The sequence below is a fragment of the Callospermophilus lateralis genome, chromosome 7, assembly GCF_048772815.1.
Source record: "Callospermophilus lateralis isolate mCalLat2 chromosome 7, mCalLat2.hap1, whole genome shotgun sequence".
Lineage (NCBI taxonomy): Eukaryota > Metazoa > Chordata > Mammalia > Rodentia > Sciuridae > Callospermophilus > Callospermophilus lateralis.
In genome coordinates this window covers 114294954-114355527 of record NC_135311.1, presented here as the reverse complement: position 1 = coordinate 114355527, position 60574 = coordinate 114294954, and the positions used below count along the sequence as shown (strand labels likewise).

The 60574-nt window shown below is 38.8% G+C and overlaps 3 protein-coding genes across 5 annotated transcripts; all 3 read left to right on the top strand.

The window, feature by feature from the left end:
* The first annotated feature begins 4701 nt into the window (after window positions 1–4701).
* On the top strand, window positions 4702–16580 carry Zfp69b (ZFP69 zinc finger protein B). The gene is made up of 6 exons (XM_077110078.1): window positions 4702–4828; window positions 8262–8347; window positions 10058–10184; window positions 10443–10541; window positions 15459–15546; window positions 15680–16580. Exons 1-6 carry the CDS (start codon window positions 4702–4704, stop codon window positions 16578–16580), a joined length of 1428 nt encoding a protein of 475 aa, XP_076966193.1.
* Window positions 16581–27636: 11056 nt separating this feature from the next.
* Window positions 27637–49597, top strand: Zfp69 (ZFP69 zinc finger protein). Of its 2 annotated transcripts, none has more exons than XM_076860658.2 (6): window positions 27637–28064; window positions 29668–30043; window positions 31541–31626; window positions 42992–43118; window positions 43436–43531; window positions 48305–49597. In XM_076860658.2, the coding sequence occupies exons 2-6, from the start codon at window positions 29920–29922 to the stop codon at window positions 49435–49437; spliced, it is 1566 nt and encodes a 521-aa protein (XP_076716773.2). In that variant the 5' UTR covers window positions 27637–28064; window positions 29668–29919; the 3' UTR covers window positions 49438–49597. The 2 variants fall into 2 exon arrangements, with proteins under 2 accessions (XP_076716773.2, XP_076716772.2); XM_076860657.2 differs by having other exon boundaries at window positions 43433–43531.
* A 5679-nt stretch (window positions 49598–55276) lies between these two features.
* Exo5 (exonuclease 5) lies at window positions 55277–60315 on the top strand. 2 transcript variants are annotated; one of them, XM_076860660.2, is made up of 3 exons: window positions 55277–55571; window positions 56181–56224; window positions 58825–60315. In XM_076860660.2, exon 3 carries the CDS (start codon window positions 58855–58857, stop codon window positions 59965–59967), a length of 1113 nt encoding a protein of 370 aa, XP_076716775.1. In that variant the 5' UTR covers window positions 55277–55571; window positions 56181–56224; window positions 58825–58854; the 3' UTR covers window positions 59968–60315. The 2 variants fall into 2 exon arrangements, with proteins under 2 accessions (XP_076716775.1, XP_076716774.1); XM_076860659.2 differs by having other exon boundaries at window positions 55277–55974.
* The last annotated feature ends 259 nt before the right edge of the window (window positions 60316–60574 follow it).

Here is a 60574-nt window from a genome sequence, read left to right as displayed (position 1 = left end):
TACAATTTTTTTCCAGATGCATCATCTGTATAGTAAATTTATTTTAGGCATCTTTTTGCCTACAAAGACTTTACTTTTTTTTTTTTTTTTAACTTTACATTCTTATATAGTCAAATACAGTGACTAGGTTGTCAGACTTTCTTTTTGTATCTAAAAGCACCTCACCCACTGTTAGAATATATATGTTCTCTTTCAGATTTACAAAAGATTTTTGTTCCATTTTTGCATATGAGGATTTGATCCAACTGGAATTATTTCTGAATATGATTGAAGATGGTGACTCACTTTTTTTTTATTAGTTGTTCAAAACATTACAAAGTTCTTGACATATCATACGGTGACTCACTTTTGTTTTCTTCCAGATTGAGAAATACTAAAATTCTGTGACCTTTGGTTATTAAACAGTTTCTTACTGAATTGAGCTGCCATCTCTGTTAGTTAGTAAATTCTCACATATACTCATATCTATTTTTGGATTCCTTAGTGTGTTCCATTAGTTTGTCATTACTCTTACCAGACATAGAGGTTTTTTAGTATGTTGTAATATCTGGTATGGCAAGTCCCATACCACTATTTTTTAAAAATATTTTTATCTTTTTAGTTATAGTTGGACACAATACCTTTATTTCACTTATTTTATTTTATTTTTTATGTGGTGCTGAGGATCAAACCCAGGGTCTTGCAAGGGCGAGGTGAGCGCTTTACGCTGAGCCACAACCCCAGCCCCATCCCATACCACTATTTTTTCCTTTCCTTTTCTTGTCTCTTCTTGGATCCTTATTCTTTTTTTTTTTTTGTACTGGTATTGGTCTTGAACTCACTTGAGCTTCTCAAGATGCTGGGACTACAGGCCTGTACTACCATTCCTGGCTTTATTCTTGCTATAAATTTTAAGATTTTTTAAAAATTCAGTTTCAAAATAAAAATAAAACACTGTTGGGATTCTAATAGGAATTGCAATGAAGTTTCATCAGGTCTTCCCCAAGATTGATATGTCTTTTCATTTATTCAAATCTTTGTTTTTAATAATTTTAAATTTAAAATTATATTCATCTATATTTTATTATTAAATTTATTCTAAATATTTTATAGCTTCTCACTGCTACTGAGAGTGGAATATATTCTAGGTTTTTAAAAAAATAATTATTTTACTTACTTTTATGAAGGCTAAAGATAGAACCCAGTGCCTCACACATGCTAGGCAAGCACTGTGCCACTGAGCTATATACCTCTATACATACATGTAAGGTATCTACCTTATGCCAATTCTTCTATTGATTCAAATAAATTTGACTTAAGACTTGGGTTTTTGTAGATATTCTATCATGTCATCAGCATGACTCTTCCAATATTTGTGCTAACTTCAATATATATATATATAATTATATATATGGCTTCCATTATATATACAGCATATATAAAAGTTATATTTTTTTCCTATAAAAATGGGTCTTTTTTTTTCAGTTCCTGGCTTTGAACCCAGGGCCTTATGTATGCTGGGCAAGTGATCCTACAACTAAGCTATCTGCCCAGCTCTTTTAAAAATTTTTTATTTTGATAAATGATTTCCCTACCAAAAAATTTATTTTGAGGCATTACTCAAAATAATTAATGGTACAGAAAATAATGGTGTATCTTAAAATAAATGTTGGTTTAGATTCATACAAATATAGATTTTTGTTATTGGCTTACAATTTTTTTCCAGATGCATCATCTATATAGTAAATTTATTTTAGGCATCTTTTTGCCTACAAAGACTTTACATTAAGATGTCCAGGCCAAACTGAATAGCTGGAATTATAAACATGGGTCACTAGGCTCTGCTAAAACTGTCATTTTTTCTTAACAATTTAATAATTATCTTGACAATTACAGATATGTTAGGCTGTTTGGTAGTATTCGGAAACATCACAGTAATGGTAGTTTTCCTGGGTTTGCAATCATTGATAATTATAAGGAGTTACTTTTAATCAAACCAGTAAAGATGGCATTTATGCATCTATCACTTTCAGGATTATGGGTAAGCTCAGTATATGTCCCCCAAATAACCTTGCTCCTTTTTTATATGTTATATATCACTATTCTTTCCATTTTAAATCAATAATTTTTGTAGTTTTATTTATAATGTCCTGTGTGATTTTGTTGTTTATTAGCTGTTTTATTTTTCCAACATTTTATTATAAAAATATTAACACATAATAGAAAAATTGAAGGAATTTTATAGTGAACATCCATGTACTACTACCTAGGTTCTACCACTAACAATTTAAGCTGTGTTTTATTGAGTAGCAAATAGGAACATAGACTTCCTGGATCCACCATTTGTAAGCAGTATGATTTTGAGCAAGTTATTTAATTTCCCCAAACCTCAGTTTTCTTTTCTGTAAAGTGAGAATAGTAATAGTAGTTAGGTCAAAGTGTTGTTATGATGGCTAGACAAGCTAGAATATGTAATGCACTTAGAACAAAGTCTCATAATTATAAATACTTATGCTCACATATTAGATGGTTTGGGCCGCTACAACAAAATACTAATTGATTATGTAGTTTAAACAATAGAAATTTATTCTCTCACAGTTTGGGGGACCAGATCAGGGTCCAGCAGGAGTAGTTTTCTAACTAGGATTCTATTCCTGACGTGCAGACAGAGCCTGCTCCTGAAGTCCTCACATGGCCTTTCCTTCCCAGTGACTGGATAGAGAAAGAGAGTAGAGAAGAGCCCTCTGGTGTCTCTTTTTATAAGAACAGAAAAGTCATTAGATCAGTGTCCCACACTTTAACTTTATTTAATTTTAATTACTTCCATGAAGATACTATCTCTAGATAACAATCACATTGAGGGTTAGGGTTTCAACATAAATTCTGAAGGTCCACATTCAGTTCATAGTGGCTGGCAAGTCCCATAGTCTATTTTCTAAACTGTTATTTTTTGGAAGCTATTAATGGAGAAATGTACAGTATTTGGAACAATGTACAACTATTTTGTTGAGGGGAGACAATCCAGCAATAAAACAGCATTAGAGTATAATAATTTCTATGGCAAATGTCTTTTTTTTTTGGTACTGGGGATTGAACTCAGGGGCACTCGACCACTGAGCCCTGTGCCCAGCCCTATTTTGTATTTTATTTAGAGACAGAGTCTCACTGAGTTTCCTAGTGCCTCTCTGTTGCTGAGGCTGGCTTTGAACTCGCAATCTTCCTGTCTCAGCCTCCTGAGCCGCTGGGATTTCAGGTGTGCACCACCGAGCCCGACTTCTATGGTAAATATCTTAAAATGTGTGAAAAACAAACGAAGTGTGTGAGTATAGGGCAGACTGCGCATCAAATGTTAGCAACGGTTACCCCTGTTAGCTGAGATTACAGGTTACCACTATTTTCCTGGTTTTGTGGTTTTTTTCTGACATTTCAGAAATGTAAGGAAGGCAATTAACGTGAGAACTTTTATTGAATGGTAGAACAGAAAGCTACCTGGTTGTATTCTTTAAATAAACACTGCAATACATTCAATTTTTAGCCTTTTTCCATATACATATTATTCAAGAACGTAGTATCCATGGAGTTTAACAAAAAAGTGATGCCAGTCGTTATTTTTTGTCAAAAGCTGAAAGGTCCACGGTAGACACTTTGACGTGAACCCTCGGCAGGGGGCACAAGGTGCCATCTCCTTTCTTATAAGTGGGGCTGGCTTATTGGGTTCGCATTCTGGGTGTCCCAATCGTGAGGACCAGGGGCGGGGCGAGCACCCAGCCCCGATCTGGCGGAGGACGCCGGGAAAGACACGCGAGGCCACCACGCAGGCGTATTGCGCTGGCCTCCCCGGCGCTACGCGGCACCGTGGGCGCACTGCGCTGAGTCCTGCTGGCTGCGGCCGAGAAGCGGGTGTGCTGTCCCGCCGGTGAGCGGGGGCACGGGGACGCTCCAGGGATTGGGGAGGGCAATGAGCCCTGAAGCCCCAGAACTGCTCGCCGTCACCCTGCCGCGCGCGGTGCGCCCCGATGCCGCGCGGTTGACTCAAACCCAAGCTGCGAAAAGGTTCCTGCGCCGTTGCCCGCAAACGAGGTGTAGCCTTTCGGTTAGGGAGGGAGAACCCGGATGGAGCGTTGACGTCATTTGCCTCAGTGAAGGGAAGGAGCTGGGATTCACACCCAGATCCTTTGCGGTTCCAAATCGCAGACTGCTTTAAGCATAATCGTGCCTGTAACAAGGAATTGGGATCTTCATCTCTTTGTGTTTAGTGACACCTTCAGGTTTTTGGACCATGTTTTTTTATCCACCATTTCCTTCCATCTTTTCTGAATATTTTAGGGTATAATAGGTATAACTGAGGCTTCTTGATACTTTGATACTTTGTTGACACTAATGTTTTTTGCTCAGCATCTCCAGGAGACTGTAGCGGGTGGGGTGGCTCAATAAATACCTGGAGCCGTCTAGCTGCCTGCTGAGACAGGTTAATCCAAGGTGGGGGATGTGTCTTGAGAGCCATTGACAAAAAAAGCCACACCCCAGATTATGGTACTGTATTTCCTCGCTGGTTCCTGAGACTGAGGACACGGAGGAGCAGGAGTTGGTTATTAGAGGAGGCTGGTACAGCTGTGAAACCCCCCGTCTGGGGTCCCAGCAGTTTCCTCATCAGAAAGTGGACAAGCCCAGTCAGGACTGTGGAAGAGGCAGAGACCCTGGGAAAGGAGTGCAAAAGTCATCATGCCACAGCAGCTCCTGATCACCCTGCCCACCAAGGCCAGCACCTGGGTGAAGTTGCACCATCCAAGGAAGGCCAAGGAGGGGGCGCCCCTGTGGGAGGATGTGACTAAAATATTTGAAGCAGAAGGTGAGAATGGGGTGGGGTGGGGGTGGGGAGGGAGGGAAGCATTCTCCTCCAGTGTGGGAAGGAAGGTAGAACCAGGGAGTAGAAGCATCTCTGGGAAGACAGCTGGGTGAAAAGTCTTTGGAGTTCTTGATAATGGGTTTGGGGTGGTCTAGGGTTTTCTTAAGTAGTAGAGTCACTTCAGCTCAAAACCAATATTTCAGTGTCATGGCTGTGTATGTTACTTTTTTTTTTTTTTTTTTTTTTTTTTATCTTCACCACCCACTTGAAGAGCAGAATGGAGTTGGTAGTTAGGTCAGAAGCAGAAGGCAGCAGAGAACATACCTGGAGTATCTTGTGCTAGAAAACAAGGAAGAGCTTAAAGACTGGTGGACATATGTCCAAAGGTTGTGGGACCCAGGTTCAAGAGAATCCCAAAGGACAAATTATGGACAGTTTGTGTTCTTTATTGATTGTAATACCTTGAATAAATAAAAGTTCCACATGTTCTTTCTCTTAGAATAGAGAAAGATGGCTGTTGCTGCAGCTCAGTGGCAAAGCACTTGCCTAGCACATGTGAGGCACTGGGTTTGATCCTTAGCACCACATAAAAATAAATAAATAAAATAAAGGCATGTTGTCCATCTACAATTACAAAAATTTTTTTTTAAGTAGAGAAGAGAGAAAGGCTCATTTGCAAATATTGGAGGTGGTTAATACACTGATTTCTTACTTTGAAAATAGATTATTATGGCCAGGCATGGTGATGCACACCTGTAATCCCAGCGACTTGAGAGGCTGAGGCAGGAGAATCACAAGTGCAAGGCTAGCCTTACCAATTGAGCAAGATCCTGTCTCAAAAAAAAAAAAAATTTTTTTTTAAAAAGGGTTGGGGGGATGTAGTTCAGTGATAAAGTGCTCCTGAGTTTAATTTCAAGTACCACAAAAAAACAAAGAGAAAGAAAATAAATTATTATGTGATTGAATGATGCATTTATCTTGCCTTTTACATCTTCAGTTGGTGAGGGGAAGCTATTTATAGAATTTTCTATAAAATCACTGCCAGTAATAACTAATATTTTATGGCAAATGAAATAATTGAAAGGTTGATAGGAAACAGATACTCACATGGTTTTAGAATATTACACCCTACAGATTACTTGCTAAATGTCAAGGAAAGATCATGGTTTTTCCAATGGTGAGGTCTGGTGAACACCATCCCAATCAAATATCCCAATAATGGAATAACTTGGCATTTTGTAGTTTATGGACAATGCTATATATACACATAGCATCCACAAAAATATTTTGCTTGATCCTAAATTAAGCTTACAGATTGAACTTCTTGTTTACAGAAAATTTAGGGGAAGAAGTAAAGTAAACCTTGAGAATGCAATCAGACTGTTCTGGGCTCTTCAGTAAAAGTCAGTGTCATGAAAATAGAAGTACCATTCTAGAGTGATAGATTAGAGGTAACTACCACTCTGAATGTTTGAACTTGATTAACTCCTGGATTGGAAAAAATCCAGAATAAAAGAAACTTTGGGAACAGTTGAGGGAATGTGAGTATGGACTGAATATGAATATGGATGATACTATGGAATTAACAGTAATTCCATAACAATAATTTTCTTATTTATGATACATGATATTATGGTTATACAAAGAATATTCTTATTTGAAATATTTAGAGTTGAAGTATTATTGTTGGGAGCTGCCATGGATGCAGACGCCTTCAAGTCCTGATTCCGTGGGGCCCTGGCCAATTACTAATTTCATTGACTTGGGCATTGTCCCAGCTTGGATAGCAAGCATGGCTCCAGGTGTAGGCATCACCTGTGGGGGTTGATCTACACTCACCTGTTCCTTTGTAATCCTGCCCCTTTGCCTTTTTGGGGATAGAATGTTCCATGGAACCTCCCCTTGTGTATTCCCTATATAAGAATAAAGAATTCCAGTGGCTCTCTCTCTTTCCAAGGACCCTTAATGTCACAGAGCCAGCTCCAGATTATTGAAAAGGTAAGTCTGTGTGGTTATGTGCTTTCTTTGTCATTTTCTTGAGTTATTGGAATAGTCAGATTTTGTGAACCCAGGATTAGGTTGCCAGCAAAGATAGGTAGCGACCTTATGATGCCTGCAACTTTGAAATGGTTCAGAAAAATACGGATAGATAAATGACAAACCTTAATTATATGGGTGCCCACTATTCAGGATGTAAAGGTGTAGTAAAATACAAGACAGTAATTCATGGGCCTTAATTTATAGTTTGTACTTTAAAAATTTTTTTTTGTAGTTGTAGACTGACAGCATGCATTTATTTTATTTATTTATTTTTTAGTTTTAAGTGGATACAATATTTTTATGTGGTGCTGAGGATCAAACCCAGTGCCTTACATGTGCTAGGCTAGCACTCTACCACTTGAGCCACACCAGCAGCCCCTTATTTGTTTATTTTTATGTAGTGCTGAGAAGCAAACCCAGTGTCTCATGCATGCCAAGCAAGTGCTCTGCCACTGGGCTGCACCCCCAGCCCAAATAGTTCAGATTTTTAAAAAAATTTTTTTTTAGTTGAAGATGGACATAATTTCTTTGTTTTATTTATTTATTTTTATGTGGTCCTGAGGATTGAACTGCTGTACACATTCCAGGCAAGTGCTCTACCACTGAGCTATAACCCCAGCCCCTATAGTCCATATTTTTTGGGGGGAGGGTGCTGGAGTTTGAACTCAGGGATACTTGACCACTGAGCCACACCCCCAGCCCTATTTTTTATTTTATTTAGTTCATATTTTTAATACCTCAGTTTCAGCCTTTAATTCTCAAATTCTAGCATCTTGGCATGGTTTATTCTTAGCATTTTAGCAGAGAAAAAAATCAACAAGGTCCAGTTTCTCCCCATATGTGCATACTTAATTGAGGGAAAGAAACTTTTTTCTCATTAAGGGTGTCTGAGATAATTTCACTTGAACTGGGCCTGAAAGATATTCTAAGTTTTCACAAAGTATAGGATTTGGAGAAAAGTACTGAGCTGAGTCCTGTCCAAGTACATTCAAGGAATGAACAGGATTGTGTGGGCAGGTGTGTCTAGTGGCTGAAAGATAGCAATTAGAGAAGGCTAACCCTTGGAGAAGTAGTTATGGACTGGTTGTGAAGGGTTTTGAAGTTCACGGTGAAGTATCTGGATTTTTCTTTCTTGTCATGGGGAATCTCTGAGGATTTTTGAACAAAGGAGTGACCTGAGAGATCTGTTTTGGGACCAGCACTGACCCTTAATACCTAAGCAACACACTGCAGGTCCTCCTCATTAAGGAAGCTTGGGCTACTTTTGAGTTGCTCTTAATGTCCCTCTTTGTGAGTATATTAGGGGAGGAGCCCCATTCAATGAATCTGCGCGTGTAGTTTTTCTCCTTGGGGGATTTGGGAAGATGCCACCTTCATGGTTCTTTTCTTTCCCCAGCTCTGCCATCTCAGCAAGTTGATGAGTCCCAGGGAGAAAGTTGCAAGGATGAAATGACTCCTGGGCTCCTGACAGCGGGATCCCAGGTGAGCTGGAGATTCCTGCTGAGGATGAACTCAGGGCCTCCCATGTGCTAGGCAAGTACTCTCCCACTGAGCTACATCCCCTGCTGATCTCCAAACTTGGATTTTCTTTGACTCTATCTCTTGGATTTTTTTTTTTTTTTTTTTTTTGTAGTCTCTTCTTCCTCAGGAACCTTGGTGGCATCAGTTGATTCCTCTCTGGTATAACCCTCTTCATTAAACCTTTCGTTTTAAGCAGACCTCCAGTCATTTATCCAACAAATTTAAAAATTGTGTTGAGGTGCATGTGAGAGTGGAAGTATTGCCTTTAAAACTCAGAAACTATCTGGGAGAAAGACAAACATTAAATAAATAAAACATTGGATATTTTGAACAACATTTTGTTTTTTTATGTACTATGATTGAACTCAGGGGTGCTTTACCACTGAAATACATTCCCACTTCTTTTTGTGTTTTATTTTGAGACAGAGTCTTTCTAAGTTGCTGAGTATCTGGCTAAGTTGTCGAGGCTGGCCTCTAACTTGTGAGCTACCTGCTGCTGGGCCTCTAACTTGTGAGCTACCTGCCTCAGCCTCCCAAATCACTAGGATTACAGGCATGCATCACTGTGCCTGGCTCATTTTATTTTACTTTTTCTTTCTTTCTTTCTTTCTTTCTTTTTTTTTTTTTTTTTTTTTTTTTTGTGGTGCTGGGGATTGAACCCAGGGCCTTAAAATGCCAGGCAAGCACTCTACCATCTGAGCTATATCCCCAGCCCCCTTATTTTACTTTTAAACAGCCTTTAATTTAAAAAATATATTTATTTTAATTTTATTTTACTTACTTGCAGTCCTAGGATTGAACCTAGGACTTATTAGGCAAATACTTTACAACTGAGCTACACACCAGGTCCATTAAGTAACATTTTAAAAGAATCAGGTACCAGTATCCTTGGAAGTCACTCTTTAGCTGACCTTTAAGAGAAATTTTTGATCAAGCCCCTGGGGCACAAGTATAGCAAGAGAAGGAATGTGTTTATACTCTATCCTTCATAAGTCTGAATATCAGAGAAGATACTGGTACTTTACAATCCATCTTTCCTTAGAAGGCAGAATTCATGCTCCCTTCTAAAATCTTCTGTTCTCTCATACTTTACTTATTTATTTATTTATTTTTTAAAGAGAGAGTGAGAGAGAGAGAGAGAATTTTCATATTTATTTTTCAGTTATCGTTGGACACAACATCTTTGTTTGTATGTGGTGCTGAGGATTGAACCCGGGCCGCACGCATGCCAGGCGAGCGCGCTACCGCTTGAGCCACATCTCCAGCCCCAACTTTACTTATTTAATAGAGAAACCTAACTAAGGATATTTTGCTCATTCTAAAGTATTCTTACTTTGGTCAGTTCTTTCAGCCCAACAAAGGTCCCTGTTTTGTGGCCTTAGTCCTCTTTGAACTCTCCTTTTCCCCAAATATTCCTGAATGGTTTTGTCCTTAATCTAAATTACTTTACATACCATTTTGTGACCTTCTTAATATTTCATGAGTGTTTTCCTTTCAACCAAATTGCAACTTACATGCTTTGTGCTTTGATTTAAAATATCCAACAGGGAATCAGGCAAATAATTATCAAGCAAGTATCCAGGAAAACTTGACTGGAATCTTTTTGCATCTAGACAAGGTCAGAACAACTTCCTGAACTCTGGCTTGAAAGGAATGTGTTTGATGTTCTAGGAACTGTTAACCTTCACGGATGTATCTGTGGACTTCACTCAGGAGGAGTGGGGGCAACTGGCCCTTGATCACCAGAATCTCTACCGGGAGGTGATGCTGGAGAACTATGGGAACCTGGTCTCAGTGGGTAAGGATTGATTCCCCTTGTAAAATTGGTTCCCTATTGGAAGAAAATTCTTATTTCCAAACTAAGGACTTTGCTTGGGTTTTTGATTCTGTACTAGAGATTTCTAGTACCTTCTGAACACCATGTCTGAATTGCTGTGGTCTTTTGCCTCACTGTTACTATTCTATCCTTCATAAGGCTGAGTACCAGAGGGTTATTTTTTAAATTCTTGGGATGGTTCTTTGACCTCAACATGTACAGTCTTTTATTTTCCATTAGCAGGATATCAACTTTGCAAACCTGTTGTGATTTCCCAGTTGGAGAAAGGAGAAGAACCATGGCTGATGGAGAAAAAGATTTCAGAAGGTTCATGTTCAGGTAAGGGTGAGGCAGGTAGGGCCTTATGATGTTGTTGGCCAGAAAATTCCCCGAAAGCCTTCTCCAGGCCATGGGGAGATGGTGCACACAAGAAAGCTTAATTTTCCACCTTTCACCCGCTTCCCACGTGTATATCTTTTTGCTAGTCTCTATGGAGTCACAGAAAAAGAGATGCCTTCTTGATCTTTCTCTTGACCTGATTTTGTAATCTTCCCTTGGTCCAGTGTTCCAAGCTTTGCTCTGATCATAGCTTCTTTCCTTTGTATATCTGAAGTTCACAGGTCTCTTCTCATTAAACACAGCTCACTCATTCTGTCATTTTATCATTGGTTTCACTCTCTCAAAGATTTCATTTTATTTTATTTTTCTAATTCTTATCCTGTGATCAGAGCTTCAATTCTAATTCTCTTTTTAACTTATGACTCTTTGAGAAATCACTAGAGAATTCCTTCTTACCAATTCTAACAGCTTTTTTTTTTTTTTTTTTTTTTGGTACTAGGAATTGAACTCAGGGGCACTCAACCACTGAGCCACATCCCCAGCCCTATTTTGTATTTTATTTAGAGACAGGATCTCACTGAGTTGCTTAGCTCCTCACCATTGCTGAGGCTGGCTTTGAACTCGAAATCCTTCTGTCTCAGCCTCCCCAGCCTCTGGAATTACAGGCATGGGCCATTGCACCTGGCAATTCTAACAGCTTTTAACAGTCTTTTTCAACGTCTAAGAAAAGTAATGATGACAGGTTTTTACCACACTTGCCTCAGAAATTCCATACTACCTCCATCTTACAAATGAGGGAAAGAAGGCTGGTTAAGAAATTTATACATCCAGGAGCAGTGGTGCATGCTTTAATCCCAGCAGCTTGGGAGATTGAGGCAAGGTATTTAGTGAGATCCTGTCTCAAAATAGAAAATAAAAAGGAATGGGGATATAGCTCAGTGGTAGAGCACCCCCAGAATTTAATCCCCAGTTCCTGGAGGGAAAAAAAAAAAGAAATTTGTACCAATTAGTTAGTATTTGATCCCCAGATCTCCCACATTCTAGGCAGTTGCCTAACTACTGACTTACAGTTCCCAGTCTTTTCTTTTTTTGAGACAAAGTTTGATGTGATAACAGTGCTTTTGTATAGAGATGCTGTAAATGTCAAGCTATGTGGCTATGGAGTTCATGTAGATTAACAAAGCAGTGGTGAAAATAAGTCTCCCAAATACAGACAAATGCAGGCATGGAACTGAGAGCTGAAAATATCACAATGCATTTGTGGGAGTTTCTACAGAAATACAACAGCAGTATAAAAGACAAGAGGCTCCTCAGAGATTGTGGCACAGATTATGTCTGTGTTGACTGGACTTGCCTCAAATTTGGTGATCTTCTTACCTTCTGAGTAGCTGGAGGTATGCACCACCATATCTGTCAGGAATCAATATTTTAATTCTAATCATCCTGACTCTATAGTTCTCATACCATTATTCTAGATGGCAGCATTAGGTTGTATAGATTTCACCACCTTGGTATCCTTTCCTCCACCAGGTAGATTAATAATTGTTTTCTGCTCTTCCTCCTGTTGCTTTTTCAGTAGCTCTCAGTGTGTTTTGAAAGGCAGATATGCAATTTCCTGCTTTGTTAAGATAGGCTAACGTACTACAACAAATAGACTTTAAAATTCCACAGCACATTTTGAACCATAAATTACCTCACATAGAATTTTTTTTAATCATATACTGGTGTGAAGGAATTGTTTAGGTCAGTTGACAGTTTTATTTCGCAACTCGGAGACCAGGGTTACTTCTACTCTGTGGCGCCACCATCCCTGGGGTTTCCTCAGTATCTGCATGTAGCTAGCGTAGAATAGGAGCACAAAGGAGCTCATTTAGGAAGTTTAAATGGTCCAGCCTAGAGTGGTTCACATCACTTTCCTCTCATTCACTTAGCAAGGGAGACCTTTGTTATCTCACTCAATCTAATTCTAGGGAGATTGGGAGATATAATTTAGTTGTATGTCCAAAAATGGGGAGAACAGATTTCAGTGACCATCCATAGTCTGTGCCACAATCTCCAAGGAGCCTCTTGTCTTTTATACTACTGTTGTATTTCTGTGGAAACTCCCACAAATATATTGTGATATTTTCATCTCTCAGTTCCATGCTTGAATTTTCACCACTGCTTTGTTCATCCATATGAACTCCATAGCCACATAGTCTGACATTTATATCATCTCTATACAGAAGCACTGTTGTCACTTCAAACCCAGAAAATTAAAAAACAGAAATTGTCTTCTCTCCTAAACAGGTTTCTCATGCTGACTTACCCTGTTCTTTCAGTCTCTGGAAATCATGGTATTAGCAAGAATGTATTGGGCTGAGGTTGCAGCTCAGGGGTAGAGCTCTTGCCTACCAAGTGTGAAGCACTGGGTTCAATCCTCAGCACCACATAAAAATAAATAAAATAAAGATATTATATCCATCTACAAATTTAAAAAATTAAAAAAGAATATATTCATATTTCTACTTAGGTTTGCCTTTATTCCCTATCCTTCTTCCTTGATATTACTTGTTAGTTTTGCTTCTACTTTTATTTATTTATTTATTTAGTTTTAGATGGACACAATGCCTTTATTTTATTTATTTATTCTTATGTGGTCCTAAGGATCGAACCTAGTGCCTCATACATGCAAGGCAAGTTTCTGCCACTAAGCCACAATCCCATCCCTCTACTTTTATTTTTGTTGCAGTGGTGAGTTTAATCATTTTATACCTGTATTATAATTTCTAGTTGAATTTGTTGATGTCTTATTTTCTTGTTTTGAATCATCTTGAATGTTACTACCAGATTTGGCCATGTAACTTATCACTTTTTTCTATTATTTTTCCCCCAATTGAATGCAGGGCACTTAACCACTGAGCCATATCCACAGTCCTTTTTATTTTGAGACAGGATGTCACTAAGTTGCTTAGAATCTCACTGTGTTTCTGAAGCTAATGTTGAACTTGGGATCCTCCCCCTCAGCATCCCAAATTGCTGGGATTACAGGCATGCACCTTATGTTACTCCCTATTCCCTGAAATAAGGAATCTCAAAATCCTTGCTTGCCTTTTAAGCCCATTCCAGAATTTATTCGGCTATACCTGAGCCCTTTTTATGTGTGATTGCAAAAGTGAGATTAGTCCTAGGGAATAAGATTTATCTCTGGGCAGGAAATATTGATACTTTAGAATGGAAGGAACCAAAATGGGCATAGAGATGAAAGAGTAAATATCATAGAAAGTACCTCTCCCCCAAAATGTGCCAGTTATACTGTGGATAGAATAGATAGTTTTATCCTTATATAGAATTTTCTCACACATTGAGAAACCATTTTCTACTTCATAAGAGGTAGCAAAATTATAAAGACTGATCAAATTCAGGGAGTGAGGAGGTTAAGGGGCCTTTGTTTACTGAGTGTACTCACAACAAGAGTTTCTCTGCAGAAAATCCAGTGGAATATGGCAAGAGTGTACAAGAATAAATGCATAGTAATGTAGATTGTGGTGTGCTAATTCCACAATTATAATTAGCTTGTAATAGTGAAAAATTGGAGATAATCTAAATATTTTTAGTGGGAAAAGTTAAATTATCATTTGTCCATACTGTAGAAGGCAATGCAGTTGTTAGAATGAGAAAAGTTTAACCATGAAGACATAAATGGAGGCTCATAGATATAGTTGAATTAATAAAGCAAAACAAGAAATTGGAGTTTATCTCAGTGTAAAGCAGTTGGCTAGCTTGTATGAAGCTCTGTGTTCAATCCCCAGCACCACAACAAAATAAATGCAGACCTGGGTATATATACCAAGATCCTTTTTCTGAACAAATATGTATGTGAAACCATGTATACAGAAATGTATATACATTTACACAGACATAGCTGGGAAATGTGTGTATGCATTCTCAAATCCTAAGACATGGAGAATCTCATCTCAGATAGGAGGAGGCCAACCCCATTTTTAATCAATACATTGACTAAATAATAAGCCACTTATTTGTTACTAATATAATATTTTATGTAATTATCTAATACATAATATATATGATAACACAATTAATTATATGAAACATACATTTCACATACATTGTAATGTTTAAAAAGTGTGATTGTCATGTTTAAAAAGTGTGAGAGAGAGACTTGTTTTCTGGTTGTGGGGAATGAACCCAGGGTATTGTACATGCTAGGCAAACACACTACCACTGAGCTATATCTCCAACTAGAATTTTTTCAAAAGTACTTTTCTCTTAAAGAAATTTTTTTTTCTTAGAAATATGGTGTTAGAATCCTGCTTTTCTATGGCTGGGGTTGTAGCTCAGTGGTAGAGCATTTGCCTAGCACATGTGAGGCCCTGGGTTTGCTCCTCAGCACTACATATAAATAAATAAAATAAAGGTGTTGTGACCTACAAAAAATATTTTTAAAAAATCTTGTTTCTCATATATATATGAGAATATATGTGTGTGTATACACACACACCCCCCCACACACATAGTAAATGGACAAAATACCTTTATTTTGTTTATTTATATGTGGTGCTGAGGAGCAAACACAGTGCCTTACACATATTAGGTGAGTACTCCACTGCTGAGCTACAACCCAGCCCTAGAATTCTGTTTTTCTTAATCATATTTTTAAATATTTTCCCTTATTTTCTTGGTTTATTCCCTTTTGCAATTCACATGAATGAGCTCCTCGTTGGTTTTCAAAGCTTCTTTCCTCTTACCATTTCTTCACTTGCTTTCATATCAGCTCTTTAGGTGGCAGGATCACTTTGAAGACAGTCCAAACCTTCTGTAGCTAGTATGTATATTTTCCCATCTGTTCTCATTGTGGCAGTTTAATTTTTGATCTGCAGTAAGTATGGATCATTTTTATGTTTGGCTTTCTTTCAGACTTGGAGAGTAAAACAGAAACCAAAGAATCAACCTTAAAGAATGAAATTTCATGGGAAGAATTACATTCTGGGAAGAGTCTCAAAATGTGATAAATCAGAAAGTTACCTGGAAAACCAAGGTAGCTCACCTGAGGGGCCAATCCCCTCAATCCATAAGAAAATTATCACTCAAGAGAAAAGCCAAAAATCTAAGCAATTTGACAAAAAAGTTAATTTTAGCTCAAAAATTACCCCAGGACTAGCAGGTTCTTCAAGAACAAAAGACCATAAAAATGACACACCTGGAAAGAAAAACAAATGCAATTTAGATTTGATGAATCATTCAAGGAGTTATACAAAAATGAAAACCTTTGAATGTAACATTTGTGAAAAATATTTCAAACAACTCATTCATCTTACTGAATATATGAGAATTCATACTGGAGAGAAACCTTTCAGATGTAAGGAATGTGGAAAAGCCTTTAGCCAAAGTTCATCCCTTATTCCCCATCAAAGAATCCATACTGGTGAGAAACCCTATGAATGTAAGGAATGTGGGAAAACTTTTAGACATCCTTCATCCCTTACTCAACATGTTAGAATTCATACTGGAGAGAAGCCCTATGAATGTGAGATATGTGAGAAAGCCTTCAGCCAGAGCATTGGACTGATCCAGCATCTGAGAACTCATGTTAGAGAGAAACTATTTACATGCAAAGACTGTGGAAAAGCATTTTTCCAGATTAGACACTTGAGGCAACATGAGATTATTCATTCTGGGGTGAGGCCCTATATTTGTAATGTATGCAATAAAAACTTCAGCCACAGCACATACCTAACTCAGCACCAGAGAACTCATACTGGAGAAAGACCGTATAAGTGCAAGGAATGTGGGAAAGCCTTTAGTCAGAGAATACATCTTTCCATTCATCAGAGAGTTCATACTGGAGTGAAACCTTATGAGTGCAGTCACTGTGGGAAAGCCTTTAGGCATGACTCATCCTTTTCTAAACATCAGAGAATTCATACTGGAGAAAAACCTTATGACTGTAGTGAGTGTGGGAAAGCCTTCATTTGTAGTTCTTCACTTATTAGACACTGCAAAACACATTTAAGAAATTCCTTCGGCAATGATACATGAAGTATATGCAGCATTGGAGAAACCATATTGGAGCAAAAGCCTCTAAATCAATGGTTTCCTAACCTTTAGATTTTAAGAACAATTATGTTTTATTATTTCCTCACAATACTTCAGAATTGAATGATTGGATAAATGTTACCAACAACTAATTTTGCTGTCTTAAAATTAACAACTTATTATCAGCAATGTTTCAGAAAAGGGAATTTTAATATTTAAAAATGTAGAAAAGATGTAATTATGATAAATAGCCCATTATACTGAATTAACACTATGAAAATCTGTCAAAGTTGTCTTTACCTTTTTACCTTTCACTATGGACAAATGAAAATTTCATGGCAGGTCAGTGATCTGGGGATTGGCCATTGAGAATCACTGTTTTAAATATCCCTTTAACAAATCAGAATAAAATATAGCACAACCTTTTATTCTATTCTTTTGTATAGCTATAAGATGTATACTGAAAGTGTTGGACATAGAAATAAAGGGAGCTTTCTAGAATTGACCTAAAACCACTATCATGAGATACTTATGTATATTATTGGTTTTTTTTCCTGTAGACCAAGAATTGGCAAATGCTTTTTTTATTCTGTAAAAGGCTACATGGTAGATGTGTTTAGGTGTGGCTATATGGCTTCTGAAAGAACTATTCCACTCTGCCATTTTGCACAAATTCAGCCTGAGATTTTATAAACTGGAAAATCTGAACCTTTATATTTCTTTTTATTTTAATTTTTTTTGTAGTTGCAGATGGACAGAAAGCCTTTATTTTATTTATTTATTTTTTATGTGTTGCTAGGGATCGAACCCAGTACCTCACACATACTAGGCAAGTGCTCTTCCACTGAGCTACAGCCCCATCCCTGAACCGTGTATTTCTGGTAGGTATATATCTAGGGCTGGGATTGCTAAGTCGAAATTTAACTTTGGTAGATACTGTCAAATATATTCCCCCAAAATTTTCTAGAAGTGTCTGAAAAATCTGGTTTTTAATTTTAATATGAGTTAATTTATCAGTTTTCCCCATTTAGTAAGTCTATGCCTACTTTAAGGTCATGAAAACATTCTCCTACTTTCTTCTAAAAGCTTTTTTTGTTTTACCCATTATTTTGGTTTAGATATGAGGTGTCCCTCCAAAACTCATTCATTAGATAATACAAGAAAGTTTTGAGGTGAAATGGTTGGGTTATGAAAGCCTTAAACTAATCAGTGCATTAATCCATGATAGGAATTAACTGGGTGGTAACTATAGGCAGGTAGGGTGGAAATGGAGGATATGGGTCACAGGGGGTGTGGTTGGAGAGCTGAGCTCTTTCTCTGTGCTTCTTGGTATCATGTCCTGAACTGCTTTCTTCCACCATGATGTTCTGATCACCTCCACTCCAAAACAGTGGAGTTGGCCATTTGTGGACTGAGATATCTGAAACCATGAATACCAAATAAACTTTTCCTCCTCTAAAATTGTTCTAGTCAGGGCTGGGGCTATGGCTTAGTGGTAGTGAACTTGCCTGGCATATGTGAGGCACTGGGTTTGATTCTTGGCAACATATATAAATAAATAAAATAAAAGTCTATTTACAACTAAAAGAAATTTAAAAAAAAAATTGTTCTAGGGCTGTGGTTGTGGCTTAGTGGTAGAGCCCTCGCCTAGCATGCATGAGGCACTGGACTCATCCTCAGCACCACATAAAAATAAAATAAGATACTCTGTCCACCTAAAACTAAAAAATAAATATTAAAGAAGAAACAAAGTTTATAAAAAGAAAATTGTTCTGGTCAGGTCTTTTGGTCATAGCAGTGAAACACCTGACTAAAATAACTGTCATTTAAGTCTGCAATCCATCTGGATTGATTTTTGTGAATGAGTCAATGTGAATATCCACTTGCTCCAGATTCACTTTCTTAAAAAGATACACTTTCCCCCAATCTTGTCATAAATGTTTGTGTCCCCTTCTGAACTTATTCCCTTCCCTACCTCATTTTCTTAGTTACTATTAACTTTTTAACTAGGTTTTTATATTCAGTAAGATGTCTTCCAGAAAAAGTACTTTTTTTTTATTTTTACAAAATTTAAATGTATTGGGCTGGAGCAAAGCTCAGTGGCAGAATACATACTTAATTTGGGGAAGGGCTTGGGTTGGATCTCCAGCACAAAAAAAAGAAAAGAAAAGGAAGGAAAAAGTAACAATGAATATCTCTACCCTACTCCATGTAGTCATACAATATGTAGAACACTTTAACACCATTCACCTCTTTCCTGATCTGTATGCTATTGATCTTGGATATAGTCTGTTTTTTTTCTTTAATATTGGGGATTGAACCCAGGGGTGCTTTACATACCCAGCCCTTTGTATTTTGTGTTTTGCAACAGGGTCTTACTAGGTTGCTTAGGGCCTCACTAAGTTGCTGAGGTTGGCTTTGAATTTTCAGTGCTTCCTCAGCCTCCCCAGTTGCTGGGATTTACATGTGTGTGCTACTGTGCTTGGCTTTAATTCTGTTTTGTAAAACCACAAATTATTTTAGTATATATCATTAATGCTGATTTAGATTTGCTCATATAACTTCTGCTTTATTTGTTCTTTTTACATCTTCATCCTTTTGTCTGGAATCATTTTCTTTCTGCCTGAAGTTCAACTTCGAGAATTTCTTTTAATGTAGTCTGCCAGGGGCAAACTCTCAGGTTTTGTTTGTCTGAAAATGTCTTTGTTTTTAACCATGTATTGAATTCTGGGTTGTCAATTATTTCCTCACAACACTTTGGAAATTTCATTCCGCTATCTTCTGGCTTTCATTACTGCTGATGATATTGGCTGTCACAATGTTTCCTGTGTTAGTTATCAGTTGCTTTACAATGTTGTTAGTTATTGATTGCTGCATAACAAATAACCCCAACACTTAATGATTTAAAAAATAAACTTTGAAGTATTCATGAGTCAAACATTAAAGAAGCTCCTTATATGGGAAGTACTGGCTCAGAATGTAGTCGAGATGTCAGCTGAAGTTGAAGGCATCTGAAGACTTGACTGGGTACAGAGGTAACAGAACAGGGAACAATTCATTGTCCTCTTTGCACTGACTCCTGGCTAGCACTGGCTCACTTGCATGGCTGACAGTTGATTCTGGTAACTCAGCTGGGTTTCCCCAGATGAATCAATCTGTGTTAGCTTTTCATTGCTGTAAACAAAATGCTCATGATTTCAGGGGATTCGGTTCATGGTTAAATGGCTCCAACATCGTGGTGGAGGGGTGGAGCAGAGGAAACTTGCTCAGTTCATGGCATCCAGGAAGGAGAAGAGGAGAAGAGAGAGGGAGTGGAGAGGAGAGGGGAAGAAAGGGGCCATGGAGAAGCTAAACCCTTCTAGGGCATGCCCCGGTAGTACTGGTCCCTCCCCTCAGAGTCCATTTAGGCATGAAGCGATTAATCCATTGATGAGGTCAGAGCCCTCATGCAATCACTTTGGAAAGCCCCACCTCTGAACCTTGCTAGGTGATCATGCTTTCAACACGAGACTTTGAGGGACATTCCAGATATGAATCAACACAAAGAGTGTGCAGAGCAGAAATGGCAATATCTTTCATGACTTAACTTTGGACACTATCATTTCTACTACATTATTTTCTTTTTTGTTGTTGTTGATGGACCTTTATTTTATTTATTTATATGTGGTGCTGAGGATTGAACCAAGTGCCTCACCCCTGCTAGGCAAGTGCTCCACCACTGAGCCACAACCCCATCCCATCTACTACATTATATTTTTTATAAGCAAGTCTTTCTCACATTCCAGGGGAATCTCCACTCATCGGAGGAGGAGTGGGCATTTTATAAAATGACCATAGACGTTTTTAAGAGTTTCTCTTTGATCTTTAGCATTTTAAAGTTTTACTATGTATTTAAGTGTGGGTTTCTTTTAATTTATCTTACTAGAAACTTGTTGTCTTTTATTTGTGATCTGGTTGCTTTTATAGGTACTAAAAATATTCATTTTTTATGTCTTTAAATGCAGTCTCTGCCCTAGCTTCTTTCAAACTTATGTTAGAGCTGCTGCTCACTACTCACTGTATCCTCCATATCTATCCTTTCTTTTCTCTCTCTCTCTCTCTCTCTCTCTCTCTCTCTCTCTGTGTGTGTGTGTGTGTGTGTGTGTGTATATATATATATATATATATATATATATATATATATGTTTTTTTTTTGTACTGGAGATTGAACTCAGGGCTTGATACATGCTATGTAAGTGCTCTTACCATTGAATTACATCCAAAGTTCTTTTTCTGTTTGTTTTTTTCTTACTGTTTCATTCTAGATTTCTTTTGGCCTAGCTTTTCATTTAGTCTTTTTAGCTATGTCTGATTTATTATCCTTATCCATCAAGTTCTTAATTTTGTTACTGTATTTATCTATCATAATATCTGTATTTCTTTTTTGCATCTGCACTATCAACTTTTAGAGCTTCCATGTACCTACCAAAATTGTCAGTTGTTTTTTATTTTATTTAAGGGGAAAAATTATTTTATTGTTTGCTTCTGATAATTCCAACAGCAATTTCTTTGCAGGACTATTTCTGGTGGTTGTTTCTGCTGGCTTTCACTCAAAGACTGTGTGTGTGTGTGTGTGTGTGTGTGTACATATATCAGGTTTGTGTGTGTGCTGGGGATCAACCCCAGATGCAAGTAACATAGAGCCCTGGTTATTTTTAATTCTGTGTTTGGCATTGCTTATGTGTAGAAAAAGTTGGGAGCCTACAATTGTCACAGGAAAGTGGGGAGCTGAAACTCCAAATCTCAGTTCTTGTGTTCTGATGAAAGAAAATTTAAAGTCATACACAAAAAGCCACATAAGAGAACTTTATTATAAGTGAAAGGTGAAAGTAAAGTAAAAGCAAAATGACACAGTGGAGAACGAGAGAGACAGAGAGAGAGAGAGAGAGAGAGAGAGGAGAGAGCCATATCTGAGCAGAGAATGACAAAGGAGACAACACTGTGTCCAAATTGATTATTTACCAGAACTGGGGACCACTTTGTGTACTCTTTGCCAATATGGTGTTCAACTCCTCCTTCATGTCAGGCATCAGAGTTTTTTTACCTTAGTTGGTCCTCTCTGGAACTGTCATGATGGCCACCCTACTTAGAGGGCTTTTATGTATAAGTCAATCCCACACAAATGTGGGCACTGGGTCAATAGCTGGTCAGAAATCAGTGCACCTGTGCTACTAAGGAAAATTTCCTTCCCAGACAGATGGATATACCTATAGTCATAATTCCTAGTTTCACATCAACATCAATGGACTCTGTCAAGAGTTAGTCCCATTAATTCCTTTCTTTTGACTAATTTCCTCATTAGTTCCTTTGCTTTTGTTTATTTTCTACAAATTAACTACCACCCTTTGCTTTCTCATCTACTTTGAAAGTAGTTTAAAGAAGACCCTAATGTAATTTAAAGAACACTTATGAATTTGCTATGCATTTCACTGCTCATTGCAAGCTACTACCTAACACAAATAACAATGCTTTTCTCTACAGGTGGTTTATATTTTATCAGGCACGTGATAAAACCACAGAGTTGAACTTGTAAACTGAGATTGTTTTAGTCACTTTTTCACGGCTGTGACTGAAAGACCTGACAAGAATGATTTTGGAGGAGGAAAACTTTATTTGGGGGCTCAAGGTTTCAGAGGTCTCAGTCCATAGACAGCAGGCTCTATTCCTCAGGGCTTGAGGTGAGGCAGAACATCACAGGGGAAGAGTGTGGTGGGGGGAAGAAGCTCACATGATGATCAGGGAGGAGAGAGAGAGAGAGAGAGAGAGAGAGAGAGAGAGAGAGAGAGACTCCACTTGCCAGACACAAAATGTTTACCCCAAAGGCATGCCCTCAATCATCTACCTCCTCCAGCCACACCGTACCCACCTTCAGTTACCACTCATTTAATTCCCATCAGTGAATTAACTTACTGCTTAGGTGAGGGATCTCATAACCCAATCATTTCTCCTCCAAACCTTCTTGCATTGTCTCACACATGAGCTTTTGGGGAATACCCCACATCCAAACCATAATATTCTGCCCCTTGCACCCAAAAGTTCATGACTATCTCACAATGCAAAATACATTTAGCCCATTACCAAAAGTCCCAAATATAAGGTCCTTGCTTAGCATCTGGATGGCCATCTTTAGTGATAGCCACCATTGTAAGGAAAAAATTTCATTTTCCCACCCTTGGGAGTTTCTGAGAAAGACTCACCATTTCCTCATACCAACCCAACCCCTAACTTCCCACATTAGGACCTGTTCAGCTCTGATTCCTGAGCCTCCCCCATAAAATTCCAAAATCTCAAGCCTGTTTTGCCTCTCTATCCTATAGAGAAATAGCCTTTATTTGTTAGCTCTGACAAATAAACTCTTGTGTGTAACTCTGCCTTGTCTCTGTCTTTCATTTCTCACTTACCCATCTCTTGTTCCTCACTTTCCCTTCACTCAATGTCTCAACAGTTCCAGAATTGCCCAAAAGTTCAAGTCCAAAGTCTCTGGGATTCAAGGCAAACTTGCATCATGAGCTCCTGAATAAATAAAAAATGATTTACAAATATGCAATATGTATAGGTATAGAATAAATATTTTCATTAAGAAAAATATGGGGCTGGGGATGTGGCTCAAGCGGTAGCGTGCTGGCCTGGCATGCCTGCGGCCCGGGTTCGATCCTCAGCACCACATACAAACAAAGATGTTGTGTCCGCCGAGAACTAAAAAATAAATATTAAAAAATTCTCTCTCTCTCTCTCCCTCTCTCACTCTCTCTTAAAAAAAAAAGAAAAAAGAAAAATATGGAGGGCTGGGGATGTTCCTCAAGTGGTAGTGAGCTTGCCTAGCATGCATGAGGCACTGGCTTCCATTCTCAGCAACACATAAATGTAAAATAAAGATATTGTGTCCATCTTAAAAAAAACTAAAAAAATAAATATTAAAAAAAAGAAAGAAAAATATGGGTAGAGAAAGAAGGGATAGGACCAAGGCATTACTGGCAAACAAGTCCTGAAGCTCCATGTCTGGGGCACATGACACAGCGACATTCTGTCCAAAGGACTTGTGTAGCTCTGCCTCATGGCCTTGTTGGTTGCAGCCCAAGTGGCCTTTCTGTTGGCTTGTCTCTGTTCAATTCCTGTAGCTTTCCTAGGATGATGTCCCATGTTACTGGCATTTCTTAATCTCAGGGGTCTCCGGGACAGCTTTGGCTTCCTCCTCACATCTCCACACTTCGTCCTCTCAGAGGGTGTCCATGGGGACTCCAACCCTGCTGCACTGTGCCTGGCCTCCTAGACCTTCCTTTGAAATCTTGGAAGCCCCCATGATTCCCTAACTCCAGCATCCTGCATTACTGCAGAACCCTCACCACATGGTTGCCACCAAGGTTGCCACCATCTGGAGCAGTGGTAAAGCTTCCAGGGACCCTGACTGGCAGCAGCCTCTGAGTGTCTGGGTGGCTGAGCATGTTGAAAAAACTTCCTAGGCCTCCTAGTGCAAGGATGCCCCTTTGGTCTCTTTTTTACCTTTACTCCCTGAGCCTGAGATGGGTGTGGTCTTACCAGCTCCTGAGACACCCTCAAGCCATCTGTTTTATTATGTGGGGGCAAAGTCTTTAGCATTCCTTAGTGGCTATAATGTCTTTATCATTTGAAACTTCCTTAGCCCCAGTTTTACTCCTGCCTTTGAAGTCCAAGTTTTTCAAATCTTTCTTTTCTACCTTCTCCTGAATATCAAAATAAACTTTGGCTAAAAGCCTCCAGCACTATCCATGCCACTTCCTGAATGCTATGCTTCTTAGAAATTTCTTCCACCAGATTAAGTCCATTGTAAGGGTCCGGCGAACGTCAGAGGAAGAGACCACCAAGTGACCAACTCATGCAATAGCAAAAGGGGTTTATTGAGGATCCAATACAGCGCGCTGGGGCTCTGTGCTCACTCAAGAAGGGAGAGCAGCCCAGAGCCCAGAGTTGAGATTAAGCAGTGTTTAAGTACACTTTTTGAGGAGGGCTGGGGCTTTGCATACATCAGAACAAATCATCATGAGGCACAGGAAAATTGAACAACAACTCTGAGACATGATTAGCACATTCATTGGTGGGAACAGGTCGGGCGGGGGTGATTGGTCATTCCTACAGCATGTACACATTCAAACTGATTGGTTTTGGGCCCTGAATGCCTACGTGCCAGGCTACACAGGGTCCTAGGTTATTAAACAACCAGAGAGGCAGTGGGAATATTTACTGGGAAGTTCGGGTATTGTCCTAAAAGCTACAGGAATTTCAGGTTTTGGGGGTAGCAGAGGAACGTAACAATACCTGGTCCTTTACTTTTTAACTCAGGCCTTGCAGCTTAGAAACTTTACAATGCCTGGTCTTTTACACTTTAACTTTTACACTTTAACTTCAATTTCTTTTACCCTTACACCATTGCTTTTAAAATCAACTTCAGAGAAAGTCTCAGGACATGGATCAAATGTAGACAACTTCTCAGCCAGAACATAACGTGAATGGACTCTACTTCAAATTCTAATAGAGTCCTCTTTCTTAGAACCCTCTTGAGTGCTGTCTTCACTGTCCACAGTCCTTTTGACATTCTAGTTGTGGTTTGGATGTTAGGTGTCCCCCAAAAGCTTGTGTTTGAGACAATGCAAGGGGGTTTGGAGGAGAAATTATTGGGTTATGAGATCCCTCACCTAAGCAGTAAGTTAATTCACTGATGGGAATTAAATGAGTGGTAACTGAAGGTGGATAGGGTGTGGCTGGAGGAGGTGGGTGATTGGGGGCATGCCTTTAGGGTAAACATTTTGTGTCTGGCAAGTGGAGTCAGTCTCTCTCTCTCTCTCTCTCTCTCTCTCTCTCTCTCTCTCTCTCTCTCTCTCTCCTCTTCCTGATCATCATGTGAGCTGCTTCCTCCCAACACCACACTCTTACCCTGTGATGTTCTGCCTCACCTCAAGCCCTGAGGAATAAAGTCTGCTGTCTATGGACTGAGACCTCTGAAATCTTGAGCCTCCAAATAAATTTTTCCTCCTCCAAAATGTTCTTGTCAGATCTTTTAGTCACAAAGCAAAAAAAACTGACTAAAACAAAGATAATGACTTAAGATTTTTTTTAAAAAGGAGAGAACCCTCACCAGACACATATCTTGCACTTCCCAAGTATCAAAACTGTGAAAAATAAAATACCTGTTGTTGAAGCCAAAAAAACAAAGGAAAGTTGATTCCAGCCTGCAAATATCTCTAAAGCTGTTTCACTTCTTATTCATCCTTATTCTAAGGATATAAATTTTTGTGGTCCCAGTTTTTAGAAGGACCTCCTCCTATTTCTCTCCCCATTTTGTTGTGTTTAAGTCTTTTTCTTTGAAGTGCAAAAGGAAGATTATAATTTTCCAGCTGACAGGGCCAAACAGCTTCTGCCTTTCTTTCTTCCTGGATGCTAGCTTTCCAGGTTTAGTCTGGTAATTCCCTACTGCCTTGCCATCTCTTAGATGCCTTGTTATGGCTCAATTTTATTCTCCCCTGCCAAATCTATATGTTGAAACCCTAATCCCCATTACCTCAAAACCATCTGTATTCAGAGACTTGGCCTTTAAAGAGGTAATTAAGTTAAAATTTAGCATTAGGGTGTGCTCTAATCCAATCTGAATGGTGATCATATTATAAGTAGAGGAAATTTAGATACTTTCACATCTATGGCCCAGTTTTGCCAGAGCAGTGAGATAGGTTGCCAAGAGCCAAGGCAAAAGGCTTTATTGAGAAATGTTTACAGGGAAGTCCCAGTAGCCATTGGCTGAACAGATAGCACTCCAATCCCCACTGTTCTTCTGCCAAACAGTGCCACCTCTTCCCCATGGTGTTTTGTCCGGTCTTGGCCAGCTGCATGAGTGACAGGTGTCCATCCCCACAGTGCCCTCAGTTCTTTCCCAGTTACCACTGAAAGAGGGGTTTTACCTGTTAAGCTGCAGAAGCTGTGACATTATCAGCATTATCTTGCTTAGTTTGCTTGTATGGCCAGCTCCCAAGGAGCAACTGTCATGATGTACATGCAAGAAAAGAAGCTCTTACAGTTAACATTAACTTGCCCTAGTTCCTGGTGTGCATAAGTCAATGTCCTTCAGTGTAATATGTATCTGGACACTCAATTGGCCCAGGCTTGCTCTCATTGTTCCCTAACATGGCTAGGTTTTTGGGAATATGAAGAGAGCACTCAGGAACATAATGTTTTAATGTTCCTCTTTAAGGATGATATGAATACACAGACACACCAAGGGCACAGGGACGCTTGCATAGTGCACAGTACACATACACATATGTATGCACGTGCTACACACACACACACACACACACACACACACACACACACCTTGTGAGGACACAGAAAGAAAGCAGCCATCTACAACTCAGGGAGATAGGCCGCAGGAGAAATCCGAGAAGTTTGAGAAATATATTTCTGTGGGTTAAGTCACCTGATGTGTGGTATTTTTTTTTTTTTTTTGGCAGCCTTAGCAAACTAATACATATCTCTTTAAACTTAAAACATGTATTCCAGAAAATAATGTAATTATTTTCTGAGGCTCCTGCTATCACCTGAGGGCATCATTGATTTATTTTCCTACTTATTACTAATTTCACCAGAATGAAGTCTCAAAAGAGCAGGAAAGCGTGCATTCTGTGCTGCGTCCTAAGATCTTATAAGGACGCGTGGCGGGTCACAAGCACCAGGAAGAGAGCTGCTGGGCCAGTGAATGAACGCAGGACGAAAGGATTCCCCATCAGCCTGCCGGCCTTGGGGGGCCAGCGGCCCAGCCGGGGCAACAAGGGGGTGGCCTCGTAGGGCGCCGCCCCCAGGGTCTGGGTGGCCGCGGACGCGAGCCCGGGCGCTCGGCGGCTTCCGGCTTCCGGGTGCTCGGGCGCGCGCTGGCTCCGGAGAGGGCGGGAGGCGGGTTGCGGAGCCGCGGCGAGACGCGCGGGCGTAGGGCCCGGACTGAGCAGATCGCTTTGGGTGGGCGGGTCGGCTGGGGCAGGGCAGCGGGCTGCGGGCGTCGCTGGCCACCTGGAGGGCGCGTCCTGGGGCGCAGGCGCTGCAAGACGCCCCGCTCGGCCTCTGAGGCCGGGTGCACTTGGCCGTGGCCGCTGGCTCGGGCATTAAAGCCACAGTCGGCGCCGGTTCAGGGCGCCCTCCCATTCCAGCCCCAAAGCCGCCGGGGGTGCGGCTAGCAAAGCCGCCCATCCTAGAGGGCCCTGGATGGAAATTTGGAAGAAAGTCGGGTCCAGTCCGGAGGCCGAGGGCCCTCCGGGCTTCGGAAGGACGTCTAGGCGAACGCTGGACGTTGTGGACGGTCCGTAAAAGGGTGGGAAAGAACAGAATCTGTTACCACCCAGTCCTTCTCTAGAGACCTCTGCAGCAGAAAGGCTCCGGAGTGAGCGTCCCCACGTCCCAACCCTGGCCCTCCCGGCGTCCAAGGCCCATCCGGTGAGTACTCCTGCACTTGGTGGACCTCTCTTTTCAGGGCTGGCCTGTCTGGGAGACGTGAGGGTGCAAAGACTTCCGAACCCAGCGCCCCACGCATGCCAGGCGATAGCGTTACTGCTTGAGCCACATCCCCAGCCCATAGAGGTCCTTTTTTAATATTCAGGGGTAGGATATTTCCTATAATCTCCAGTCTCTAAGGACGCATGCAGTCACATAAGTCTCTTCTCCACGAACTTCAGAAAGTCGGGCCTCCACCCCCCCCCCCCCACTTTTTAAAAATTTTTAGTTGTAGATAGACACAGTATCTTTATTTATATATTATTACTTTTAAAAAATATATTTTTTAGTTGTTGATAGACCTTTATTTTATTTATTTTTATGTGGGGCTGAGGATCGAACCCAGCGCCTCAAACATGCCAGGCAAGTGCGCTACCGCTGAGCCCCAACGGAGCCCTCTTTATTATTTATTTTTATGTGGGGCTGAGGATCAACCCAGTGCCTCACACATGCAAGGCAAGCGCTCTACTATTGAGCTACAACCCTAGCCTGGACCACCCCCTTTTCCACCTAGCTGTTTTGAGGACTCCAGATACACTGGATCTGGTCATGGTGGAGGTACCTGCCTAGATGCCAATGGTTGGATGAGTTGATTTGGTTTGTTTTCAAATCTGCCTGCTACCAATAATTCTGCAGGAGCCCTCATTAAACTTAAAATACTATATTTCTTCCATTTAAGCATTAACCCCTCCCCCAATTTAACATTTCAGAACCCAGGATGCATTTTATCAGTTGTTCGGCTTCACGGGTGATGATGTGTCTGTCACTGTTTGCCCCAGCTAAAACAGCTATGTGATTATTCCATCAGTTGAGATACTAAAAATGAACTTTACATGCATATTTCAAATTGTTTTTTAAAAATAACTTTATGGGCTGGGGATGTGGCTCAAATGGTAGCACGCTCGCCTGGCATGCATGCGGCCCGGGTTGGATTCTCAGCACCACATACAAACAAAGATGTTGTGTCCGCCGATAACTACAAAATAAATATTAAAAAATTCTCTCTCTCTCTCCTAAAAAAAAAAATAAAAATAAAAATAACTTTAAAAAATAATGGTATGACGCAGCATAAAATAAAAGGTTTATAAGGGCTTGCTATATGCTTAGTATTCTCAATTAATCAACATTGCAATTCTACAAAATGCAATTTCTATTCCTATTTTATAGGTGAGCAAACTGAAGCTCACAGAATTGAAGTGCCTCAGAGCTTTTGTTGGATATTGTCTTGGTTCTAGCCAGGCTGTCTGGTTTCAAAGCCTGTGTTGACTCCCAAATCTGGATCCAAGCAGAATATGCATGTAGCTTACAAGGTGGGAAATCAAGGCAGATGTTTGTGCATCTTTGGGTGTTTGCCTGACTTCGTGTTTTTGTGGAATCGGGAGATGGAAGCTACATCCAAGAAATCTGATTATACTTACTCTTGCATTGATGCTGCACCATTGTATTAGATCTTTTGCATTTTAAAATATATTTCTGCAGGTTCTGGAGTTCTGGCTAGATGAAAAATGTTTCTGGATTTCTTTTTTCTTGTCTTTTGTTCCTCTAGAATGATTAAAAAGCCATGTACTCAAACCAACTCACTTGACTGCCTCCCAAAAAATGGTGTCCAGTTTTCAGAGTTGTTAAAGTCACTCCAACCTCTAGGGTCCTCCAGGTCCTAGTCCTGCAGGGACATGCCAAAGCCTCGAGGGCAGAAGATTGCAGTCTGAGAAAGACCACGCAATTGCCAAGCCTCTCATTGGAGGTTCTGGCAATTTCCTCACCAGAAGTGGACAAGGCCAATTGGTCGTGCATCATCATGCCTCAGCAGCTCCTGATCACCCTGCCCAAGGCCAGTACCTGGGTGAAGTTACACCATCCAAGGAAGGCCAAGGGGGAGGCACCCTCATGGGAGGATGTGACTAAAATGTTTGAAGAAGAAGGTGAGAATAGACTGAAGGAGGGGGAAGAAGGAGGTCTCATTTATGTGAACAGATGTACTTCATTGAGGTTGTTTCTTGGGGAGAAAATTGGAGGAAAGAAGGTCTTTGAGGGGGTTCACTCATGCTGAGCTCGTGGCTTTTGGGAGTAGTCTAGCTGGGAGAGAAAATATTGGGCTCCCATCTCAGGCTCTTTTTCAATATGTCTCCATGCTGCTCCCATCTCCTGGCATCAGATAAAATACATGAGGGGAAGCTAGAGTAGAGTTGTTCCCCACCTCTGGCTCTTAATGTGGGAATGTGATTCACACGTAGAGGGATCAAAGGGTTCTGACTCTTAAGTCCTCTGAAGGGTTTTCCAGCTTAAGTTGTAGTCATTTTAGCCACTTATTGGTTAAAAATATTTAACCAATATTTTTGACAAGCATCAGATTTCCACCCCTCCCCCTCCGAGAGGCAGGAATAACATGCCTGATTCCTCTCATATTACCTTGAACTATGTGAATGAGGCAGGAGACATGTCTAAGACATACCCACCTTATTTAGTTGTCTGGTCAGGAGAAGATATATGGAGAGAGGAATAAATGTGTCTTATGTGATGTCCTCATACCTCTAATACTTCATATCCAGCCAGTATTTTTATTGTATTCCATCTATGTCAGGCAGGGACTTTGGCTAAGCATCTTGAGAGATTGGGGGGCAGGGAGAAGAAGAAGAAGAATTCTCTCTAAAGCTGATTATTAGTTGAAAGAGTAGATAGATATACAACCAAATCAAAATAATAGAAGATAGCCTAAGAAAAGCTCTTTTGGAATTCTGAGGAAATATAAGACAGATAGCATTGAGTTGAGTCTGGAAAAGTATCTGAAGCTTTTTATAGAAGATTTGGAGGAAGTATAGAAAAGTGGGTACTTTGAAGAGAGGTTTAGAGAATGGGGACTATTTAGTCTAAATGAGGGTTAAGAATGTGAAGTGGGTGGTATCCCAGGTATAAAGGTTGGTAGTTTGGAGGTAACCACTGCTGAGAAAATAAGCTTTGGGCAGATCATAGACTGCCTTGAAGTCCATAGTGAAATGTTTGAATTTTTTCTTTCTTATCTGTGGGAGACCCTTTGAGGATTTTAGAAAAAGAAGTGGCCTGTTAGATTTGTGCTTTTGACCATTGGGAAGTATCAATACCCAAAGCAACACACTGCAGGTCCTCCTCACTAAGGAGTTTTGGGCTCCTTCTAGATGTCCCCCCACCTTTTTTTTTTTTTTTAATTTTTTAGTTTTAGATGGACACAACACAATCTTCATTTTATTTTTATGTGGTGCTGACGATCGAACCCAGTGCCTCAAGCATGCTAGGTGTGCACTCTACCACTGAGCCACAATCCTAGCCCTATATGTCCCCTTTTGTGAATATTTTTTGGGGAACAGTCAGTGGGTCTACAGAGCAGTTCTTGCATTTGAGAGATTTAAGTAGATGCAAAATTCATAGTTCTTTTCGTTCCCTAGCTCTGCTGTCTCAGGATGCTGCTGAGACCCAGGAAGAAAGTTTAGAGGATGAATTGACCCCTGACCTCCTGACAGCAGAATCCCAGGTGGGTTGGAGCTTCCTCATTTTCTTAATAATGCTTCTTGTTTTTTAACCTGTCTGTTTTGGAAGAAGTGAGTGGGTTGAGACGAACAAGTTCAACTATGCGAGTTGCTCTCATTCAGAAACTTGAGCTTCTGTGGTGACAGTATCTCTGCTCATAGGGGCCTTCCTGCAACTCTTGTTTCTCACCAGCATCTTAATCTGATATTGTGCTATTTTTTGTAGAGAAAGTATAATGAATGATATTTCCAGCTCCTAAAAACCAATGGATTTTACTTGGGATCTAAGATAATGTCAATATAATATTCAAAATCCATAAGTGAGATGAAATTCTGACAACTCTTTAAGAGATGACCCTTGGCATAGTGAGAAGAAATGGCCACATCTTTGAGCAGGAGCAGCTTTATGAGCAGTTAGGATAGCATGTCAGAAATGGGGTCTTCACCATCTGGTGGAAACATGGATAAAACAGAAGGAAATTAAAAGACTTACAGAGGTATTATTGGAGACAGAAGAGTTTTTTTTTTAACATTTATTTTTTAGTTTTAGGTGGACACAATATCTTTATTTTATATCCAACCCAGTGCCTCATGCATGCTAGGCAAGCACTCTACCACTGAGCCACAACTCCAGCCCAACAGAAGAGTTTTAAGTAAAAATAACTTTAAATCTGAAATTAGATGATATTGGATTTGATTTTATCTGATATTAGATGGTGCACAGTTTGATTTTCTCTCATCTTCCTTGCTTGGTGTCTAGGGCAATTTTTTTTCTTTTGGCTCTTTACAATCCATTTTCTTAGCTAAGAAGTTTAGATGCTAATGTCTGCCTTCTAGGGTTAAAATTCATTCCAGTTATTTATGGTAATATGGAAGAAACCATAGTTAGTTAAATAATAGATTAATTATTTAAAGAATCATCTTTTCTCTATATTCCACATATCTGGAATCCCTCACTTCCTAACATTTATCAAAAAGTAGATTCCTTAACCATGGGAAAGGATTAAATTTTTTTTAAATTGAAGTATAAATGACATACAGGAAAATACATTTAGGAAATATATTCTATTTTGACATGTGCATGTACCCATGTAATCAAACTAATAAAGAGAACATTGCCTCCAACTCAGAAAATTCCTTCTGTGCTTTCCAATTAGTACTCTGCTCCAGCTCTCATAAGGAATACATGAAATTTGTATTACTTATTATAACTGCATATATAATATGTATAATATTATTACTTATTATAACTGCATATTATATATGCAGTTATAATAAGTAATACAAAGACATTCCACAAATGTCTTTTTTAAAAAATATTTTTTAGTTGACACAATACCTTTATTTTTATGTTGTGCTGAGGATCGAACCAAGTGCTTCACATGTGCTAGGTGAACACTCTGCCACTGAGCCACAACCCCAGTCCCACAAATGTCTTAAAAGAGTTTAATTTAAAAAAAAGAATATAGGGGCTGGAGTTGTGGCTCAGCGGTAGAGCGCGAGACCCTGGGTTCGATCCTCAGCACCACATAAAAGTAAATAAGTGAAATAAAGGTATTGTTAAAAAAAAAGAATATATATTCTGTAATTGTTTATGGTATTTGATAAATATCAGTTAACTATTTGATAATAATGTTCAAATCTTCTATATCCTTGATGAATTTTTGTCAGTTTTTATCAATTACTGAGAAGATATTAAAATCTATAATCATGAGGCTGGGGTTGTGGCTTAGTGGTAGAGCACTTGCCTTGCATGTGTGAGGCACTGGATTCGATTCTCAGTGCTACATGTAAATAAATGAATAAAATAAAGGTCTGTTAACAACTAAATAATTTTTTTAAAAAATCTGTAATCATGATTTTATCTGTATCTCTTTAGTTCTATCAATTTTTATTTATTTGAAGTCATCAGATGCATAAACACGATTGTTGTCTTCTTGAAACCGCTCGCCCCTGAGGGCAGGGTGAGAGGATGGGGAGCCATTTTAAGATTCCTCTTTTGTTTTGCTTCATTTTTGTTTTAAGTTGCCTGTCCCTGGAGATGAGTGAGACGGAAGAAAAACCGCTCACTTCTGAGGAAAAACTATTTACGTCTGAGGAACAGATAGGGAGAAAGGACGGATGCACATGTAAGGAGGATAGAAAGGCTATAATGAATTTTTGTTGTTCCATTTTTATTTCATTCTGTCTCGGTTTTCTTTGGCGTCATCTTGTTGGGTTGTATTATAGTAGAAATACGGGATCAGAAACTAGTAAAAAACAAACTGAAAGAGTGTTAAGTAAATTGTTAGAGGAAGAAGGCATTCCAGTAAAATCAAGAGCAGTCAGGGCATACGTTGATACAATGCAAAAATGTAGCCCATGGCTTTTTAAGGAGGAGTTATTAAATATATCACAATGGAACCATCATGGTGAAGATTTAAAAAGAATAGAAAAGAACAGCCCAGGAACTCTGCCAGCTGGCACATTGGCATTGTGGGCATTGGTATCTGGTTTTCTTAGTCCAAAGCCTTCAATTCAGACAAAGGTAGAGGAAGGAGAAGACATATTGATTCAAGTAAATGAGGAGGTCTCTCAAGTTAGTCAGAAAGAGGAAAAGATTCAAGTAAAAGAGAAGATCTTTCGAGCTAATCAGACAGAGAAAGAAAGTTTAGAGCAGAAAAAGCCATCAGGGGGAAAGTTACAAAAGGAGACTGCTACTAAAACCTTTCTATCACCAGAGGGCTTAAGTGTCCAACCAACAGCACCACCTCTACAGGAGACTGCTACTAAAACCTTTCTATCACCAGAGGGCGTAAATGTCCAACTGACAAGGCCACGTCCATATGCTGAGAGGCCCCCAACCCCCACAGTGGATAGTTCAGATCCTGAGACAGGATCTCAAGTATAAACATGCCCTGTATTTGAGGTAGGAGGGCAGCGAATTTACCATACTTTAAATTTCAAAACAGTGAAGCAGCTAAAAGAGGCTGTAACAACCTATGGTCCTCAAGCACCCTTCACTGTAAGCTTGGTCGAATCCATTACCAACTTGAACATGACGCCAGCAGATTGGGCTAATATGTGTAAAGCTGTGCTAAATGGAGGACAATACCTGTTATGGAAGGTTGCCAATGAGGAATTTTGCAAGGAGACGGCTAGGCGAAATGCAGCAGCTGGTTATCCTCAGAGAAATCTAGATATGTTGTTAGGAAAGGGACCTTATGAGGATCAGCAGCAACAAATTGCATATGATCCTGGTGTATATTTACAAATTGCTGTAGATGCAGTTAAGGCATGGAAGACTTTACAAGGACATGGAGGTTTACAAGGTCAATTATCTAAGATAATACAAGGAACTAATGAATCTTATGCTGAATTTGTAGATAGGCTTATTCAAACAGCCACCAGAGTTTTTGGGAATACAGAACAAGCAATGCCATTAATAAAACAACTGGCTTATGACCAAGCGAATCGTTGGTGCAGAGATATCATTAGACCATGGAAACATGAAGATTTAAACACATATATTAAATTATGTAGAGACATTAATGAACAAGAGCAAGTCATGGCAGCTGCAGTAAAACAGGCTTTAGATGCCAGAGACATTAATGAACAAGGGAAAATTGTGGCAGCTGCAGTAAAACAGGCTTTAGATGCCAGAGACATTAATGAACAAGGGCAAATTGTGGCAGCTGCAGTAAAACAGGCTTTAGATTCCAGGCCAAGAACATGCTACAATTGTGAACAAACAGGACATTTTAAAAGGAATTGCCCCATAGGAGGAGGGTTTAACAAAACTAGGTATCAAAGGAGTAGAATACCAGGTATTTGCCCACGATGCCGTAGAGGGAGACATTGGGCTAATGAATGCCGTTCTCAAACCACCATAGAGGGTACTCCATTATCAAAAAACGAACAAGGACCAAGTGTTTATCCACGATATCGTGGAGAAAGGCATTGGGCTCCATTGCCAAAAAATGGACAGGGGGGCCCAATGCTCCGGGGCCCAAAACCACAAATATACGGAGCACTGGAGGAACCCAGCAACCCCATCAGGGTAGTGCCCAGGACACATTGTCCATCAGATCCCTCATCAGACAAACCAGAGGGAGCGCAGGGTTGGACATCTGCGCCTCCGCCAGATCAGTACTAACTCCAGAGATGGGAGTTCAAATCATTCCCACAGGGGTGAAAGGACCTCTTCCCAAAGGAACAGTAGGCTTATTATTGGGACGCAGCTCTTCTACTCTAAAAGGACTTATGATAAGTCCTGGGGTAATTGATCCCGATTATGAAGGTGAAATAAAAATTATAGCCAGTTCTCCAAATGGTATATCAGTAATTTCACCAGGAGATAGAATAGCACAGTTACTAATAATACCAAGCCTACATGATAAATTTTCCAGTCGTGCTATAGAAAGAGGTTCCAAGGGATTAGGCTCCACAGGTGTAGATTGGGCTATGCTGTCTTTAAATTTAGATTCTCGCCCCATGCTAAAACTAAATATTCAAGGACATGAATTTAATGGGCTACTGGATACAGGTGCAGACCTTAGCATCATCTCTCGTCAAGAATGGCCAAAACATTGGCCATTACAACAAGCCACTCAAACGCTTCGAGGCCTAGGAGTGGCGACTAATCCCCATAGAAGTGCAATGGTATTAGATTGGAAGGATCCTGAAGGATTTGAAGGAACTATACAGCCATATGTATTGGATCATCTTCCTATAAATTTATGGGGGCGAGATGTCCTAGATCAATTAGGTTTGACATTAACAAATAACATCAACCAAAATGCACCCACTATTATGACTAGACAAGGTTTTAGGAAAGGAAAAAGATTAGGAAAACAAGAACAAGGTATAGCAGCACCAATACAAATAGATCAAGGAACAGACAGACATGGGTTGGATTTTCAGAAAGGGCCACTGAGACAATAAAAATTACTTGGAAATCAGAAAGACCAGTATGGGTTCCTCAGTGGCCCCTGACTAAAGAAAAGATACTAGTAGCCCATGATCTGGTCAAACAACAATTAGCAGAAGGACATATACAACCTTCTGTATCTCCCCATAATACTCCCATTTTTGTCATCAAAAAGAAATCTGGTAAATGGCGATTATTGCAAGATTTAAGAGCCATTAATAATGAGATGGTTATTATGGGACCTGCTCAATCGGGGATTCCTCAATTGTCTGCTTTGCCAAAAACTTGGTATGTTTTAGTTATAGATATTAAAGATTGTTTTTTTTCAATTCCAATTCATCCTGAGGATAGTCCACGTTTTGCATTTACTATCCCTGCACTGAATCATGAAGGTCCTGATCAGAGATATGAATGGAAAGTACTCCCTCAAGGGATGGCTAACAGCCCAACTATGTGTCAAATTTATGTTAACAAAGCAATCCAGCCACTTAGAAATCAAAATCCTGAACTACAAATATTTCACTATATGGATGATGTATTATTAGCACACAAAGCTAAAAACACATTGCTAGACTGTTATGCCACACTTACAAACTTATTAAAAAATTATAATCTAGAGATAGCAATAGATAAAGTACAATTAAATTTTCCAATTAATTATTTAGGAGTTCTATTATCCTCAACCATGGTCCGTCCACCAAAAATTCAAATACGAGTAGATCAACTCAAGTCACTTAACGACTTTCAAAAGTTATTAGGAGACATAAATTGGATAAGGCCTTATCTAGGTATACCAACAGGAGAGTTGGGACCTTTATTTGATATCCTAAAAGGTCCATCAGATCCAAATTCACCCCGAATGTTAACGCCTGAAGCAAGAAAGGCATTAAAAATCATTGAAACATATATGGAAAATATGCATTTGGATAGAATTGATATAAGTTTGCCTTTATTATTTATTGTACTACCAACAAAAAATATTCCTACAGGAGTATTTTGGCAAGAAGGTCCATTATTGTGGATACATTTATCTTATTCTCCTAACACTATTCTTACTAGGTATCCTGAGGCTGTAGGACAATTAATACTCAAAGGAATAAAAGCAGCAAAGGGAGTGTTTGGAATTTCTCCCAATAAAATTATTACTCCATATACTATGAATCAAATTGATGAGTTAGCTAATGAGTTAAATACTTGGGCAATAATCATGTGCAAATCTAATGTTTCATTTGATAACCACTTACCATCTAATCCTTTATTGTCTTTTTGGTCATCGCATCCTGTAATTTTTCCAAAAATGACAAGAAAAACACCTATCGGGAATGCTCCAAATATATTCACTGATGGATCAAATAATGGTACAGCAGCAATAGTTACACCTGATCGAACTTTTACATTTTTAGTACCCAAACAATCAGCTCAAAAGGTAGAGCTTAAGGCAGTATTACAGGCTTTTGTGATGTTTAAAAATTCTGTATTTAATTTATTTTCCGATAGTCAGTATATAGTTAATGCTATAGTATCCCTTGAAGATGCTGGTAGGATTTCCCCTTCCTCTACTATTTTCTCTTTGTTTTCCACTATACAAAGTCTAATCTGGGACAGAAAAGATCCATTCTTTATAGGACATATCAGGGCACATACAGGATTGCCTGGAGCCCTTAGTTTGGGCAATGATTTAGCAGATAAAACTACACATGACATACATATTTTCTCTACACTAGAAGAAGCTATAAATTTTCATAAAAAGTTCCATGTCAATGCCAATACTTTACAAAAGCGTTTTAAAATAACTAAGGAACAAGCTAGACAAATAATAAAACAATGTCAAAATTGTGTGACCTTTTTACCACAAGTTAATCTTGGAGTCAATCCTAAAGGATTGATACCTAACCATATTTGGCAGATGGACGTCACACACTTGCCAGAATTTGGAAAATTAAAATATTTGCATGTTACAGTTGATACTTCTTCTGGATTTTTGATGGGCTCCCTTCATGCCGGAGAAAAAACTAAAGATGTTATAGCACATTGCTTACAAAATTTTGCCACTGTGGGCGTTCCAAAACAGTTAAAAACAGATAATGCCCCTGGTTATACTTCTACCTCTTTTAAACAATTTTGCTTATCATTTGGCATTACTCATATAACAGGAATCCCATACAATCCACAGGGACAAGGCATAGTTGAAAGAGCTCATCAAACTATTAAAATGTACTTATTAAAGCAAAAAGAAGGAATTGGGAAGGGGTATATATTCCCCAAAGATAAACTTAAAATAACCCTTTTTACTCTAAACTTTTTAAATTTGGATTCATCAGGGCTTAGTGCTGCGGAAAGGCATGTGTGTCCAAAAAATGTATATAAGCCCAAGGTACTTTGGAAGGATATTCTAACAGGACAATGGAAAGGTCCTGACCCAGTAATTGTCTGGAGTCGGGGGTCTGTTTGTGTGTTTCCACAGGGAGAACAGCAGCCGATTTGGATTCCAGAGAGATTAACTAAGGTCCTGACCCAGTGATTGCCTGGAGTCGGGGGTCTGTTTATGTATTTCCACAGGGAGAACAGCAGCTGATTTGGATTCCAGACAGATTAACTAAAGCGATTTCTACAGACCAAAAAGAAGATGTGATATCCAGAACTCCAGTTTGGTTATTCTTACATCTGTGACTGAACCAGAATGCTTTTTTCAATATCTATTTTATTATTGCCCTTTCCCATATATTTTTTTTTTTTGAGCTCATACAGACCTAGGTTAATGTTTTGCTGATCAGTTCTATTTTTTGACTATAGAGTTTTTAAACATTGCAATGGAGATTTCACCTGTAAAAAGTTATAAGGCCTTTACTATTATGTTTATGGCCATACCACCCTGAATGCACCTGATCTTGTTTAAAATGTCCTCCTTTTTAAAAATTTTAAATTATAAATACACAACTTTTAAAAAATATCTTTATTTTTATTTGGTTTATTTTTATGTGGTGCTGAGGATCAAACCTAGGGCCTCATGCATGTGAGACAAGCACTCTACCTCTGAGCTACAACCCCAGCCTTAAAATGTCCTCCTTTTTAAAACTATTGGTGTCTTTATAGTTAAAGTGCGACCTTCTTAAATATGGGTGGGTCTTGCTAGTTTAGTCTATTTACAATTAAAGTAATCATTAATATGGATGGGTCTAAGTGCAGGTTGTTCTTTGCTATTGTCCTTTCTGTTCTTTTTTTCTTTGTTCCTTCTCTCCTGCCTTCTTTTGGATTAAATTATTTCTGAGTATCCCATTTTATGTCCTCCAGTGACTTTTTTTTTTTGTATTAGGGATTGAACCCAGGTGTGCCTAACCACTGAACCACATCCCCTGCCCTTTTTATTTTATGTTTTTATTTTGAGACAGGGTCTTGCTAAGTTGCTTAGGGCCTCACTAAATTGCTGAGGCTGGCTTTGAACTTGTGATCCTCCTGCCTCAGCCTCTCAAGCCACTGGGATTCAGGCATTTACCACCACACTTGGCCGCTCCAGTGACTTTTAAGCTACATTTTTTTTGTTTGTTTGTTTTGTTTTAGTGGTCATTCTATCATGGTGTGCATTTTTAAATTTATTTCAGTTGCTTTGAATTAACATACCGCATCACGTGTTACTATGAAAACATATTTCCATTTACTGCTTCCTATTCTTTGTTCTATCATCATCACGTATTCTACCTTATGTGTTATAAACCTCACAATACATTGTTTGCATTTTTGCTTTTGATGGTAAATTGTCTTATTTAAAAATTAAGAAACCAGGTATGGTGGCACACACCTGTAATCCCATTAACTCAGGAGGCTGAGGCAGGAGGATCACAAGTTCTAGGCCAGCTTCAGCAATTTAGAAAGTCTCAAAATAAAAATAAAAAGAAGAGCTGGGGGCTAGGCACAGTGACACATGCCTGTAATCCCAGTAATCCCAGTGACTCCAGAGGCTCAGGCAGGAGGAGGATCATAAATTCAAGGCCAGCCTCAGCAATTTAGCAAGACCTTATCTCAAAATAAAAAATAGAAAGGACTGGAGATGTAGTTAAGTGTAGAGCACTCCTGGGTTCAATCCTTAGTTGAAAACCACAAAAGCAAAAACATAACCTGATTTTGTATTTGCCTACTGCTTACTAATTCAGGTACTCTTCATTTTTTAAACCTTTTGTTCCAAATTTCTGGAGTTTATTTCCCTTCAGTCTGAAAAACATTATCATGTCTTGTAGTGTAAGTGTTCTGGTGACCAGTTTGTACAGTTTTTATTAATCTAAACATGCCTTAATATTTTCTCTTATTTGAGAATCCTCTATTGGATTTAGAATTCTAGGTTATTTTTTCTTTAAGTATTTTAAAAAGGTTCCATTATCTTTTAGCTTGTATTGTTTCTGATGAGGAGTTGCCTCTTATTCTTATCATTGTGTGATGTGTCTTTGTTTCATACCATTTTTTTTAATTGTTTTTTTTGTTTCCCTTTTCTTACCATCTTTTCTCCTGATAGGCGTTCATCTTGGACTAAACTCCACTTGGGTTCCAGATCTTTCGCCTGCTTTTACAGTCTTCACCTTTATTTTTGTTATTCAGCAGTTTTGCTGTGATATACATAGATGTAGGGTTTTTTTGGGAGGTGGGTTGGGGTTTATTTATCCCTTTTGGGGTTTGCTAAGCTTCTTGAATTTGTAAGTTCCATCAGTTTAGAAGTTTTTCAGCTACTTTTTCTTTAAATATTTTGCTTTCTTCTCCTGAGGTTTCAATTATATCATTTGATATTAACCCACAAGTTTTTTTTTTTTCTCTTACTGCTCTAGTTTGACAATATCTATTGACTCATTTTTAAGTTTCACTGAGCTTGTCTTCATTTACCTGGTCTACTTTAAGGCCATTAAATGAATTTTTCATACATTGTATTTTTCATTTGTAGAATTTTGATCTCTTTTCTAGCATTTCTGTATCTCTCTAAAGTTATTTCCATCTCTTTATCCATTCTATCTATATTTATTGTAAATTCTTTAGCATATATTTAAATAATTGCTTTGAAGTTCTTATCTGGTAATTTCAGTGACTTGATTATCTGTGTGTCTGTTTTGATTTTTATTTTCTTGATTATTGGTCATATTTTCCCCCTTGTTTACACATCTATTTGTTTATTTGTTTGTTTAATTTTTTGGTACTGGGAATTGATCCCAGGGTTACTTAACCACTGAGTACATCCCAACCCTTTTTATTTGAGACAGAGTCTCACTAATTTGCTTAGGACCTTGCTCAATTAATGAGGCTTTCCTTGAACTTGTGATCCTCCTGCCTCAGCTTCCCAAGTTGCTGAAATTATAGGCATGTGCCACCACATCCAGTGTCTAATAATTAAAAAAAAAAAATATATATATATATATATATATATATAAACAGTGGAATATGAGGGGAGTGTGTGTGTATAGATAGATAGGTTTTTGTTTTGTTTTGTTTTATTGTATTTCTAAGATATTCTAAGTTCTTTCCTCTGTCTGTTGGTTAAGCTGAGGGGCTGATTATTCTTATTCCTCCTGGAGCTGTGACTGAGCTCTGGCAGTGATACATCTTTAATTTGATTGAATTTTGCCTCATTGCCAATGCTTCTCACCACCACTAAGGGGCAGTCTTTTTTTTATCTTTCAGTATTTTAGCTAGGAAGGGGTTAGACTACAGTTCCAGACATTTGTCCATCTTGGACTAAACTGCATCTGGGCCCCCAGAATTCAAGCTCAGCAAGAACGCATAGGTATTTGATGAAAGTATTGGGAGCAGAAGTGCCTGTCCTACCCCTCATTCCCTACCCCTTCTGATCTCATCTTCTTCTACAGTCCCCTTCCCTAACCTACCTCTATCCATGCTCTTTACCTTCTATTCCTCAAATAAGCTAAGAATGTTCTCACCAGGTGCAAGTGGCCTGTAATCCCAGGAGGATCTTGAGTTCAAAGACAGCCTCAGCAAAAGCAAGGTGTTAAGCAACTCAGTGAGACCCTGTCTCTAAATAAAATAGAAAATAGGAGTGGAAATGTGGCTCAGTGGTCAAGTGCCCCTGAGTTCAATCCCCAGTACCCGTTCTCCTGCCCACCAAAAAAGAATGTTCTCACCTGAGGTTCTTTACACCTCCCTGGAATGCTCTCCCCACAGATTTCCTCATGGTTCTTCCTCACTGAATTCATCTCTCTGGCCAAATATCATCCTTTCAAAGCAACTTTCTATAAATACCCTACACAAAAGATCATTTTTACACTCACTTTGGGTCTCCCTATTCCCTCTGATCTGCTTAATTTTTTCTAAGGCATGTATGATCATATGTCCTACATATTTAAATATTTATAATAATTTCAAAACAGATCCAGGGAGGCCTCTGGTAAAATTGGTTTGGAACCTCCCAAAACTTTGAAAATGTCAGAAATCCTTGGACTCTAACTGAAAAGGAATGTTTGATGTTCTAGGAACTGTTGACCTTCAAGGACATATTTGTGGACTTTACCCAGGAGGAGTGGGGGCATTTGGCCCCTACTCACCGGAATTTGTACCGGGATGTGATGCTGGAGAACTACAGGAACCTGGTGTCAGTGGGTAAGGATGGGTCATTCATATATCCAGAAACCTGCCCATTATAGAATAGTCATTATTTCTAAATTATCAATATTGTAAATTCTTTGGAGACTTGGCCTTGGGTTCTGCATTAAAGATGTATTATTCCTTTAAAAACCAAGCCAGGGCAGATATGATTCCTTGGGGATCAGCTTTACTTTATAGAGCTAGAATAGAAAGACATGCCCCTTCCCATTCTCAGAGCCCCTGAATACCAGAACACTAGAATTAAATTCTAAGGATGGTACTTAGACATAAACATAAATATTCATATTCTTTTTCTTTTACTTCATAAGCAGGATATCAGTTTTCCAAGCCTAGTGTGATTTCCCAGTTGGAGAAAGGAGAAGAGCCATGGGTGATACAGAAAGAAGGCCCGGGAAATGATGTTTCAGGTAAGACCAAGGGAGATGATAGCTTTTAGTATGTGGGTTAGTCCTCAGGGCCCTCCCAGGTGGCCAGGAACGCTCCTGCTACTGGACAAGGGATGCACTAAACCTAATTTTACCCCTCTCTCTTCACTGAGCCCTTGCAAAAGTCTCTCAATAATATGATTATTGGTCATATTTTCCCCCTGTTTACACATAAACCACAATTTATTCATTTTTCTGTTGGTATACTGTATTGTTTCCAGTTGTCCTCATTAAGGTTAAAGTTGATTTTCCTTCTTTCTCCAGTATCCTAAGTCCTGCCCACCTAAAGCTCTTTCCTCTAAGTAGTCAGATGTATGTGGTCTCTCCACAGAAAACAGATCTCAGGTCTGTACAAATCTTTAATTTTCTCTCTTCCACTCTGTTTCCACATTTCCCCACATTTTATTTTCCAATTCCAGTTTTCATCTCTTTTTAATTTACCTGTCTTAATTTTTGGTAATAGTTACTTCATGAAAAATCCTGTAAGAGAAAATAGCACAGGATTCCTTCTCACCCAATCCAGTAGCAATTTTCCTGAACTTTGCTTTTATTATGAAAAATTTTAGACATTTTGAAAGGCATAGAGAACATTATAACACATTTCTATGTAACTTCCATCCAGATTAAGAAATAAAAGTTGAAGCCCTGCTGTTCCTCTCCCACCTTTCAAAATAACCACTCTTCTGTTTAAATATTACTGTTGCCATTTGTCTTTTTACTTTCATTACGTATATATCCCTAAACAACAGCATTGTTTTACACATTCTTCAAATAAATGATATATGTACTTTCCTTGCATCTTTTAAAAATATTTATTTTTTAGTTGTAGTTGGACACAATACCTTTATTTCACTTGTTTATTTTTATGTGATTCTGAGGATCGAACCCAGGGTCTCGCACATGCGAGGCGAGTGCTCTACCACTTAAACCACAACCCCAGCCCTTTCCTTGCATTTTTTAAAAAATATTTTTTAGTTGTTAATGTATCTTTATTTTTTATTTATTTATATGCAGTGCTGAGGATCAAACTCAGTGCCTCACACATGCCAGGCAAGTGCTCTGCCACTGAGCCATAACCCCAGTCCCTTTTCTTTGCTTTTCTTGTTCAACACTGTTGATGTTACGCTATGTTGTTCTAGTTTATTCATTTCCATTGAATTAATAAACCACAATTTATTCATTTTTCTGCTGCTATACTATGTTGTTTCCAATTTGCAGATTACAGAGATGCTCCAGTCTACTTTTGTGCACACAACTGCTCATATATGTATTCAAATATTTTTTCAAGGAAGTTGGTAGAGCAAAATTGCTGGGTAATGGGATATATATGCCTTCATTTTACAGGTTATTACCAAGTTTCTCTTCAAAGCGTGTCACCAGTTTGTATTCCTGTCATCAGGTTTTGAAAGTTCCCAGAACTTAGCATTTCTATCAATACTTGGTATTGTCGAACTTGAAAATTTTTGTAAATTCAGTTGGGTGAATATGATATTATTTCTTTCATTTTCCTAATTAGTCATGAGAGGAAGCATATTCTCATGTTTGTTGAACATCCATCCAAGATTCCTTCTCTGTGAATTACCTATTATATCCTTTGCCAATTTTTCTATTATTTATATTTATTAAAATTAGTTTTTAGAAAAGTGTGTATGTGTATTCTGGATACTAATTGTTCATAGCTTTGTTTTATAAATGTTTTATCTCAGCCAGTGACCCATCTTTCATTTTTAAAAAATAATATCTTTGGCTAAGCACGGTATTGCACATCCATATTCCCAGCATTTTAGGGGTTGAGGCAAAAGGATCACAAGTCAAAGCCAGTCTTAGCAACTTAGCCAAGCCCTAAGCAACTTAGTGAGACTATCTCAAAATAAAAAAGGGCTGGATAAGGCTGGGGTTGTAGCTCAGTGGTAGAGTGCTTGCCTAGTGTACATGAGGCACTGGGTTTGATCCTCAGCTCCACATAAAAATAAATAAATAAAATAAAGGTATTATGTCCACCTACAACTAAAAATAATTAAAAGGGTGGGGAGATTGGGGATTATGGCTCAGTATAGCTCAATGGTTAAGTGCCCCTGGTTCAATCCCCGATACCAATCAGTCAATCAATCAATCAATCAATAAAATGTCTTTTAAAGGATATGTATTATTAAATTTAATTTTACTTAATTTATTAGTTTTTTTTCCTATGTGCTTTTCATTATGTAAGATACCCTTTTCTGCCCTGTTATCAGAAAAGGGTATCTTACATAATGTAGATGATATATTCCTTACTATATGTAGATGATATATTCCTTTATACTCCTATATTTTTAGAAAAGTTTTTTAGTTGTAAATGGGCAGAATACCTTTGTTTTATTGATTTTTATGTGGTGCTGAGGATTGAACCCAGTGCCACACACACACACTAGCCAAGCACTCTACCACTGAGCCACAACCACAGCACCTGTCTATATTTTTAAAGTTTTGCTTTTCATATTTGTTTGAAATTCATTTGGAATTTATTTTATATATGAGATTTTAAAAAAAAAGTCTAATTTAACTTTTTCTACATGGACATTTAGTCCAGGAACCATTTGTTGGATAATTGGTGCAGCTCTGTCACATGTCAAGTTTCTATGCTTAGGTCTATTTCTAGGCTCTTTTGCTGGGGGTACTGGGTATTGAACTTGGGGGCATTCGACCACTGAACCACATCCCCAGCCCCCTATTTTGTATTTTATTTAGAGACAGGGTCTCACTGAGTTGCCTAGCACCTCGCTTTTGCTAAGGCTGGCTTTGAACTCACAAACCTTCTGCCTCAGCCTCCCAAATCGTTGAGATTATGGGAGTGCGCCACTGCATCTGGCTATTTCTGGGCTCGTTCTGTTCTATTTCATTTTTTATAATTTTCTATCCCTACTCTAATTCCAGGCTGTCTTCCTTTACTGTGTTTCATAATGAGACCTATTATCTAGTAGAAGTAGTGTACCCACTTTGTTTCTTAAAATTGCCCTGGCTATTATTTAACCCCTTGCTTTTGCATATGAATTATATAATCAGTGCATTAAATGACAGACACAAATGCTGTATTGCCATTTTTATTGAAACAGAATCAAATATATAGATCAATTTTGAGAAGATTAACATTGTTATGATATTGAATCCTACTATGTCAGGAACATGACATATTTTTCCATTTATTGGTATTTATTATAAATTTTTGTTTATTAAGTTTTAGGATTTTCTCCATAAAGGTCTTGTACATATTTCATATTATTGTTAAAATTCATTCTGGAAGTTGTTCATTTTATTGCTATTATAGAATATATATATATATTTGTTTTAATATTTAGTTTTTAGTTTTAGGTGGACACAATATCTTTATTTTATTTTTACATGGTGTTTAGGATCAAACCCAGCGCCCCACACGTGCCAGGCAAGCGTGCTACTACTTGAGCCACTTCCCCAGCCCATAGATGATATATTTTTAAAAATTGTTTTCTGCTTGTTGCTTGTGTGTAATAACAATTTATTTTTAATATTGACTTTTTATAGGCAGTCCACCTTGTTTCACTCTGTTATAAATCCTAATAATTATATATTGTCCTGTGGTTTCTCTTCTGCAACTTGTAATAATGAAAACAATAGGAGATAAGGGAATCACTAGGTGGTACAACAGTTCATCAGTATGTGCAAGACCCTGGGTTCTCTCCCCACCACCACCACAAAACAAAATAAAATACCAAAAGAAGAAAATAATAATAAAAGGTACCCTGAATGTCCTTGCCCTGACTCTGGATGAAATCTCAAAGAGGTCTAATAGATGGTCCAGTCTCTAACATGAACAATCTTGATTTTAATAAGATATTTATTGAATTCAGTGAAATAGTAAAACTCCCAATATCATTCAGAGTTAAATTTTGGTTTTTCCTTTTCTGTGGGCCTGCTTCAGGCCTGAATACTAAATTGGGGAGGGGTCACAGATGGCTTCTTTTCTCTTTCCCTATTGTCTTCTCTTCTTTCTCCCCTATTCCCGACCAGAATTAGGGACCTGAAGAGCATAGACTTTGTTATGCTTCTATTCATTTATAATTTGGAATGTAAAAGCACTAATGATTATTCTGTGTTGACCAGGTTAAAGGATATTTTCCTGGAACCTAGCAGCAGTAGCAATACAACTGTCTGGGTTTCTTACATAAATAACATTTTTTTTGCATAAATAACATTTCCATGGATGTATTAATATCTCAGGAAGCAGAACTAAATATATACAAATACAAGTTTTAATAAAGGACAGTGTAATGTTCTTGTGCATATTCTTAGTTTAAACCCTAGTCTTTGAACCAGTGTCTATTCTGATTCTGCTGAAATGGGGAGAGAAACATTTTATTGTTCTGAGATTGTTTTCCAAAAAATAGTGTCAATGAAAAAAATATATATTCATAAAGACACAGCTTTGAAATTTTATTACTTATTAGTAATGGAATTGGTATTTATTAGTACTAAATAGTACTAATAGTTCATTAGAATTATCAGAAATAACAGTACTAAAAAACTCTAGTTTTACTACAAATGAATGACACATTTAACCTACTCACTGTTTCTTAGATTTTATTTCCCATTACCTCTCCAGGTCGCATAACCATATATAAATATAGTCAAAAGCTCATGTGCTTTATGTATTGTTGCCTAAATCTCCATCGCATCCCCATTACTAAATTAATTTTAAAAAAAAGTGAAGATGAGTTATTTGCATCTTTTCATTTATTTCAGACTCAAAGAGTAAAACAGAAACCAATGAGTCAACTGCAAAGAATGACATTTCCCAGGAACATTTGTATCATGACATTATGATGGAAAGGTTCATAAGGGATGATATCATTTATTCCACATTGAGAAAAGTTTCCAGATATGATGATGTGTTAGAAAAGCACCAGGAAACCTGTGGAAGAAATGTGAGACAAGCCATTTTGACCCACAAGAAGAGAGTCCAAGATGTTCACAAATACAGGGAAATTATCGTGAGTTCAAATATTTTGGAACAGAAGCATCATAAATGTGACACACCTAGAAAGAGGAAAAAATACAAATTAGATTTGATTAATCATCCAATAAGTTGCATAAGAGCAAAAATCTATGAATGTAATATATGTGAAAAAATGTTCAAACAACCCAATCATCTTACTGAACACATGAGAATTCATACTGGCGAGAAGCCTTTCAGATGTAAGGAATGTGGAAGGGCCTTTAGTCAAAGTGCATCTCTTAATACACACCAGAGGATCCATACTGGTGAGAAACCCTTTGAATGTGAGGAGTGTGGCAAAGCCTTCAGACATCGCTCATCTCTGAATCAGCATCATAGAACTCACACTGGGGAGAAGCCTTATGTATGTGACAAATGTCAGAAAGCTTTCAGCCAGAACATTAGCTTGACCCAACATCTAAAGACTCATTCTGGAGAGAAACCTTTTACTTGCAACGAATGTGGGAAAACCTTTCGGCAGATTAGACACCTTAGTGAACACGTAAGAATTCATACTGGGGAGAAGCCCTATGCCTGTACTGCATGTTGTAAGACCTTTAGTCATAGAGCATATCTAACACATCACCAGAGAATCCATACTGGTGAAAGACCCTACAAATGTAAGGAATGTGGAAAAGCATTTAGACAGAGGATACACCTTAACAATCATAAAACTGTCCATACAGGAGTGAAAGCATATGAATGCAACCGCTGTGGGAAAGCCTACAGGCATGATTCATCCTTTAAAAAACATCAGAGACATCACACTGGAGAAAAACCTTACGAATGTAATGAATGTGGAAAATCCTTCAGCTATAATTCATCACTTAGTCGACACCATGAAATACACAGGCGGAATGCCTTCCGAAGTAATGTGTAAAAAAATATTTATTTGATGAGAATAAAAGCCACATTTGAATCAGTGATTCTTAGCTTTAAAATTTCAGGACTCAAATAAATTTGAGAAGTTGATTTAATGATGGCAACTTTAAATTTCGCCTGTTGTGTAAATAAACATTACATTAATAACTACTGACACCTCTGTACAAAATACTTAAAATATGGTTCTTCAAATTAAATAAATTAAGTATCATGTAATATTTACAACATAATTTTTCCTGATTTCATGGTGGATTAATAAATTATTTCTTCATGGGAATTCACTGATTTACAGTCCAGCATTTGGGAAATACTGTCTAAAATACCACCACTCTTATTTTTTAGATTAAAAAATTTTTTTCCCATGGGGAAAGTGTTCACATGATATGAAGTTCAGAAAGTGCAGTTATATACAATGAAAAGCCTCTTCCACCCATTTCCTACCACATAATTCTGTTATCTAGAGGCAACCTTTTTTTATAACTTTTTTGTGCACCCTTGCAGATTTTTATCTACAATCAAAATAATGCAAATATACTTTTCCTTTTTAAACATAAACAGCAGCCTCCTGTACAAAAACACCTGCACATTACTTTTATTACTTAATATATCATGGGGGTCACTCCACTATATAAAGCACTGAATCATTCTTTTTTAGAGCTGCTTAATATTTTATGTATGAATATATTTTAGCCAGTTCACTATGGATTGACTTGAGTCATTTTTAATTGTTTATGCAATTGCAATGAATAGCTCTACACATGTTCATTACACATGTAAATTTTATAGGTAGGGCAAATTCCTAGAACTGGGATTTCTACACCTGGGGGGTATGTATTAGCAAACAGTTCTTCACAGAGCTTGGACCAATTTATTTGATTTCTAGCAAAATGCAAAACTAAAAGAGCCTTCTTTGAGGCTGAAGCATCTCCTGGACCAGTTGCTATGTCAGCCATCAAAGAAGCATCATTTTATATTTTAACACATGGCCTAGAATTACTAGCTGAGCTATATCTCTCAGAAACAGCAGCACTTGCCATCTCCAGCTCCAGTAAAGAAACCTTATCTTTATTTCAGCTGAAGGAGAAGGCATCTTTCCAACAATTGTTTCACTCTTTGACTTTTTGAGCCTGGTACCTCCCTTTAAAGAGATTGGACCACTTACCTTGATGAATATAATATTGGCTGCAACCCTCCACCTGGAATGGGGACGAACTGACAGTCAAGGAAGGGTACTTAGTGGCAGGTTCTACCATGGATGACTGACTGTACATGGTGTAGCATTTTACAGGACGATTCTGTTAGCAAATTTAACACATGGAGGGAGATAGGAGGGACGTGACTTTCTAGTTAAAAAGCATTAATGAATGAGAATTATTTAACATTGCTTTTTAGATTATGAAAGATGAACACCAAGGCCAAGATCTGTGATTCTGTGCTTAGTTTTCAGTGTTTTAGTGATTCTGTCAATGAATTTTCTTTTAGCTCTCACCACCCAACCACTACTCCAGTTAAAATCTAGACCTTGTCAGGATCCTCTATTATATATAGTCCTACCTTTTAGCTTCATTTCCCATTTACTTTTCTGCTTCCCATATGGCCTCTAATATCAGTATAGTAAGACTTGATTGGGTTGTAAATAACAAATCAAGAAGGGTTAGTATAAGTCTCAAAGGAGGATATTAGATCTTAGTGCAGCATGAAATTCAGGAGCTATAATACTTGCTAACAGTGAACTGGGACCAGGAGCACTTAGGAAAACTCAGGTCATTTTCTCTCTCCATCTCTCATCTCTGCTTCTGTATCTTCAATCTGTACTATCCCCCTCCCCTGCCCCAACACACACCACGTATAACAGCTGATTACAAATCCCAGTTACCATCAGCTCCATGTTTTGTATAGATAGAGAAAAGCTGCCTTCTTTTTCTCCCTTCCAGTCTCAAATTCCTGGGGGGAAGCATTCTTATTTGCCCAGCTAGGTCAGATACCCACTCTTAAACTGCTGGCAGAGATCTCAGCTACCATTGGAACAATGTGGATGGAGTAGTGTCTGGAAGGGAAAGAAATTCCTAGAAGAAAAGGTTAATGTTCATAGAGTTCCAAATACTACCCATTCTTCAGTGCCTGCCCAGAGAATCAGGATTTTAGAACTGGAAATAGTCTAGCAGCTCACCTAATCTAGAACTGACTTTATAGATGAAGAAGATATGGGAATCCTCTTTTTAAATTATCCATGTCCTCAGTTACATTTTTAAGAAATGTTTTTAGTTGTAAAAGGACACAAGACCTTTGTTTTGTTTTTATGTGGGGCTGAAGATAGGACTCACAAGTCCTAGGCAAATGCTTTGCCACTGAGCTATAATCCCAGCCCCTCAGTCACATTTTTTTAAAAGTTTTTTTTTTTTGTGTGTGTGTGTGTGTGTGTTGTGTATAAAATTTGTTAATGGACCTTTGTTTTTTATTTATATGCAGTGCTGAGGATCAAACCCAGTGCCTCATACATGCTAGACACGTTCTCTATCACTGTGCTACAACCCTAGCCCTCAGTTACATTTTTGACCATCTTTCCTCAAAGTTTGGTACCCTAGCTTTCCAAATACCTGCCTTTAGCTGGCTGAACGTAGCCACTGTTTGCTGATTTAAGAGTTTACTTCTTACATCTATGACTGCCTTAGGAGGTCCTATGTTATGCTTCGGAACCTACCCATTGGCTTACCTGTTGCATCTGCTTGATAATTCTCTATCTCACAGGTACTTGTCCCTCTGCCGATCACCAATACACTCTCCTCCAGGGCCATGTTATTAAGTACCTTCTCATCTCTACACATATTATTTAGTTTATCTAATTAATATTCTAAGACTTCTAACATCTGCATCTCTATCTTAGAAATCTCACCCTGAGTTCCAGAACAATGGATATTGCCACTTGGATATCCATCCTATAGTCAACATGTTGAAAACTCAAGTCATAATTGTTTCAATAAAATCTGTATCCCTTAACCCAGAAGGGGTACTACCATCAATCCAATTCTAAGATAGCTGAAACTTCTTCCTGTCATCCACTACCTCTCCCAACCAGCCACCAAGTACTGTATATTCTGTTAGAATCTGCTCAGCCTCTCTTCTCTCCATTTCCATATCCAAAGTTTTAATCAGGTTCTTAGTCCCTCCTAATGACATAAGTTAGATTACCAACTAGTTTTTCCCATAGCTAATCTGTACTCCTCTCTTTATTCTCTGCACTGTTGCTAACATGATCATTCTAGAACACATATCAAACCACTTTATTCCTTAAAATCCCTCAATGGTTTGTCATCACTTAAAAATAAAGGTCAAATTTTAAACTATAGAACACTTGGTATACAGCGCTGCCTATTTTTTCTGGGAGAAGCTTCCAAATTTCCACCCAACCAAACTTTGCTTGGCCATAAAGATCTTATGGTCCCCCAAATATTCTACACTATTTCATGGGTTTTAGTCTTCAACCCTGTAAGTTCCTCTTCTTTCTGCCCAGCTCCTTTGTTTAGTTATCTTCTGTTTGGCCTCCCATGTATCATCAGGGAATGGTATGTGATACACTGCATAAAATTGTGTGCCTTCCTGGATGAATTTATAAAATAAACCAAAAAGATAGATCTTATCTTATAGGATTTTTAGATTAGAAAGTGACAATAAAAGATATTAATTTTATAAATTACAGTTCAAATGAAGTAATGGTCAGTGCAGCAACACCACTTCAATTTGCTTTACATTGTTGCTTGTTTCACTCTCTTCTTTTCTCTATGGATTTGAACCTTTCGAGTTAAGAAAATAAAACAGTATTTCTTACCTCAGGCTCTTTTTTTCTAGCATACTTTGGCTCAAGCAGGAAGGTTACCCCAGTTCAACTAATGGCCAATTTTCTGGACTTCTGTTTAAGTAATAGGGAAAAGAACCCCCCTCCCCCAACACCCCTCACTGGACACAAATCTGAAAGGCTGTAACCCTGGAAAACTGAGAGAGAAAGATAAATACTGACTGGATATGGGACAATCAACCACAGGAGAAATCCAAGAGATGGAAAGAGGAAGCTCAATCCTGGACATTGTGCTTGATGGCTAGATCAAGCCTCACCTGAAGTTAGTTTTGGAGATTTCTGCCTCCTCCCCAGTATAATATTCCCCTGTCACACATGAACCACTCTTTCCCCCTAATATTTCTTGTTTTTTTTTTTTCATTATCTTCTGCTTCATTCCACCAGTCACATTGTCCCCCAACACTATTTGAGGAACGGTCCATGTGTGAAGGGGTCCAGGTGGGGGTTTTCTGGCATTAGAAGTTACATCCTGGCTAAAGATGGTTATACTGGGGAGGAGGTAGAAACTTTCAACTTCAATTCATCAATGCCTTTGTTGTAGGGACAAATGAGGCAAGGCACCGAAGATAGCAGGAAACAGTTTTATTTGGCTGCAGTCAGGTTCAGAGGGCACAGCTTTTGTTGTAATCAATCAATCCCCTGAACCCCAAGTTCAGATAGTTTCAGAGTTTTATACCCAGCATGTAAGGGGAGGGGCTCAGAAGTTCACAGTCTGCAGAAGTTCACATAAAAGCAGCTTCTCCTTTCACCGTTTTGGGCAAGTTAACCCTTCAAGGACACACCTGAGAAGGGGAAAGCTTCTTCTCCCCTTTCTGTCTCCCCCTGCCAGCTGTTACCATGGAGCCTAATTGGTATACAAAGTAACTATACTGGATATGTTCCTGAAAAACTAGTAAGGGATGTCCAACACCTAGAGTGCTGATTTCTTCCCATCCAGTGGCCAAGTAAGATAGGGAAACATGAAAATAGGCAGTTTATCTACATTGAACTCTTTTGCAGGCAGTCCTAAAATCAGCCATGGTGAAGATTTCTGGAGAAGCCCAGTTAAGACTTTTCTGTGGAGAAAGGGGGTGCCACTTAACCTTCTCATATCTCACTTGATTAAAATGCTTTTGTTCAACTTCCATGTTCCTGTGAAAAAGGACGTTTTCTTACATAACCACAACATTACTGCACTCAGGATATTTACATTTGATTGATAATATCTGATACAAATCACTTTAATTTTTTTCCCAACTGACAGAAAATGTACTTTGTAGTTTTTAGCACCTATATTAGTTTAAAAGCCTTACTGTTTAGCATTTCATATTTAATCTTCAATCCACCTGAAATTGACTTTTGTGATGATGTGAGAAGTTCCCATTTTATACTGCTTTCTGTAAGAAAACTATATTGTCACAGAACCTTCACTAAATAGACCATCTTTTTTCCATAGCTGTGCGATGCCACCTTTGTCATAAATCAAGTTTGCTGTAAAAAAAAAAAAAAAAAAAAAAAAAGGAAGGGAGCATAGAAAGGTAGTGGTTGCCTCAGAAGTGTCTTTGGGAAGGGTCTGGTTGTTCTATTTTTGTACGAATGGTGAAAAGTGCGTTAAAAAAAATTACTGACTTATATTTCAGAATGTGATTGTATGTTTCCCAATAAAGGGGCGGGGAACCATTACCCCCAAGGAGGGGAGCACCAGAATCTTAGAAGTGAGCCCATGGCTTGTCCTTCAGTGGGAAAGCTGGTGCGAGGCTCTAAGATGCAGATGCAGAGCCAAAGGTTGTCAAGGAGCAGACACAGCGCCTACAGTCAGGGGAGAGTTCGGTCTAGAACTAAAGGACAAGCACACACGGAGCCCCAAGCTCCCAGAGTTTCCCTAAGCCCAAGCCAGTGATAGGAGAAGCCTCCTTGGCCCGGGCGGAGCCGGATTCGCGTCGGAGCTCCATCCTCGCGAGGACTGGGCAGCGCCGCGAAGGACTCTGGGAAGAGGTGGTGTTCGGGCTGCCCAGGGCATTCTGGGGCCGGGCTCCCGGCACCGGGTAGTCCTCTTTCTCCAGGCTCGCTCTGCGGGTTATTGGTGCTTTTAAGGAAGAGTCCTGAAGCAGTTCCGAGGCTACGTTGAAGCCAAGTGGAGTCCGGGGGGCGAACGAGCTAAGGGACTGTACAGACTGCTTTTCGGAGTCCAAGGGCCTGAGCTCCCGGATCGCTGTGTCCTCCTCCCTCCTTCCCCGCCCCGGAGTGGGAATCGCCCGCGGCCACCGTCTCGGCTCCTCTCCCGTAGCAGCCAGATTCTCGTGAGTTCTGAACCTTCTGGCTCCGAAGAATGTGCGTTCGGCTGAGAGTTTCTCAGGGCCGGCGACCGCTTACTCTCATGGCCCGCCCTTCCAGGACTTGTAGGAAGTGTTTAGAATACTTTTCGGCATAGATGACACTCCTGGAGAGACAGTGGTGTGGGATCCGAGGAAAGCGAAAGCCCGATGACATGCAGGCAGCAGGAACTCTCAGAGAAGCAAAACCTCTGACGTGAAGTCTCTTACCAGAGCTCCTGGACTAAGACTGGAGCTAGAAGAGATACTGACCTCAGAGCTCTTGGGGACATTGGTTATTTTTAACCCTTTACTTTCAGGGAGCAGAGACTTGGTCAAGTAACTGCATCCAGGGCATGGAGAAAATGAAGAAGTCAGTCCCAATAGAGAGGCAAGTGTTATCTAGGATCTGGGGTGCTGGGCAACAGTCTATGAAGTGTGAACTGGAAAGGAGGAAACAGAGTAATGTGAGGGAGTGGTTCTGTGACAAAGGACCAAAAGATTCCATTTAAGCATACCAGAGTCCCAAGTGGCTAATCTGGTTTTTTCTTGCACGTGTGGTCTTCAGAACTTTTCTCCTCCCCTTTATCTTTGTAGTATTCTGCCCTTCCCTGTGAGGAGGAAGACCAGCTGAGTTTCAGGTGAGTTGGCTGACATTTCCTCTTCAGTCTCATTTGTCAGAAAGAATAGATAACACTGTCTCATCCCTTCCTTGGTAAGGGAAAGGAGAGCCATATTTTTTTGAGTACTAATATGGGTACTGTGTTTATCACTCCATGATTGGGTAGCTGAATAGGGTTAGATGAGTGCCCTACTCACCCTGGGACATTTTAAAGATGTTTCAGCTAAAAACTTGTCCAAGATTACTCAAAAAGTCGGTAGCACATGACTAAACTCTGCTGAACTACTCAAGATCAGGTTCAGAATCCAAATCTTTAGGATCCCTAGATTCTTGACACTGTGCTGGTGTTTACAAGCATCTACTATCTAAGTGACACTATCTGTATTATTCATCTCATGTGTCAGTAGTGTACATCCTGCTCTCCAGTTTTTTTGTGTGTGAGGTGTTTTTTTTGTTTTTTTTTTTTTTTTTTTTTTTAAGCATAGGAAAGTTCAGGCCACACACCTGAGTCCAAATGGTCCATCTCTACTGTATTGTTTTCTTCTTTTAGACAAATAATGCCATAGAGAATGCTCCTGTTCTTTGTTTTTCTCCATAAGACATTAATTCACTTAGCTGTTTAGGACTACCCTGCACTCAATGTTGTATATAAAACAAGTGGGGAGTCTGTATCTTTCAGGAACTTACTCTCTTTAGAAGTTAATGCATACTAATGAAATATATATAAGTGCTGTCCAATTCGATTTTCTGTGATGAGGGAAATGTGCTATTTTTGTGACTTTTACAGTATCTATAGCAGCATGTAGTTCCTGACCACTGAAATGTGGCTAGTGCAACTGAGAAAATTAATTTAAAATTTTATTTTGTTAATTTAAATTAAGTAGCCACTTATGGCTGGAGGTTACCATATCAGGCAGCCAGGTCTAGATATTTGAAACAGTATTTCAAAGTTAATTGATTTGGAGTTAGTGCTCCTTAGACTCCTCAAAAACAATGCAAAACTCAGAGTGTACATGTTAATTGCTATTTGACTTTAGTTTGCTGGAGTGTAAAAATCATTGCCAAATTTCAGGAACTTCGTAGTCCAAATAAAATTATTCATTTTGATACTATCATCATTTAAAATACATTTAAAGTTTAAGATATTTATGCAAATGTGTTTCAGTATTTTATTACTATTGAAGTATCCTATAAAGCAATAACTTTACAGAGTGTAAGCAAAAGTCTTATCATTGCATTACTTTTGCTCATTGCAAATAACCTTTCTTATGGCTTTTTATGTTTTCTTTGACTAATGACATGTAGGCTATTTAAAAATTAGTTAAGAACAGCCATAATTAATAATAATGACACTCTCAGAGTATAAGATCTTAAGCTTTGACATAGGAGTTGGTGCATTCACCATGTTCATTGCTTATTAGAATTACAAAGGGTTTGTTTCATAGTTACCCTAGCAGCTTAAATTTCTTGTCTGACACTAGTGTATTGGTCATACCCTGTTGTGGTTTTCTTCTCTATGCAAAGTTAGATAAATGAGGTTAGGAGTCTGGGTTAAAAAATATCTTCAAAAAAGGGCTGGGATTGTGGCTCAGTTGTAGAGTGCTTGCCTCAACTGTGTGAGGCACTGGGTTCAGTTCTCAACATCACATATAAATAAATGAATAAAATAAAGGTCCTTGAAAAACTAAAAAAAAAAAATTGAATCTTCACAAAATATTTGCCTAGTTTCTTAAAAATACTTCAGTGACAAAACGATCAAACATAATATGTGGTTGTTGTTTCCTGATATAAAGAAAAATTATGTAGAATAAGACAATTGGGGAAAATTTGAACCTGGTCTGGAGTGTTAGGGAATTATTAATTTTGTTGGATGTAATAACAGTATTGTAGGAGAATGCTGTTTAGAAATGTATGCTAAAGAATTTACATCTGAGCTGGGAAGGGTGGTGGTACATCCTGTAATCCCAGTGACTTGGGAGGCTAAGACAGGAGGATTGCAAGTTTGAGGCCAGCCTGGGCAACAGTGAGACCCTGTCTCAAAATATAAAATATAAAGGGCTGGGGGTGTAGCTCAGTGGTGGAACACCCCTGGGTCCAATCCCTAGTACTGCCAAAAAAAAAAAAAAAAAAAAGTTTCAAAAGTTTCAAGTCAATATAAATTTGAAGCATAAAAGGCAAACCTCAAATCTCCTTTTAAATCTGAAGAAACGGTGGCCAAGAAAAGTGATTTGCTTAAAGCCATACACAGTATATAAGTTGCAGATCCAAGAATAAAACTATTTTTCCACTTAAACTTTTCTGCTAAAGTGAGGATGTAGCTTAATGGTAGGGTGCTTACCCACCATGAATGAGGCCCTGGGTTCAATTCCAAGCAGCTCAAAAGAAAAAAAAAAACTGCCAAACAGACATATATAAATGATACAAGCAGTGATTTTTTTTTTTTTTTTTTTAAAGCGTACCTGTACGCAACTGTTTGGCATCACTACTTGGTCATTAAGAAATTTTTCTAAAATGTCAATGAATAATTTGTCATGAGTCTTTTTTATCTCATAGGATTTTGAAAGTGATTTTGAGAAGTTTTTTATTTGGATAATGCATGTCTTTTAACATGTTATGCAGGGACCTCTTTGCTCAGTCCAGAGCTGTGCCATGGCAGAGACTGGGGAGAAGGAGACAGCATCTCCAGAAGCCTCAGGGTTCTCAGACTTGAGTGACTCAGAGTTCCTAGAGTTTCTGGATCTGGATGATGAGTCAAGTGCTTCAGTTAGCAAGCCTGGCCCTTCTGAACTCCCTGAAAAGGATGGTAAGTCTATAAGCTTACAAAACTGGAAACGAGGATTGGATGTTTCTTCACCCATGGAAAGATTCCACTTAAAATATCTATATGTCACGGACCTATCTACTCAGAACTGGTGTGAATTACAAATGGCATTTGAAAAGGAGCTTCCTGATTTTTTGACACCGGAGAAAGCAGCTGTTTTGGACACTGGTGCCAGCATCCACCTAGCTAGAGAATTAGAACTCCATGATCTTGTGACTGTTCCCATCACCACTAAAGAAGATAATTGGGCAGTTAAGTTTCTGAATATACTATCAATGATTCCTACCCTGCAATCAGAAGGGTGCATCAGAGAATTTCCAGTGTTTGGGGAGGTGGAGGGTGTGTTTCTTGTTGGAGTGATTGATGAGTTGCACTATACAGCCAAAGGGGAACTGGAACTGGCTGAACTCAAGACACGTAGGCGCCCCATGCTCCCTCTGGAAGCTCAGAAAAAGAAAGACTGTTTTCAAGTTAGGCTATACAAATTTATCTTTGATGCCATGGTGCAAGGGAAAGTAACCCCTGAGATCCTAATCCACCACACAAAATTGTGTCCAGACAAGCCACTGGGGCCTTCAGTGCTGCGGCATGCCCAGCAGGGAGGCTTTTCTGTGAAGTCTTTGGGTGACCTCATGGAACTAGTCTTCTTGTCTCTCACACTATCTGACCTCCCAGTTATTGATATTCTAAAGATTGAATATATCCATCAAGAGACTGCCACTGCATTAGGTACAGAGATTGTAGCCTTTGAAGAGAAGGAGATGAGAGACAAGGTACAGCATTATATGGCTTACTGGATGGGCCACCGAGAGCCTCAAGGGGTTGATGTGGAAGAGGCTTGGAAGTGCCGTACATGCAACTATGCAGACATTTGTGAGTGGAGGAAGGGCAGTGGAGTGCTCAGCTCCACAATGGAACCTCAAACCAAAAAAGCCAAATGAATAGAAGAAATGTCGGTCTTTCCTGCTCCTAATGTACCTGAAGAAAAGAGTACTCACTTCTGAGCATGGCTTTCATGGATATTGTTCTTATTTTTTAATATTTCTACAACCTCTAATCACATTCAGTCCAGGACCAAGGTTCACAGCTGAGTAGGAGAGATCTGGAGTTACATTGTCTCTGAGCTTTGACATGGATTGCCAAGAGTAAAGATGCTCATCATGGCTGGAGCAAAGGCATATCTTCAGCAAGCATTGTTTTCCTAAGAAAACTCTTTAGGTTCTAATAAATCTTATTTTTTTCTCAAAGTTTCTATATTTTACATTATAAAATAAATGAAATGTTGTCCAGTTGGACTGGTTTTTTTTGTATGTGGGGGGTGTCAATCTCAGTTCTTCAGAAATGACCAATGTACATAGTTGTATATATGTTATAATAAGCCTGTAAATTTACATATAAATATTGGAAGCAGAATTAGAGTAGATCAAGAATTTAAAACAATTATAATAAATATTCTCAAATATATAAGGGAAATTGAAAAAGTGAAAATACTAGATACGAGAAATGCATATGAAGTATATGTAACATTCACACACACACCTGGGTATA

Excerpts from the sequence above, each read along its gene's own strand:
- Zfp69 (XM_076860657.2), top strand. The coding sequence starts at position 29,920 with ATGCCTCAGCAGCTCCTGATCACCCTGCCCAAGGCCAGTACCTGGGTG. Across the intron at positions 43,119-43,432 it reads CAGGAACCTGGTGTCAGTGG|CAGGATATCAGTTTTCCAAG; the intron begins GTAAGGATGGGT and ends TTACTTCATAAG. Across the intron at positions 43,532-48,304 it reads CCCGGGAAATGATGTTTCAG|ACTCAAAGAGTAAAACAGAA; the intron begins GTAAGACCAAGG and ends CATTTATTTCAG.
- Exo5 (XM_076860660.2), top strand. The coding sequence starts at position 58,855 with ATGGCAGAGACTGGGGAGAAGGAGACAGCATCTCCAGAAGCCTCAGGG.
- Zfp69b (XM_077110078.1), top strand. The coding sequence starts at position 4,702 with ATGCCACAGCAGCTCCTGATCACCCTGCCCACCAAGGCCAGCACCTGG. Across the intron at positions 8,348-10,057 it reads TCCTGACAGCGGGATCCCAG|GAACTGTTAACCTTCACGGA; the intron begins GTGAGCTGGAGA and ends TTGATGTTCTAG. Across the intron at positions 10,542-15,458 it reads TTCAGAAGGTTCATGTTCAG|ACTTGGAGAGTAAAACAGAA; the intron begins GTAAGGGTGAGG and ends GCTTTCTTTCAG.